General features: G+C 35.7%; 1 protein-coding gene and 2 long non-coding RNA genes across 8 annotated transcripts; 2 read left to right on the forward strand and 1 right to left on the reverse strand.

Moving 5' to 3' along the window:
• Nucleotides 1-2,082: 2,082 nt before the first annotated feature.
• On the reverse strand, nucleotides 2,083-42,412 carry LOC116263251 (uncharacterized). 2 transcript variants are annotated; one of them, XR_004174619.1, is made up of 6 exons: nucleotides 41,836-42,412; nucleotides 8,413-8,505; nucleotides 8,180-8,281; nucleotides 6,119-6,334; nucleotides 5,426-5,537; nucleotides 2,083-2,463 (listed from the first exon to the last, which is right to left on the reverse strand). It is a non-coding gene; the product is annotated as an uncharacterized LOC116263251 (long non-coding RNA). The 2 variants fall into 2 exon arrangements; XR_004174618.1 differs by lacking the exon at nucleotides 8,413-8,505.
• Nucleotides 42,413-43,070: 658 nt separating this feature from the next.
• LOC116262357 (uncharacterized) lies at nucleotides 43,071-54,315 on the forward strand. Of its 3 annotated transcripts, XR_004174450.2 has the most exons (4): nucleotides 43,071-43,288; nucleotides 44,935-45,311; nucleotides 53,682-53,742; nucleotides 53,841-54,315. It is a non-coding gene; the product is annotated as an uncharacterized LOC116262357 (long non-coding RNA). The 3 variants fall into 3 exon arrangements; XR_007574468.1 differs by having other exon boundaries at nucleotides 43,073-43,288; nucleotides 53,682-54,315; XR_004174451.2 differs by lacking the exon at nucleotides 53,682-53,742 and having other exon boundaries at nucleotides 43,073-43,288.
• A 5,086-nt stretch (nucleotides 54,316-59,401) lies between these two features.
• On the forward strand, nucleotides 59,402-64,853 carry LOC116262857 (protein LNK1-like). Of its 3 annotated transcripts, none has more exons than XM_031642381.2 (6): nucleotides 59,402-59,706; nucleotides 61,309-61,814; nucleotides 62,047-62,359; nucleotides 62,452-62,622; nucleotides 62,739-62,860; nucleotides 64,276-64,853. In XM_031642381.2, the coding sequence occupies exons 2-6, from the start codon at nucleotides 61,318-61,320 to the stop codon at nucleotides 64,496-64,498; spliced, it is 1,326 nt and encodes a 441-aa protein (XP_031498241.1). In that variant the 5' UTR covers nucleotides 59,402-59,706; nucleotides 61,309-61,317; the 3' UTR covers nucleotides 64,499-64,853. The 3 variants fall into 3 exon arrangements, with proteins under 3 accessions (XP_031498241.1, XP_031498242.1, XP_031498243.1); XM_031642382.2 differs by having other exon boundaries at nucleotides 62,494-62,622; XM_031642383.2 differs by lacking the exon at nucleotides 59,402-59,706 and having other exon boundaries at nucleotides 61,401-61,569.
• Nucleotides 64,854-72,089: the final 7,236 nt, after the last annotated feature.

The following is a 72,089-nucleotide window of genomic DNA, read 5'->3' on the forward strand; positions in this document are numbered from 1 at the left end:
CCAGCTTTTCAATTTCATAATCTGGTTTTTGTCATAAAAGAAAAAAACAAGTTCAGTTGAATACTAAATACAGTTATGTTATATATATATATATATATATATATATATATATATAATTATATATATATATATATAATATATATATATATATATATATTATTCAAATAAAAGGAAAAGAACATTCTAAGATATAAATTTCAGTGCCTACAATCTTAACAAATTGGGCACCCTTACACTGTGTCATGCTAAAAGTTATACACAGTTCCTAATGAGTTAGTGTGTTATGTGTGCCTATTAGTTAAACAGTGTTAGAAACCTCAGGTGGATAAAGAAAAAGCAATCCTATTTTAGTAGTTAATTGAATAACTGATCATCTCAGCCCATCTTAATCAACATTACTAAATTATACCACCAAAGAGTATTTATCATATCACAATAATCACCAACTAGAAATGTAACATTCATGCAGATACTTAATATCCTTTAGGCTGGTGTTCCCACAAGATATGAACCAGATTCCAATAATTCCCTGCATGCAGATAAAAAGCAACCATCAAACCTCAAACAAACCTTAATTTTTGTTGTTCACCTTGTTCAGCAACTGTCAACTTTGCCTTAAAATATACACATGCATTAATCTCTTTCTTGCTCTTAAAATTATCATCACTAGTACCACATACTCAGTTTTGGATGAAAAAACCTGGGCAGTCCTGGTTTTCCATCGCCATGTCAAAACAGCATTTCTGAAAACAGGGTTTGCAAGAAACCTTTATTATGTCATCCAAACACCCACAAAACTAGGTTTTGGGGTATCATACAAACAGGCCCTAAGTCTTTTTAACAAAAATATGGACATGTGATGTCATTAGTCAAAGGGATTCACTAGAATAATGCCAGTACATTTTTATATGCAGTTTTGAAGCAATAGTTCCTCAAAATTTTGTATGTTTATGGTTATAAATCTAGGACACTCTGGATTAAGGTCCACATGGGTGTAGTAATAAATCCACATTCTTTACAAACATAATATACTCCCCATGAAAAACGTGTTAAGTTGAAAACGTCAAAGCTAGATAAGCCACTTGCATTTGAATTAAACAATTCTTTGGTCCAAAATTACATGAGAATTCCAACTAATTTTGCTTAACTCTCTATAAAAATGCTTTCAGCTTTGGTGTTGCCAGTATACATCGGCTCTTGTACTATCTTAGTGTCACCATGAGCACCAGATATTTAACCACCACTGCTTTTTTCTATGCAGCATAGTTCTTGTGCTAAAAATAGTGCCAGAAAAAAAAGTTATATGCATCCCCTAAAGTGCTAGTATTTAGAGCAACAAGTCAATAGCATTTCTGGTATAGCACTTGTAACCATGGTAAGACTTTACATTCTTTCTACAAATAATGTTGCGAACCTCCATTTTCCACAGATTGTAAAACTTTACAACCCTCCTTAAACTGTAAACATTAAATGATACAAGATTTTTAATGCAATGCTACTAGATGCCATGGTTTGAGCCTAAAATACAAAGTGGTGGTGTCAGCTGATAAGCTGTTAATTCTGTAGAAGCTGCAAGTCATGGAGGTCATAATGGCTTCAAAAGAAGACACCTACTGGAGATGCCACTGAGCCATAAAACTGCCACCATCCACACATCGGCTTCCTTGTCCTTCTCACAAATTATGTGAATGGTAAAAATTAGGACAACTACTTTGTGTATGATGCTCACTATCAAAGAGTTAGTAAAAATGGAAACATGTACAAATGTTCACCCATTGCATCAGCAGCAATAAGTAGTTACGAGCAACAACACTTAACCGTGAAGCTTCCTGCCTCGCCATAGCGCAACTTGTCATACAATGGACATGTTTGAAACTAAAGGTAAATCAGGGCTGCAGAAAAGCAATTACCCTCTTAGCAATCTTACATACAAGAGTACTGATGAAGCTTCTCATTTATCACTTGGATTAAATTAAACTATATAAATGCAATTAAGTGTTAAGCATATATTAGTAGCTTCGTACTTTGTGGTGTTATATTTTTTATAGACCCACATGATATTTTTCAAGATAATTTGTCCTCATGCAGCAGGTTTCAAACCCTTTTCCCTTTCTTCTAAAAAGTCTTGATGCAGTCTGAGTAGCTAAATCCTACATTATATTTGTAACTATAGTGGCTGTAAAAGTGGAGAATTGATATCAAAACAGCCATAGTGTAACAAACCTTTTTAGCTAATAACTATGGCATAAGTGATATGAAGATGTCTTGCCTTGAGGTGGGTTCTTGAAGATGGACAATGGTTATCTACACATTCCACCAGAGGTTGAAGCTATTGAGGAAAGAAGGGTAAGAGACCTTTGGTTGGCTTTTCTTCCCTTGTATGAGTATTGTCCCATAACTGACCTCGTAAGACCTCGCGAGATGGGAGAGGCTTCCCTTGGAAATTAGTTATTTCCCTGCTAGCTATTATCAGATAATAATAGAGAAAATCAACCAATATGATTCTGAAGAGTGGATTCATATATATGTCATGCATTTAAGTAAGAAAAACATTGAAATGTGTCTAGAAATGTCACCTTTGCTCACTTGTTTAATGAACATCCTTCATAACTTTTTCTTTATATATATGTCATGCATTTAAGTAAGAAATCATGAATTTTCATTGGACAAAAGAAGTCAGAGAGTCTCCACACATTTTTTTTTATTTCATTCAACACCATTTGAATCAACATCCTATTATTATGTTTACACAAATCTCATTCTACAACAACAAAGAGGGAGTGACCACCCTCCTTATATAACACATATGCTTCCAACTTCCTCCTGAAATTGTGCACATAGCGGATATCTAGGCCTTTGCTAGATTGTGTCATTTTTTCACAAACATCATAATGTTTTGAAATGTATATTTTTCTTTATACTCCAATTAGTAAGAGGAACGTACACACTTCACAACTCTTCATTCTCAAACATCTAAAGCCCAACCACAATTTCATGCATTTATAAAATTATCTATACCTATTTTCAAAACATTACCATGACTAAAGTAGTTGCAAGCATAATCACCAACTAACCAACTAAGGTCCCTTGCTTCCATCACTACTACAACTGCCTTCTACTGCCAATAGAATTCCTTGCAAAAAGATCAGGTAATCTCCTTTTCCTAGATAATCAACCAAGTGAGAACTTTCTTTAAAACCAAAATTCAGCAGGCTAGAGTATAGGCCAGCTGTCCTAGAATCATTTATTGCATTTGAAATTTCAAATACCACAAAGGGAAAGCAATTTTACAAAAATTTTATCATTTCAACATTAGGAAGTAATAAATCCTTAGTTGTGGCAACTGTGGATGGCACTAATTTAAGCTAGATGATCAATGCTAAAATTCACAAACCAGAAGTAAGAAAATGCTCCAAAATCTTGGATGAAAGTGAGAGCAGAGGGAAAAGAAAAAACATGTTATTGAACAAAAGGAAAAAATGGGAATCTTTGTTTGAGTAAACCATTTGCTCAGCACTCAAGCATTACAAACGTAGAGCAGATGACATGAATGTGGATAAACACACAAAAGAAAACACAAAGTATGGCATGAAAACATAAGATTTAAACAAAAGGCACTTTTATACACAATGTAGTTTGGATTTCAGAATAATAAATGTTTTGGAATGTGGTCAGCATGATAAAAAACCTACAAATTGGTTGTCTTTACATCTTCTCAAAAAAAAAAAAAGAGCCTACAAAATGTGAAGCTTTTACTATAACAACCCGACTCACTCCTGGTTCGGTGAATCCCAACCTGCCTCCTAGCAGTTTCGGTTCCAACCCTAAAAAGGTTAGGAACCAAAACAATCATCTCATTAATGACCTCCATTTATAAGGCCTTAAAGATCCCTCACTATCTTCAATACAGGACTAAATTTCTGGGGTGTTACAATCCACCCCCCTTAAGGCACATGCGTCCGTGCATGTGGGACCCTAGGTTCGAGTGTTGAAACTGCTCTGATACCACTGTGACACCCCAACCCACTACTGGGCTCGGGCCCTGGTTCGGCGGATCCCAACCCGCCCCCTAGCAGTTTCAGTTCCAACCCAAAAAAGGCTAGAAACTAGGACAATCATCTCATTAATGACCTCCATTATAAGCCCTTAAAAATCCCTTACAATCTTCAGTATGTGACTAAATTTCTGGGGTGTTACATTTACAACAGACAACATTTTTGGTCCCCAAAAGATCCTATTATACACTAACTATTGAAATATAAAAAGCCAAGGTGAATAAATGTTGTCATATCATCACCGTATTAGTAGAGAATAAAAGAATAGAAAACAAAAAGGGAAGAAATTCTTCTTGTTACTTTGGATCAACAATGAACGAATCAATGCATTCTATGTGTTGGGGTATGCTAACCCTAATTCTTTATCTCTTTCCCCATCAACTGAGAACTTGCATTGACAAATTTGTATGCTCTCCCATTAAATAAATAACTCCCAAGCAGAAAAACATGATCATCCAAAATAAACTAGCTAGAATGAGTTATACAAACACCCAACTTCCAAAATACACACGAAATCCAAATTAAATGGCATACATAAAAGATCCCGAACCAAAAACAATAAGAAAAATAGGAGAGAGTGAAAGAGAAAATGACCAATGGGGTCAGGTCATTAGAGAGACCAGAGGGTTGAGGGCCAAGACATTGAAAGGATTAGGCTTCACTAGGCAGACATGAGAGCTTCAGGGTCACGTGAAATGGCTTTCACTTGGTTTTGCACAGAAAAATTTCATTGTTCTCTGACACTCAACAATGGAGCACCAAAGCTCTTGGCATTGGCACTACACAACCTTAACAATTGTTGTAGAGGCTTGAGGTGCTAGGCCATTAAACACTAGAGATGTTACACTGGACCAAACGATCAAAAAGCACCAATCCGCTCAAGCTATGGTGCTTTTGAAGGCTATGGCAAAGGGCTAATAGGCACCCCTCACCTGTAGGACTAGGCACTCCCACAACAACCTTGTTGAATTGGTGCATACTAGAGCTGACCATATCTTAATGCCAAAGCTATGCTATTTTGTTGTAGTGACTTCTTGAACCCTAAAACTAAGATGAAAGCATAAATTGCCTCACAAGGCACTTAAAAGGTTAAATCGAAACCTCAGAAGCATGAAAATTTGTAGAAGCAAGGTAACACAAAAAAATGTGGATGAACAAAAAATGATACCCTAGTATAAAGAAACCAAGAAATGAATATGTGATAGGATCGGGGAAAATAGAGATAGAAAGGTGTTGAGCAGTCACTGACACTGCCAAGACAGTAGCTTGAAAGATAACTTCTGCAGCTCTTTGAAGCAGATGTTGTAGAGGATAATGAAAGACAAACCAATGAAAGTGATGTTGGAATTTTGTTATAATTCAACACTTACTGCCAAGACGAATTTGAGGCAACTGAGGACATTTTAGGTAAGATCAAATTCGCCCACAAGTTCACTATCTTCAAAAATAATTGCTGCCCATTTCATAAAGCCGATTTCATACCTGAACAAGAAGAAACCACAATGACTAAAGCTTGTGCATGACATGTAATCCAAATTTTAAGTAGCAATTGGTTTGTATGACTACCATGTAAACAATTCAATGGCAGCAAAGAAAGATGACATCGATGATGTGGCTTTCTGAACATAGAATTTTGAACAAAAACAAGATCTACATAGTGAAGAGATTCAATGGATTCCAACAACACTTTTTTATTCTCTTCATCTTCAAAACTGGGACACCAAATTGTAGTAACTGCTTCTTTCAGTCCAGACTGATTCCACTTTGAGGAACATTCCTTCAGAAGGGTGATCATGTCTCCAGAGATTCCCTTGTTCAGTAGAAGCCATGGTTTGTATAGTTCACATGTTACCTTCAGCACCTCTAAGATTCTACAAACTTTCTCCAAGGGAGAGAAAATATCTCATGGCTATGCCAATGACAAAATTTATCAATAACAATATCGGCTAACAGATGCAATTAAAACATTGTAAGGACCAACTCCTTGGGACGTTCAAAGCCATTTATCTAAGTTTAAAATAAATCAGAGCTTTCCATTCTCAAGCTCAACAGACTTGACTTACCTTGGGTATCACGAGGATTGCTTTATCCACCTCATTCTCCTGAGCTCTCCTCCAAATGAAAGCTCCATGATGTAGTTCTTTGCTACATGTGAAAATGATCTTAGACCAGACACTTACATAAGCAAACTGCTTGTGGACAGTTGCCAAGGTCATGATACATAGCATTGAGTTGGTATGCTTAAATAGTGCCAATGCCGAACTCAAAGTATATTTTGCCTGATATAACCATCAAGAATAGAAATTCATTCAGCAACTTTAAGGTATTCAATAATCTTGGTTTGGCATCACAATAATTGCAAGAATACTTACAATACTGAAATCTGCTGCAATTTTTCTTTTGGAAAAATGTAAATTATTAGTAACAGAAATACATTCAGCATTAAGTTTCTTTAGATCAACATCATGTCTAGATAAATTCATCTACATAAAAATATGTGCTCCATCTACATATTGTTTGCAGATCTGGCTATGCAGGTAAATGCATATTCTTACCTGGCCTCCATCAGCATAATGTATGCAAAACCCTAGCTATACCAGGATCCACATAGCACCTAACTTCAATTCTGATTCTTCTTCTACTTCCCACTTCCAGTTCTAGGTACAGCAACTAGAATGGCAAGTTTAAAAATAAAAAATTTTAGGGCATAATCTGTAGGGGTCTGCATAACCCAAAAAACAAAGATAAGTCAAATCTGTAGGGGTCTGCATAACCCAAAAAATCTAGGGCATAATCTAAGAATGTGTTTCAAGACATGATGTTAGCGGAATTCATTCTTCCAATTCTCGTCTAGAGCCAGACCAATAAATTTTCCATGTTAATCAACACAAATACCAACAAGCTTAAACCAAAACAGATTATTCTGAAAAGCAGCAATGAACTCCTTGTGTACGTTGATCTTAGATTGTATAGTTTAACTCAGTACCTAGTGCAAAACAGACACCACTTTTTTGGTTCACCAAAGAAGTCTGCTCTTACCTTTGATGTTCTGGCAATAAGCATACACAACGAAAATATTGAACTATAAACCATTTCAACTGAAGGTTGGAAGAAGATTTAACTTTACCAAATGTGTAGAGGTAGCAATATGGTACTGTCACTAAAAAAAAGAGAGTAGAAATTGAAACACAAATTCTTAAAAATCATCAAATACCTCTAGCATAAGGGACACTTGCTTCATGTGCATGTGGTCATAGCCAAAGTGAAGAGAGCATTTAAGGTTTTGAAGTTCTTTTAGTTATAACAACAGATTCACAAACAACACAAACTACTATCCATTCAGTCATAAGTGCTTCAAGAGTTCGCATGAGTTCAAAAGAATATGAGTTAAACTATTTCTGTACATGTTCATCCAAAGAAACAAAAGTATTAATATGAAAGATTAATGAAAACTGCTATGAAAGTTTATCATTCATCTATTTATACTTGTGTATCAAAAAAATTTCCTTCATGATTTGCAACATATGAAAAAAAAATGAAACTTGATGCACCATGTATCTTGGTGCTTCAAAGCCCATTGTGTTGATGATGCAACTGCCAGGACAAAAAAGATAAATAATTTAATTAATATTAAAAGAACATTAGAAAACATGACATATGTAAATTACAAAACATAAATACCACGTTACATGTCACCACCAAAGGAGGTTGCTGGACATGTCTATCCATGAAATAAACCGAGCATGCAACTCATTCATTCTTCCAACTTGACCAGCCAAATTATTCATTTTATCGAGTTGAGAGTCTATTGATGTCAACGTTTGCTTTAATGCATTTACTTCTGCAGTTAACATTGCATTTTTTTTTAACTAGTTCAGATCATGTTGGAGCTGGACCAAACAAAATCTGATGAATGAATCCCTTAAGTCATCTATTTGTACATGACCATCATTTTCATTTCTCAAACTTTTTGATAAGAGTATTATCTTGAGAGGCATCATCCCTGAACCCATTGGAAATGCTGAAATTTTTTCCACAATCCTACCCTATAAAAATGGTGTTTGCATGTGTATGCATTAGTTTGGAATTAACAAACAACACAAACAACAATTTCAAGAACTTACAAGTATTTTACTCGTTTCTGCATTATGATAATCTTGTTTCTTGCTTGTATGAGTCATCACAAAAATGTCAGCCTATGACGGTTCACTCTCACCCTCTTTCACCTGTACAACAAAAACGTAACACTAATTCATTTACTACGATAAATGACTAAATGCAAGAAGATTTTTTATTAAACTAGATGATAATAAATTTAAAAAACTTTAGAAAGATAACTTCATTGTCCATTACTCACTTTTCCAACACAAAAACAAGCAAAACTCATTGTCCCCATTGTATGAGGGAACTTTTGCTTTGAACGACTGATAGTAATTATCACACTCCGTGCCTGCAATGACAATCACTAGATTTACAACATATACACAATTATTTTTTAAAAAATTCAATATAGCATGTGCCAACCTTTGAACTATGAGGATCAAAATGGCACATTAAGGTCGCCCATTGATTTGCAGGAATGTCACTTGGACAATGGCTTAAATGTTCTATCAATGTTTTTGTAATTTTTATATATTTTTCATATCTTAGATATCCCATTTCTCTACATTTTTAAGTAAGTCTTTATCACCCAAGGTTTTAGCAATTGATCGATCATGTACTACGTACTTTCAGTGTCATACTTGTCTACATCCAACAAATGATCTGTACAATAGTGCTATGTTAGTAACATCTAAAATTTGAGTACATTTTCAAATAATTGAACTCTTATTTTACCTTAACATGCTGCCAAACATTGTCTTAGTAAGAATCTGGCAATATTTTCCAACCAAAATAGTGTAGTTGTGTCATCTCTGGATCTCATGCCGTCATCCCCATAAATGAACTCAAGTAATGTGCTTTGGTACCAATGGGCTGCCATTTGTTCAATTCTAAATAAAACTTTTCACTGGCCTACAAATGAAGAGTAACCAATGCATAACTATTATCACCCCCAAATTTTTCCAGATGACTGTATTTCATTTTACTCAAACAAGATTCTCAATTATTTCAACCATTTTTACAATGATTAGGATCTAATTTTGAACTCCAACCCCAAGCTGAACTCAAAACAGACTTCTGTATCTATATCAAAATCCAATTCATGACCAGTTGATCCAAAACGGATCCCTAGGCCTATATCTAAGTCCAAATGCAAAATTTAAATCCAAAAATCCAACTTTAGACCAAGATTTGGATCTAAATCCAAGTCCTAGATCTAAAATACATAGCCAAGGCCCGTGACTTAACCCCACGAGCGAAGGTAAGCCCAAACTAGGAAATAGGACCCATAAAGTTGCTATCGGATTCAAATTATATTCAAAACCAAAGTTTGGATCCAAATCAAGAATTTCAACTCAAAATCCAAAGTCGATGCAAAAATAACAAATTTGGATACCATCGAGTGCCATGCGCTCATGGACAGACCTTCCCTTTGTTTTGCATCTCAATTTTGCGCCATAAATTTGCTTGGCGCCTAAACTACCCATCCAATCCTTGATCTGAGCGTTAAACCTCAAAGAATGCATTGGCACCCAAACAAACCCAATCCCAATCTAAAATGGGCCCCAAATCACTCAAAATGACTCTAATTATAACAAAAGACTATTTTTCCCTTTAAAATATGGATTTTAAAAAAATAATGTTTATGTTTTGCCTATGTGTGTGGACCCCTTTGAGGCCAGGGAGGTGACAGCCATCTCTTATTGGTCCAAAATAAACCACTAATGGCGGCATTTCACCCTCACACGTGTGCCCAGCACGCTGCTTGGTGCTTGGCCAAGCAACACACAACCATGCTAGATGTGTTAGCACCAGGCACCAGCGCACCAGGCGCTATCACCTGGCAGTGCAAACACACCCAGCGTGCACCGGGGGAGGGCGTGCGCACTGCGTAGGCCCCTTTTGAGTAAAAAACCACCTCCCTTGGGGGCGGTTTTGGTCAGATGGGTGGGCATTAGCCCTGTCCACACCCCAAAAGGGGTGTTTACAGGATTAAGGGCCAATTCCACTTGGTGAAAACCTATTTTAAAAAAATAAAATGATTCAAAAATGTTTAAAATTTGCATGAAAATGTATTTAAGTTCAAAAAAATTTAAATTTTGAGTTTTGACTCTAAAACTCTTTATAAATACCCTCACAATCTTCTCTATTGGGCAAGAGCTAACCCTTGGGGAATCTCTAGTGTTTTCTCATTTGAAGACCTAGAGTTTTTCCCCTAGTTCTCTCTTCATTTTTCTCTTCTTCTCTTCTTCTCTTCTTCCTCTTCTCCAACCTTGGGAGCAATTCTCCAACTTCCACTTTCCTAGGAAGCATGAGGAGGCTTCTCGGAGTGACATCTTTATCACCTTGGAGCCCCATTCGAGGAAGCTTTAGGATCATCCGAAGTAGGAGATTTATTTTCTAAAATCATTCTTATTAGAGATATGTAATCAATATTCCAATCCAATCTTTTTCTTTCTTTCTCCCTTCTTCATCTCCCCATGGTCATACAAGATAACATTCAAATATCTTCTTCATATCCAAGAGCTATTCTTGAGTGCATCGAAAGCATAAGAATGTGCAATAAGGTTTCATTCTAGGATTGAAACATATTTCTCTCTTCTCTTGAATGTTGCTTTGTTTTGAGAAGTTCATGCATAGTTGATTGATTTTTTTTTATATATGAATGAAGGGGGAGAATGAGTACTTGGATCGGGATTTCTTTATTATTATGTTGATTTTTGAGGTTGGGATTTTTTCAACCTAGAAAAACCTTTTACGAATGTGTACATGTTAAAATGCATTTTCATGATATTCTTACAACTAACTTTTCTCTTAATTACCCTATTAGGGATCCCAATGAGAGATTTCTTACGTTGTTCTCCATTTCAACTACTTGGTTTTCTTTTATACCCAATGGTAGGAGGAATAGATTTTCTTATAATAGATGAAATGATTATTGTTTTATGCTCACATATAAAAATAATTTGGAATCATGATTTCAAAGGAATTTTGAAAATAAGAGCTCTCTTCAATGAGGCCTTGAAGACTTATCTTAGGTTCTTGCATGAGTCCAAGTTTCTCTCTGGCCTACAAGAAAAATTGAAATTAGACATGCTTTAATTACCTTTAGATTTTAATTTTCATAAAATGCGTATGCGTATATACATGTTATATACGTATATATGCATATGAATCTCTCACTTTATCCTCATCTCTCTATGATTCAATGTCTTCCTTTATAAATTTTTATATACATATATATATATATGAGCAAATATGTGCATTGCACTATTCTCTCTTTATAATCTTTTATCTCTCTCTTCAAATCAATATCTTCTTTTGCGAACTTTCGAATACATATATATATATATATATATATATATATATATATATATATATATATATATATAAGTATGTATATGTATATATATTTCTCTATTTCTCTCTATATTGCAATATTTCTCTCCCTATAATCTTCATCTTCTTCTCTCTTTCTTTAAAATCTTCTTTTCTCTCTCCCTATTCCTCTTGGATTAAAATCTTTTCATTTCTTTTTTCATTCTTTCGAATATTCCTTTCCCAAGATCTAAGATTTTAAATTTTCATTTATGGACTTTACCTAGTCCAAAACTCAAGTAATGACCCAATGTTGCAATCATATTTGATGGTCTACAACCCCATTTCACTTTCAACTTTTTTTTCCTCTTCATGAGAATATCTAGGATGAGTGTGCAAATAAATCTAAATGTGTATGATACCCTTAGATGAATGATATGGTAAGAATAAATAATTTGCTTTCAATCATATAGAGTCAATGCATTCATATATTCTAATTCAATTGTGGAATTTACAAATGATCATAAGCACCTCTCTAAAAGAACTTAAGCACGATGAGGTGGAGTTCTAGCTAGATAGTAACCAAATTAGAGCAAAATCTAACCTACTTAAGTTCTTACTAGTACACTAAATCGACTTCAAAAAGTGATCTTCAAAATACTCACATTATCTTCTAAAGGTTTCTGAATGATATTTGTAAAGATTTCCCAACTGAAAATCTCCCAAATCAAAAATGGTTTATACTCTCAAACGATTTTTCAAAACTTTCTCAAAAATTTGAAACATCAAATCTTTCAACATTTTCTCCAAACACCACACTACATTTAGAATGAAAAAATGTTTAAGCAAAAACAAAATGCATCAAGAATAAGCATAGCCCTTGGATTAGTTACCTCAGGTAAAGGCGCTCAAAATTATCAATCCTCATATTGATGGGTGAATCCCTTTTTTCGACCCTCTGCTTCGAGATGGAGGGTTTCAGAAACCAAAGATAACCCTCTACCTTGAGGCAGAGAGTTTACTCTGAAACGCTCTCAGGCGGATGGTTTCACAGTTTAGAGAAAATCCTCTACCTCAAGGCAAAAGGTTTCCTCTAACATGTGCCTCAAGGCAAAGGGTTGAAAGAGTTTATTTGAAACTTTCTCTTCGAGGTGGAGGATTTTTCAGAAAAAACCCTCTGCCTTGAGGCAGAGAGTTTTTGTGTTAAGGTAGCTCACCTTGAGAAAATGTATGTATGTGTGTGTATATATATAAGTTCAAGTCCGACTAATGAGTGAGTTTTCTCAAAATTGGTGATTTTCAATATTTTGTAACTCACTTTCCAGTAACATTTCTCAATTTTTTTGTTTCCATCAAAATTTTGATTTTAGAAAGTTTTAATTCATGCACAGAGGTAATCTCTTGAGCAGTATACCAATTTATGATCGAGAGCTTTTCTTTTGTTAGGAACCTCTAAGAATTTCTACTTTGGCTTCATCACTGTGCCATGTCTACATCAAGATATATCTTTATTTACCTGAAAGGAATTTTGAAACCTTCAATATGAGCAATGAGGAAAAGCTCAATGAAGTTGAGAAAGGATATTACATTGACTTTGACAATCAGGCATATGAAAGGGTTCAACAATGGAATAATATGAGAAGAAACCCTCATATTCTATAAGATTCTGAGAGGATATCAAAAAAATAAAAGCACCTAGAAAGGGAGGGACTAGCGGTTTTCTCTACTGTCATTGAGCTGAAGATGATAGAATGAGGTTCCTTTAGACCTACCTCAAAAGTGCTAAAAAGAAAAAGAAAAAAGGGAAGGGAGCACCCAGTGGGAGGGGGGGATTTCTGTACTATCACTGATCTCAAGGTGATGGAATGGGTTTCCACATGGGTGAATTTCTCTACTGTTACTAAGCTGAAGGTGATAGAATGAGTTTCCTCTACGCAAACCTCAAAGTGCTTACTAAAAAAAAAAAACATATGGGGGCACCAAGAGGGAGGATTTCTATACTATCCTTGAGCTGAAGGAGATGGAATGAGCTTCCTCTTTGGGGAATTTCTCTATTGTCACTAATCTGAAGGTGATGGAATGAGCTTTCTCCAAGCAAACCTCAAAAGTGCTAAAAAAAAATGCATCAAGAGGGGGGGAATTTCTCTACTGTCACTAAGCTGAAGGTGATCGAATGGTCTTTCCTTCAAGCAAACCTCATAAGTGCAAAAAGAAGAAGGAAAAAAAGGATACTTGTCAAGAATTATAAAGTTATGGAGGCCAAAATCTCAAGTATCAATTGCAAAAATCTTTTACACATGCGAGATTCCAAGTCAATGTTTACTCTTTTTTTGTGCTTTTCTATGAGGCTGAGAATTACTCCTCTATGTTCATGTCCTATAGATGTAAAGATGTCCCTTCAAGAAGCTTGATATCATTGCCTTGAGGTAGATCTTAACACTCATGAATATTTTGGGTAAAAGAGAATATATCTCCTACACACAAACATGTGCACTCACAAAGCTCAAGTTGAAATTCTTAGAGATTCTGGTAAATAAAGTTGTGATCAAATTGACATATTGCTTAGCTTTTGCTCTTGAAAAAGTGTAAGCAAAGTTCTCAAACAAAATTCATCCCCCTAGTGTTATTGTTGCATCGAACTATTTTCTCCACAATTAGTCCTTGCTGTCTCACCAAAGTAGGATCTTCTTATTAGAGTATTAAATTATAACATTCATTTAAATCAATGACAACACCTGATGCTTGAAGGGATCCTTGGTGAGAAGCAACCATGTGTTTTCTACTTCAAGCAAAAATGCTTTCTTTGGAGGTTTGAGGGGAATGGAAGAGAGATGGCCAATTAGTTTGGTAGGACATCTTCTCAGTTTAGGAGGTGCAGGAAAGAAATCTTTTTTTTTTTTACTTCCCTTCCTTTTCTTAACTTCTCTTATGGCAGATTGAAATTAGTGGAGTTTGGTTTAGTTTGGAATTAAATTTAGGCGATCGGGTTTGTTGGGAAAGGGAACATTTTCTTGGGTGATTTCTCCATTTTTTGTTTGTGAAGAGTCTACATGGTTTAAGTAGAGGGTTAACTGCCAAAAAACTTCTCAAGTTTAGGCCTCCCTCTCTTTCTCTCCCTTTCTCACTCTCTCTTTTTCTCCATGGTAGTGATTTCCCTCTTCAGGTAAGTATTGTTCTCTTGTCATATTCAATTATTTTTTTTTTGTAGGAAAGTTTTATCATCTTAATTATTTTTTTGATGTGCATTTATGCTTCTTCACATTACTTGCCATGTTCATCTCTCTTTCTCTCCTTCCAACCAGAAAATCTCTTCTTTTCAGCATATGGGTGCTGGTCTTTAAGGTGGTGAGTATTCTTTGTTATCATGTCCACATATTGTTCAGCTAGTTTGTGTTTCCACTTGTTTAATATTGAGGCAACATTAATTGCTAGGCACTTATTGGTTTCCCTCGAGTGACAATGAAAAAGTAAATATTACAACATGGGATCTAGGTAAATCTAGAATTTATAAACATTTCAAGAAAACCCTAAAAATGGTTTTACACCTCTTAAAAGGTCCAACCATGGGTGGAAACCTAGTCTTCTTTTCAATACTGTTTTTGGATCATCATAAATTTCATTTTGTTCTGTTCTTCTCGGTGGACAAGATTTGTGTGTTTCACAATTCACATACACACATAAAAGATCACGTAATAGTGTTCTAGTGGGCAAAATGCTTTATATGCTCCCTGCTGCCAAGGTGTATGCCTAGCTCTGTCTTCAAACACTGTTTTATGGTGCTCAGGTGAGACCTTCAAGGTACATGCATGCACCATCACAATCATCTCTTTTTTCTGTTTTCACTGTTCATGCTTATCTTACCTTGCTGCCAAGGTTTATGCCTAGCTCTATCCTCAAACACTTGAAGACACTAGTTGTATGCTAAAGTGTATGCCTATATAGGGCCTAGATGAGGTCTTCAAGATAGCAGCACGATCACAATTATCTTTCTTTTGTTTTCTCTGTTCAAACTTATCTTTTCTTTTTTAATTCTAGCGGTGGGGCCTATCAATGTATGCCTTGTGCAATAAAATTAAATTTGGGTTTGATTCTTGGTTTTGTTGTGTGAAAATTAGGCCACAACATTTATTGATTTTTTGAACTTTCAGTTATTTTTGATAGATTTTTAAGCTATTCCATGTTTTTGTTTCTCTCGAACCAAAATTCTGAAAACCAAGCTCAATTCTCTTTTTTTTAATTCAATCTATTACTGAGATTTTTCAATTCTACTTTTCTGAGTGTTTTGTCAAATTTTATAGTTTATATTCTTTTTATACTGAGGAAAATTTCTAGCTAGTGAAGCTCAACCAAACATGAAAAGTTGTGAAGAAAGAGATTAGGAGCATTTTATCATTTCTTTCTATAATTCAATATACGAGTGCATGAAAAAGGACATTTTTAAGTTGAAGACTCATCTAGAAGCCAACATGAGCCATTAATCATGTATCCTGTTTGACATATGGATATATCCGACATTTTGTATGCATTGTATTTTCATACTGAGGAAAATTGCCAGCCAATGAAAACCAAGAGGTTGTGAAGAAAGGATTAGGAGCATTTTATCATTTTTTCCTGTGTATTATTCCTATTGCAGTTGCTTTGCAGGAGGTACTATTGAAATTTCCTGGGAAATGGAAGGAATCTGAATATTTAGGTGGTTATTTATTCCTGTTGGTGGTATTTCTTACTACTTACAGCACCATCGAGGTGATTATTTTGCTTATTCATTTCCTTGCATTTAAATGATGTATCTTGGTGTTGTTTTACCTATGGTTTTTCAAGCAATTTTTTTTTGTCCTCTTCATATTACATAATTTGTCTACAAATCTAATGACCTGAAGATGCATTGCAACCTGACACATATGGCAGCCAATCCATTTCTTTATTTTTTTTATGCTCTTAGCATGTGCACTGTTCTCAAAGACTTGGATTAGAAGTATCTAGCTCCTCTGCTAGGGATGTTGGCAAGCAGTTGATGGTAAATTTTTTTTCTTTCATATTTCTCATTCATGCCAGCTTTTATTATATTCTCCAATGACCTTTTCTTTTGTTTGTTTGTTTGCTTTTCTTCTTGCTTTGTGTGTTTTCTTTCTTGAGATACACACTGGGGTTAGGTACATACAAACTAGCATTTGTTAGCTGAGGTCTTCCTCTATTGAAATGACACTCTCATATTTCCCCTAGGCCAGTGTTCTTTTGTTGTGATCACCTTAAGACTTTCGTCTAGTAAGATTTGTTTTGAGCTTGATAAAGGTGGACCATAAACTACAAAGATACTGAAGAGATGATATTCCTCAAGAATATAGAAGTCAGGTCATGGAGCATTCACTTGAGCAGGTCACATGGGAAATCCATGAATCAGGCCAGATTTCAAAAGTTTGGCCATCAATTGGTTACAAGTGTTTGGTCGTTATGGAGTCCTAACCTTCTGATTTAAAGTTCTTGGTTCAAAGTTTTTCGTGGCTACAGAGAAACATGAAATGAAAATATCTCAGGACATATGATTTGTGAACAATGTTTTATGCATGGAAGTGCCTTACAGAGGCTGAGTGATTTGCTTAGCATCCTATAGGATTTGGCAACCCTGGTCTAAAGGTAAGCTAAGGCAATCTTTGCTGATGAGTGACATTAAGGCTGTATTTGATTGCCTGGAAATAGTTGGCTCAGTTCTTATTTTGGTTATTGCCTGACTGAAAGGGCCCATCTTACTATGGAGGTCATTAGTGACTTGGGCTGGTTCGACATGAATTAATGGTGGTTTCTATAAAGTAGTTCAAGATCAGGTTATGGCCTCACTTTGCCCTTGGTTGAAGTGACAAATATTTATCTGTCACTTAATTGTTGAATTCCCTGTCCATTCACTGATTTGTCCTGAAATTAAGGAGACCATCCTTGAAGTTTGTCCCTTTTCAAATTAAAGATTCCATGTGCCAAACCTTGGGAAGATTGAAGGAGGCCTTTTCAAGCTAGTAATAACTGGGTCTATGTTTATTAATATCCATATTCATCCCCACCAAGTTTGGAGCTACAATGTTTGAAGTTGGGGCATTGATGTTCTATTTCCTAAAAAAAAGATGTAGGGAGAAGAAGACATGAGAAAAAATCCAAATCCTAACAAGCGAACCCTCTACAGGCTCTTTCCATATTTCAATGTTGTTTTATCAGTCTTCATATAATGTTTGAACCTAAAGAGGCCCCCTCCAGCTCCAAGATCCAACATGGTAGTGACATGGTGGTACTGGATATGGATGTTGATGAACATGATCATTTAGGAAACAGACTTTAACTACTCACTACCTCCAAACATGGTGAAAACACCTATTTTTCTAAATGCTACCATACTAGTACACACACACACATTTGTTTAATGAGCTTGATGTTGGCCTTTTTATGTCTTTCTGTCAAATTCGGTTCAAAAAATATAGGCATCTATCTTTTTGAATGTGGGAAGAGCAATGGAGTATTCTTTTGTTAGGATTTAAAGTTGGGTTCTCTCTCATATCTTCTTCTTTTGCACTTTGTTTTAGGGGGGAACAACGAAATCACTAACCACCGAGATAACCTGGTTAGGGTATCTGTTCAACAACTAGACTGTTTGCTCTCATGAATTATAAAGGAATGTTCAGATGCTTTCCTCCAGTCTGCTAAGGCAGTTTCTTCCAGATTCATGCTACAAATCAGACCCTCCTTTGTGAAACTTCAACAGTTTTTCTATTTTTCTCGGATTATAGTCTTGTCATCTTCCTGTGTTCTACCATCGAGAAATGATTTTAATACTTTTATCAGTTTCATGCAGCTTAACTTTGCCCCAACTGGACTGTGGAACAAGTCATGCTTACACTTCGCAATATCCCTTCCACACCCAAATCCAGAGGCATAAACTTCCTTTTGTTGGTTCACCTAATGAGGGAGAAGGGAAGAAGACAGTCAAAGGAAAAAGTGGGATTGGCCGCATGGTGGCTGCTAGTTTGGTTGTGTTTTCCTTCATATGTTGTTAAGAATGCCTTCGAATCTATTGATGCTCTCTCATGTTTTCAGACATTACACCTAGGGTTTGTGCATTTGTAGTAACTCCTGAAAATGGAAAAGAGAACATGCACGACAAGGTCATTTTTTCAAATAATCTCCCAAGAGAGTGAAGAGCACTAGAGGGCAGAACATTTTCAGAATATCTATTGGCTTGTTTGAATCAAGTTGAGTAGCCAGTAATTGGTTTGGAATCAATTGATTCACGTCAATTTCGCAAACTGAAAGGATATTGTTGGGGGAACTGCATCAATGTCTAGGTTTACAAAGCCTTCTATAACCCAATTGTTTCTGAATATTTGTTCTACTATATGGGTCAGTCGCCAATTAAACCTTAGCATATGTGTCTGCTCTAATGCAATTACAATAATCCTTTTTACAAATCCTTGTTCTACCAGGTTTTGCAAGGAAATCTACATGTCAAATACTTCCATATTTGTCAATTTTTTGAGGTCGGTGCTCGCCAAGATGATCCCAAATCCTTTATGGCATTCAGAAAAAGAATTTTCTATATGTCTTTTTTGCTGAATTGGACTAGGCAGAATTTTATTCCTTTGCCATTCCTCTACAAGCTAATTTACCTCTAAACGAGGTTTCGGAAGCACCTCCAGATGATTAGTATGACAAGATCACAAGATGGATAGAATTCAAGATGTTACAAGAATTAAAAAGGTGGCATCACCTATTTAACCTTATTTTAGAAGATAGGAACACCAGAATATACACATTCGATTCAAAACATATATCTATGGTTATACCCTTCTCAAACCATATGTGTACTAAGTCAGGGTTGCATTTGAAGTTTCACTTGGTGTTTAATCTATAAGTCGAATGGGAAAGTCTCTTCTCTAGAAGCATGTATTTTTGCATACACCTGCATAATCTATTATTATGAATTTGTGCCTTGTATTGAATGTTTTGGCCCTAGCCAAGATCTATGCATAGGACTGCAGGATAAAAGGAGATGAGTACCTAGTAGGCTAAAGAAACTTTTGATCTTCGAAATTGTGTTGCTTTAGGAGCATATTTATTGGGTTTCTTTTTTAACATTGCTTCCCATCCATTAATACATCTATCAGTTTCAATTATCAAGAAATATGAATGTAGGGGGAGATACATTTTTGGTAACTATTTTATAGCTTCTTTAACTCTTTTTATTTGTCTTACATCTTCCGAATTAAAATTTTTAACAACATTTTGACTAAGTTTGCTATATAAAGGGCCAACCATTTTTCTTAAGTCTTTTATAAATGGTCTAGCATAATTGACTAATCCTAAAAACTGTTGAAGACTTTTGTTTGTTATTATGTACTTTAAATTCTAACACCTTTGTGGTTATATGTGGTTCTAACTTAATTTTTCCCTCACCAATTTCTACACATAAATATTCTATATGTTTTTGAAAGAATTGTGCCTTTTTAATACTAATTATAATTCCATTTCTTAAAAACTTCCTAGTACTATTTTTAAGTGGCCTACATGTTGAGGTTGAGTCTTACTATGAACAAGGATATCATCTATATAAATACAAATAAATTCTCTATACTGGCAAAATATCTATGTCTCAATAATTAAATAGTACAATTGACCTACATATTAGCTTAGCATAAAACCTAGAATCTTACAATATGAAAAATCAGGCCTTTTGGCAACTCATACTTGACACATTAAGCAATAATACCCTTAAAAAAATATTAGAAAATCAAATATATTTTAAAAGACTAATTGGCTACTATCCTAAGTAAACTAGCGAACTTGCAAGAATATAAAGATAATATTGATGTCTCCCTTCTTTTTCCTAGTTTCCTTATTTCTTCCTCAGCGTATTTTCTTAGGATTCTATTTTCTAATTTTAGAGTTTCTATTTTTTTGTTCACCTCTTCCTTTTCTTTCTTTCTCCAAGTTATTTATGCAGGTGCTACCTTTAAACATATTTCTAGGGCAAGATAAGCATCTAGGCTCTGAGGTTGGAGGGGTATATGTTCCATGGTGATTTCTAGCAGAGTTTTTCATTGCAGTTGTCTATTTTTCTGGTTTAAGTGGATTGCTAATAAGAAAATGATTTTTGGGTACATAGGATTCTATTTATGGTTAATCTTTACACTAGGGAGATTTGTTGTAGCTAGTGTTCTTTCACCATTTTCTAGAATTATGCCTTTACCATTTCACAATTCATTGGGTCAAGTCTTGCTACATTCTTTTCTAAAGATTTCATTCTTACTTCTACTGCAACTATTGTGTTTTCTATGTTATCCATCCTATTTTCTGCTACAAGGATTTGTCTTTATATAGTGTCATCTTTTTGTCCTATCTTATTTTCCAAAGTAAACTGATATTGTTTTTGTTCCAAAAAAAAATTACAGGCTTCAGTCGTACAAATCTTGCATTGGAATGTAAATTCTATACTTGGATAACCATTACAAAATAAGCAGGGGTGATTACTACTCCCTGATCTGTGTTTCCACTCATGTTCATGTTTGTGTTCTAATTTAGCTAAAGTTCTTGAGATGTAATCCATTCCTATCATAAAATTATTCAGTGTCCAAATCTTTGATATTTTCAATTGCAGCATTTATCTTTTTGTTGGAAATAGTAAAACCTAGATCTTTAATTTGTAATATGCATTCTATTTTATTATGATCCCAATGTTTCGTAGGTATTTTCCCTATAATTTCGTAGGTATTTACAGTTGTTAATTTCTTCTGGTTTCAAAATCGTGTTTGTCATATAGTAGACAGTTAAAGCACTTTCTCTAGAGTTTTAACTACACTAGTTAGAAATATTAAGGTTTACTATACTAATTAGAAACATCAATTGCTTTCCAATATACCATCATATAAATAGACTAAAATATTTGAATTTAGAATTATACCAAAAATCTAAGAAACTAAAAACGAGTAAACTTTACGAGACAATTTAATACTCTCTTGACTTACGATGCCTATATTTTGGTGTTCAGTGGTTACTCAGACTTCTTCCTCTCGAATTATTCTGACAAATTGGGGGTTTATAGTCCAAGTTCTATATAAAGCTCTAGGAATTAGTAGAGTTAATTGATAATTATTATATTATTATAGATTTCTAAATCCTTGTTTACATCAATTAGCTCTTCCAGCATTCTAGAACCAGGACCTTGGCTTCAAATCATTCTAGTCAATAGATTTTTATTTTGCCAAAGATTATCTAGCAAAATATGATTTTTTGCTCAAGAGTCATGCTAGGTAGGGTTTGATAAGAAAGACCAGGAGGGAATACGGGCAGACCTAAATCTGGGTCTATTTGGACTAGTTTAGTTTGGCTAGTAGAGGCCATATTCCTTGCAATGTGAATGTTATGTCAGATAAAACAATGCATTCTATGTTGTCTACCATGACTAATGTCTACTTACTGAAAATCTTAAATCTATGTTATGTAATACTTTTTTCAGAAAAATATTACCAGAGTTGGTTTTTCTAGTTATTATCCATATTGTCCAGCATGCACTGTAGGTTGGTTAGTGTAGACATTTTCTCTTGGAACTCTTCACCATATTTTTTATTTAACTCAAATATGTTATGACTGATGTGGCTATCAGTATAACGTTCATCATCAGAAGAATTCTGATAAGAAAATGGCTCATCTATAGAGACAATACTATAAATGCTTTCAGTATCACTATTATATTCATCTAAAGCTAATACGTCCTCATTTACACAATCAACTAAAATTGAGGCTTTATTGCATAAATTTTTTCGTTTTGACAATCCTTGGCTAAATGTTAAGGGCTACCACAAGTGAAGCATGTTAACGTGTTTTTATAATCTATTTGTGGATTATATTCTCTAACATGTTTATGTTTGTCAAGGTACGGTTTTTTGGCATTAGATTTTCAAATGTAGTATTTCCATCTTTTGTCATTTGTCTTATATGTTTTCGTATGTCTAGGTTCTTTATCATACCTTTGTGGCATGTATATTTGTCTACAATTGTGCATTATTGCACTTTTGACTTTTTGGACATGTTCCCACCTCATCTAGTACACGACAGCTATCCTCTTTCAAGTTCCTTCGCATGTAACTGTTTTTATTTGTTAATGCTTTGCTTGTTTGGGAAGGAATCGAATTCCTTTTCCAAGTTGTAATTTCTTTTAAAGTCCTATACCTATATAAGCATCCCCTTGGGTCTCTTCTCCGGAATCATGTATTTCAGCATACACCTGCATCCTAGTACTATTTTTAAGTGGCCTACATGTTCGGCTTGAGTCTTACTATGAACAAGGATATCATCTATATAAATACAAACAATTACCTATACTGGATAAATATCATGTCCATCTTTCATTGGAATATAGTAGGAGCATTTTTTAAGCTAAAGGCATGACCAACCATTCAAAGCTTCCTAAAGGACAAGTGAATGTAGTCCATTGGACACTATCTTTATGCATTTTTGTTTGCCAAAATCCAGATTTGCAATCAAACTTACTAAATATTTTACTATGTTGTATACTATTGATTATTTCAGTTTTGTCAGGTATATCGTAAGAGTAGATTCTATAGTATTACCATTAAGTCGTCTATAGTCTATGACCATTCTGGACTTGTTCGCGATGTTTATTAACAATAAAAGTTAGGCTTTTATGGAGACCTATACTTCATCTTATGACCCCTAGTTTTGAGAAGTCACTTATATGTGTCTCAACATCTTTGATATTTTCATTTGTAGCATTTATCTTTTTGTTGGAAATAATAAATCCTGGATCTTTAGTTTGTAATATGCATGTTATTTTATTACGATCCCAATGTTCATTAGGTATTTCTCCTATAATTTCTTCTTTTCTGATATTTTAATGAAATCATCTATTTCTGTACAACTTGTTTCTAGCTTATTATAGTTTTTTTGTGTATCTATAGGGCTATATTCAGGATTTATTTCTAAATCTTCTAGGTTATCTTCCTCTTCTTCTTCTAAGTGTGCTAATTCCATTTTTTCTTTACAGGCTCCTAGAATTTTACATTTAGAGTAGTTATTTTCTTGTGGTTTCCATTACCCAGGGAATTTGATATTAAGAAAAGAAAGGTTTGTCCTAGTAATTACATATCCAACCATATTTTCTAATATAAAATTTAGTCCTATGCATTTCGTACTATTGTGTAGTTGTATATGTCTGATAAATGTCTTAGGTCCTGGTTGGTAAATCTTGATCAAGATTTCTTGCCTTCCTTCACGAGGGTACTCGTAGGAAGGAGGGATAGATTCAATATCTCCTTTAAATGTTCCTCTTACCATATATGCTAGTCGCCAATTGAAATCAAGATGTTTAACTTGCCCTTCTTTAGTGATCATAAGCTATCTTAGAAACCCTTGGTCCAGAAGGGTTTTGGGGGAGAGTTTTATTCCTTGGATTTCTTGGTCTTGCCACTTCTTAAGGTTAAGTGTGGCTTGTATAATTGAGAATCCTTGCTCACAATCACAAAAAGAATTATCACCATGGTATTCATGTTTGTATTTGATCAAAGTGAATGCTAAACCAGGCATTCTTTTACTAGAACTTTGTACCATTGTTCTTAGTAGATTCCACATTCCACATATCGACCTGCTATTTCCTTTTTGCTTTCAGTACCAGTTGATAGATCTGCTCTTTCACTAATGGGATATTTGGAGGAATTGTCTCCCTTTTTTCTTCTAGTTTTCTTGTTTCTTCCTCAAGTGTATTACTTCATAATGAAGATAATAGTCCTATGTCTCAACAATTAAATAGTATAACCGACCTACATATTACCTTAGCATAAAACGTGGAATCTTACAATATAAAAAATCAGGCCTTTTGGTGAACCATATTTGATACATTAAGAAATAATACCCTTATGAAAATATTAGAAAATCAAAGATAGTTAAAAGACCAATTGGCTACTATCCTAAGTAAACTAGCGAACTTGCAAGAATATAAAGATAATATTGAAGTTTTGCTAAAAATAAAATATATAACCTAGATTGCGATGCAAGATTTGTACAATTGAAGCCTATAGATTTTGTTTGAAAGAAAAACAATATCAATTTACTTTGGAAAATAAGATAGGACGAAAAGATGGCACTATAGAAAGACGAATCCTTGTAGTAAAAAATAGGATGGATAATGTAGAAAAGGTAATAATTGCAGTAAAAGTAAGAATGGAATTTTTATAAAAGAAGGTATATCCATAGGGGTTTACCCATCCTCTTTTAAACATTCCTCTTACCGCATATGCTAGTCGCCAATTGAAATCAAGATGTTTAACTTGCTCTTCTTTAGTAATCATAAGTTGTCTTAGAAACCCTTGGTCGAGAAGGGTTTTGGGGGAGAGTTTTATTCCCTGGATTTCTTGGTCTTGTCACTTCTTAATGTTAAGTGTGGCTTGTATAATTGAGAATCCTTGCTCACATTCACAAAAAAGAATTGTCGCCATGGTGGTCATGTTTGTATTTGATCAAAGTGAATGCTAAACCAGGCTTTCTTTTACTATAACTTCGTAGCATTGTTCTTAGTAGATTCTGCATATTGACCAGCTCTTTCCTTTTCGCTTTCAGTACCTGGTCATAGATCTGCTCTTTTAATAATGTTATATTTGGAAGAATTGTCTCCTATTTTTCTCCTAGTTTCTTTATTTATTCCTCAGCGTATTCTCATATGATTCTATTTTTTTATTTCAAAATTTGTATTTTTTCATTTAGCTCTTCTTTTTCTTTCTTTCTCCAACTTATTTCCACCTATGTTGCCATTAAATTTCTTTCTAGGGCAAGATAAGCAACTAGGCTCTGAGGTCGGAGGGGTATATGTTCCATAGAGATTTCTATCAAGGTATTTAATTGGAGATGTCTATTTTTCAGATTTAAGTGGCTTATGAATAAGGAAAGGATTTTTGGGTACGTAGGATTCTATTTATTTTGCCATAGATTGTCTAGTAGAATGTGATCTTTTAAATCTAGAATAAGACTTGGAGAAGTTTGAATGACTAGGTTTGAGTGAGGAGGGAAGATTGGTAACCCTAGGTCTGGGTCAAGAGGCATCTGGCTTGTAGAGGCCATAAATCTTGCAATATGAAAAGGATATTAGGTAAAACAATGCATTCTATATTGTCTACCATGGATAATGTTTACATACAAATAAATTTAAATCTATCTTATATGATGTTTTCTTCAGAGAGTATCAGATTATTATTATTTTCACTACCTAGAATTGATATAAGAATATGATGAAGATACTCGAACTCTTACTTGTTTCATGGCGGCAACCAGTTGCTACAAGCTTAAAAAAATATCTAATAAATTATCTGTGGCTTTTCTTATTTCAATGGATATAGAGGGATCAATATCATGTAGTCTTTCTCTAGAATGTTCTAGATATAATATAATTTTATTAAGCCTTCTTATTTTGGATTCATAAACATCAAAATCCCTATTCATCTTTTAAGATTCCACTCGACATGTCAGCTAGGCGGTTATCTTCAACATTTATGTGTTCAAATATCGCCCTGTAACTTTGTTTTATGAGGATATCTTTAAAGGATATCCATCTTCTTTGGCTTATTCTTGTTGAGTTCTTGTTTGCATAAAATTTTACAATAGCATCACAATTTGTTCTAACTACTATTTTCTTTTTGTTAAGCAAAAACAATCTAAAACTATTTAATCCATATACTATGGCAAGGATTTCTTGATCTATGTTACTTCCTTTTTCTCTATATTGACCACTACCATATCTGCAAATGACTTTTGTTGCTTTAGGACCATATTTATTGGATTTTCTTTTTAACATTGCTCCCTATCCATTGATACATCCATCAGTTTCAATTATCAAGAAATCTGAATCTTGGGGGAGCTACATTTCTGGTAACTGTTTTATCGCTTCGTTAACTCTTTCTATTTGTCTCATATCTTGCGTATTAAGAATTTAACACCATTTTGACCAAGTTTGCTATATAAAGGGCCAACCATTTTTCCTAAGTCTTTTATAAATGGTCTTGCATAAGTGACTAATCGTAAAAATTATTGAAGACTTTTGATATCATGTACTTCAAATTCTAACATCTTTATGACTATATGTGGTTGTAACTTAATTTTTCCCTCACCAATTTCTAGACATAAATATTCTATATGTTTTCAAAAAAATTGTGTTTTTTTACTACTGATTATAATTCTATTTTTTAAAAACTCCCTTAGTACTATTTTTAAGAGGCCTACGTGTTCGGGTTGAGTCTTACTATGAACAAGGATATCATCTATATGAATACAAACAAATTCTCTTATATTGACTAAATATCATGTCCATCTTTTGTTGGAATATAGCAAGAGCATTTTTTAAGCCAAAGGGCATGAGTAACCAAACAAAGCTTCCTAAAAGACAAATGAATGTGGTCCATTGGATACTATCTTTATACATTTTTATTTGCCGAAATCCAGACTTGCAATGAAACTTACTAAATATTTTACTATATTGTATACTATTGATTAGTTCAGTTTTGTCGTATATCATAAGAGTCATCTATAGTATTATCATTAAGTCGTCTAGTCTATGACCATTCTAGATTTGTTTGTTATGTTTATTAACAATAAAAGTTGGGATTCTATGGGGACTTATACTTCGTCTTATGACCCCTAGTTTAATCAAGTCATTTATATGTGTCTCAAAATCTTTGATATTTTCATTTGTAACATTTATCTTTTTGTTGGAAATCGTAAATCCTGGATCTTTAAGATTGATGTTTAAGAATCCGAAATCAGAATGCTTAACAAAATTATAGGATGTCTCAACAATATAGAGAAAGACTACATGATATTGATCCCTCTATATCCATTAAAATAAGAAAAGCAAGTGACAATTTATTTTATATTGTTTTAAGCATGCAGCAACTGGTCGCCGCCATGAAAAAAGTAAGAATCTGAGCATCTTCATCTAATTCTTATATCAAGTCTATGTAGTGAAAATAGTAATAATCTTATACTTTCTGAAGAAAACATCATATGGGATATATTTTAAATTTATTTGTAAATAAACATTAGTTGCGGTAGACAGTATAGAATGCATTGTTTTACCTAATATCTTTTTTATATTACAGAATACATGGCTTCTACAAGCCAGATGCCTCTTGACCCAAACCTAGGGTAACCAATCTTCGCTCCCCACTTAAACCTAGTCTTTCGAGCTTCGCGAGGTCTTATTCTAGATCTAAAAGATTATATCCTACTAGACAATCTATGGCTAAATAAATGGAATCCTACATACCCAAAAATCCTTTCCTTATTAACAAGCATCTTAAACCTAAAAAATAGACAACTCCAATCAAAAATCTTTTCAGAAATCTCCATGGAACATATACCACTTTGACCTCAGAGACCAGTCGCTTATCTTGCCCTAGAAAGAAGTTTAAAGGCAGCACAGGCATAAATAAGTTGGAGAAAGAAAGAAAAAAAAGAGCTAAACAAAAAAATAGAAACTCTGAAATCAGAAAATAGAATTCTAAGAGAATACGCTAAGGAAGAAATAAGGAAACTAGGAGAAAAAATGGAGACAATTGCTCCAAATATCCCATTAGTAAAAGAGTAGATCTATCGCATGGTACTGAAAGCAAAAAAGAAGGAGTAGGTTGATATGCAGAATCTACTAAGAACAATAGTATGAAGTTCTAGTAAAAGAAAGCCTAGTTTAGGACTCGAATGAGGACAGCTGTTGCATGCTAGATGAGGTGGCAGTCGAACGTATCCAAAATGTCAAAAGTGCTATAGTACACAATAGTGTCCGCCATAGTGCTACAGTGACAACTAAAGTAACCGCTTTCAACTTTTCTGAAAGAGAAATCACGTGTCATGTTACTTTCATTTCTTTGACTTGTATGAGATTCTTTTCACCCTTATTTACTTTAACTTCACGCAACTACGACAGTCATCTAGAGGCTTCTCGTGATGATTTGCCTTAGGAGGTGACCCAGATTCATAAATACAAATAAATTCTCTATACTTGCTAAATATCATGTCTATCTTTCGTTGGAATATAGCAGGATCATTTTTTAAGCCGAAGGGCATGGTCAATCATTTAAAGCTTCCTAAAGGACAAGTGAATGCAGTCCATTGGATACTATCTTTATGCATTTTTATTTGCCAAAATCCATATTTTCAATTAAACTTACTAAATATTTTATTATGTTGTATACTATTGATTAATTCAGTTTTGTCGGGTATATATCATAAGAGTCATCTATAGTATTATCATTAAGTCATCTATAGTCTACGACCATTTTAGGCTTCCCTCGAACTTGTTCACTATCTTTATTAACAATAAAAGCTAGGCTTCTATGGGGGCTTATACTTTGTCTTATGACCCCTAGTTTTAACAAGTCATTTATATGTGTCTCAAAATCTTTGATATTTTCAGTTATAGCATTTATCTTTTTGTTGGAAATAGTAAACCCTGGATCTTTAATTTGTAATATGCATTATATTTTATTACGATCTCAATGTTTGGTAGGTATTTCTCCTATAATCTCTTCTTTTTCTAATATTCTAATCAAATCATCTATTTTTATACAGCATGTTTCTAGCTTATTATAGATTTTTTGCATATCTATAGGGCAATATTCAGGATTTATTTCTAAATCTTTTAGGTCATCTTCTTCTTCTTCTAAGTGTGCTAATTCCACTTTTTCTCTATAGGCTCCGAGAGTTTTATGTTTATAGTTGTTATTTCCTTCTAGTTTCCATTCCAGAATCTCAAGGAATTTGATTATTAAGAAAACAAAGGCCTATCGTAGTAATGACACATCCAGACATATTTTTTAATATAAAGTTTAGTCCTATAATGCATTTTGTACTATCGTGTAGTTGCATAGGTCAGATAAATGTCTTAGGTCCTGGTTGGTATGTTCTTCTTTTGAGATCCTAAAGGCTATTTTATATTTACATATCTCTTCATCATATCTATGTAATGATCCATCCATTTGTTCTGCCCAAAGTTGGTAGGCAGGTTCTAAATTTTGTGATATTCAGATCGTCTAACACCAAAAAACTACATCCAGTGTCTACTAGGGCATCTATTTCTAATTTCCATTTCTCTATTTTAAATATACAAGGAATTTTCATAGAAATTTTTCTTGTACTATGTTCTTTATGGTCAGTATTTACACTAGGGAGATTTATAGTAGTTAGTGTTTTCTCACCTTTTTTTAGAATTATGTCTTTACCTCTATTGTTGGTATTTAGCATTTCATAGTTCATTGGGTCAAGTCTTGCTACCTTATTTTCTAAAGATTCCATTCTTACTTCTACTACAACTACTGCTTTTTCTACGTTATCCATAATATTTTCTTCTACAAGGATTCGTCTTTCTAGAGTGTTATCTTTTTGTTTTATCTTATTTTCCAAAGCAAACTGATACTTTTCTTCCTAACAAAATTTAAGGCTTCAATCGTACAAATCTTACATTGGAATCTAAGTTCTATACTTGGATAACCATTACAAAATAAGCATGGGAGATCACTACTCCTGATTTGTGTTTCCACTTGTGTTCATGTTTGTGTTCTAATTTAACTAAAGTTCTTGAGATGTAATCCATTCCTATCGCAAAATTATTTGTTTAATTTTGTTTATTGTTTTAATTACCTCAACATAGTTTCAATTTGAATTTTGTAAGTATTTTAATTTTTCTATATTTTCGTTTTGCATAACTTCAATATTATTGTTTCTATAATTGCTAGTTTACTTAGGATAGCAGCCAATTGGTTACTTAAATATCTTTGATTTTCTACTATTTCCTTAAGGAGATTTATTGCAATTACTGTTCTTTCCCTTTTTCTAGAATTATGCTACCTTTGTTGTTGGTATTCAGCATTTCACAGTTGATTCGGTCAAGTCCTGCTACCTTCTTTTTCAAAGATTATATTCTTACTTCTACTACAACTATTGTCTTTTCTACGTTATCCATCCTATTTTCTACTACAAGGATTTGTCTTTCTATAGTGTCATCTTTTCGTCCTTTCTTATTTTCCAAAGTAAACTAATACTATTTTTCTTCCAAACAAAATTTACATGCTTAAATCGTACAAATCTTGTATTGAAATCTAAGTTCTATACTTGGATAACCATTACAAAATAAGCATGGGAGATCACTACTCCTGATTTGTGTTTCCACTTGTGTTCATGTTTGTGTTCTAATTTAACTAAAGTTCTTGAGATGTAATCCATTCCTATCGCAAAATTATTTGTTTAATTTTGTTTATTGTTTTAATTACCTCAACATAGTTTCAATTTGAATTTTGTAAGTATTTTAATTTTTCTATATTTTCGTTTTGCATAACTTCAATATTATTGTTTCTATAATTGCTAGTTTACTTAGGATAGCAGCCAATTGGTTATTTAAATATCTTTGATTTTCTACTATTTCCTTAAGGAGATTTATTGCAATTACTGTTCTTTCCCTTTTTCTATAATTATGCTACCTTTGTTGTTGGTATTCAGCATTTCACAGTTGATTGGGTCAAGTCCTGCTACCTTCTTTTTCAAAGATTATATTCTTACTTCTACTACAACTATTGTCTTTTCTATGTTATCCATCCTATTTTCTACTACAAGGATTTGTCTTTCTATAGTGTCATCTTTTCATCCTTTCTTATTTTCCAAAGTAAACTAATACTATTTTTCTTCCAAACAAAATTTACATGCTTAAATCGTACAAATCTTGTATTGAAATCTAGGTTCTATACTTGGATAACCATTACAAAATAAGCATGGGTGATCACTACTCCCTGATTTGTGTTTCCACTTATGTTCATGTCTATATTCCTGAAGATACTATTAAAACTACTTTTACTGAAGAAGATGTATATATCCAACTCAAGAGATGGAAGGCCTATACAATTGGCCATAGACCAAAATACCCATTGGAATAGATCCAACTGGATGGTGGCTGAAGATAGGAATACATGTATCTTTTTAGCAGATAACAGGCTTACTGCAAAATTTAGCATCCCTTACCAAAGTATCTTATGCATAAATCCTGGCCTATATAAACACTTTTTTCAAATGCAAGACAATAGCAAAGCAGAATGGGCATGTGACAATTAGAATATCAAAGCAGTCCTCCATAGAGACAAAGACGAAGACGAGTGGAATGATAGAGGAGACTAGGATGATAATGAACAGTATGAAGAAGAGACCATAGATGGGATGGAAAATAAATATTAATAAAGTAAGAATAGGGATGAAGCTGTTGAGTCCTAAACCCTACAGCCTAACTTTCATCAGGGTCGGTAAAACTTGACCCTTGCAAGTTATGGTTAAACTTCCTATGGGTACAGTGCTTTCCACGTAAAATTAAAGCATCATCCATTTGAGAAGGTACGTGATAAACTTCTCCTTGGAAAAATCCCCCAAATTGAAAAATATAATTTGTGTTGTAGATTATTGCTTCAAAATCTACCTTGAAAAAACACTCTAGGATATGTATGGGTTTTAAGTTTGTATTTTTTATTGGCATAAAAATTTACCCTGTGACGTACCCCACAGGATAAGTATTGGGTAAAACAATGCATTCTATATTGTCTACCATTGCAAATGTTTACCTACAAATAAATTTAAATCTATCCTATATGATCTTTTCTTCGAAAAGTATCAGATTATTATTGTTTTCACTACCTAGAATTGATGTAAGAATTAAATGAAGATGTGCTGATTCTTACTTGTTTAATGGCGGTGACCAGTTGCTGCATGCTTAAAACAATATCTAATAAATTATTACTGGCTTTTCTTATTTCAATGGATATAGAGAGATCAATATCATGTAGTCTTTCTCTAGATTGTTGGAGATATCTTATAATTTTTTTAAGCCTTTTGATTTTGGATTTATAAACATCAGTATCCCTATTCATCTTTTAAGTTTCTACTCAACATGACAGCTAGGCGGTTGACTTCTCCCTTTATGTGTTCAAATGTCACTTTATATTTTTGGTTTATGAGGGTATCTTTAAAGGATATCCATCTTCTTTGGCTTATTCTTTTTGAGTTCATGTTTTCATAAGATTTACGATAGCATCACAATATGTTCTAACTATTATTTCCTTTTTGTTAAGCAACAACAATCTAAAACTACTTAATTCATATACTATGCCAAGGATTTCTTGATATATGCTACCAGAACTATACCTGCAAATGACTTATGTTGCTTTAGGATCATATTTATTGGGTTTTCTTTTTAACACTGCTCCCCATCCATTAATACACTTGTCAATTCCAATTATCAAGAAATCTGAATCTAGGGGGAGATACATTTCTGGTAACTATTTTATAGCTTCTTTAACTCTTTTTGTTTGCCTCATATCTTTTGTATTAAAATTTTAACACCAGTTTTGACCAAGTTTGCTATATAAAGAGCCAACCATTTTTCCTAAGTCTTTTATAAATGGTCTAGCATAATTGTCTAATCCTAAAAACTACTTAAGGATTTTGATAACATGTACTTCAAATTCTATTGCCTTTGTGGCTATATGTAGTTGTAACTTAACTTTTCCCTCACTAATTTATATACCTAAATATTCTATATTTTTTTGGAAGAATTGTGCCTTTTTACTGCTGATTATAATTTCATTTCTTAAAACTCCCCTAGTACTATTTTTAAGTGGCTAACATGTTTGGGTTGAGACTTACTATGAATACATGATTCTTGACCAAAAAGATCATATTTTTGCTGAATAATCTTTTGCACAATAGAAAAAACCTAACATTTTCCAAAATCCTAAGCACCATGGCAACCTATCTCAGTATAAAAAAATACACAAATCAGACTCTTTACTGATCCTACCCAAACCCCTGTTTTTCTGGAATTAAACTAGAACCTAAAAGATACCCGCAAAGAGCTAGATCTATGTAAAGAGAAGTTAGAAGATATGACTGAAACAATCAGTAGTAGAAAGAAAACTTCTAAAAGAACAGGGGGAAAAAGAAATAAAGAGACAGTGAGAAGAAAAGCGAGAAAGTTTTCTAAAATCGACGTAGCAAAGGAACATGTCCATAAAATAGTACTTCAAAAGAAAAAGTTAGAGAAAGGGCAGATATAAGAAATATTAAGATTCCTTTCTAGAAACCCTAGATTGCAAAAGAAGGGATTAAAAAGGAGGGAATATAAGCAGACCTAAACCTGGGTTTATTTGAACTAGTTGGGTTTGGATAGTAAAGGCCATGGAAAAACTCTTAGGAGAAATTGCTAGAGCTTCTTAGGAAGCATACAAAAGCGAACACCCCCAAGACCTACAAAAAGAACTTTTATTAGGAAAAATTATCTATAACTTTACAAATAAAATATAGTTACTTCTATTAAGATATTAACCAAGTATAGGGTTTGATAAATAACAGCAAGACTCTATTAGAAAATTAGAACAACTACAAATTAAAGATTGGTGATATATAAAACCATTCTTACAAGATTTCTTTTATTATAGTTTCTTGGTGGGATGTTTTTATAATAAATAAATAGGAGAAAACTTACTTCTTAAATTACCAGATCCATTAGGATCTAAAATTCATAAGAAATATAACATCCATCTGCTTCTGGCATCCACATCCATCCCTCTCTTCAAGTACTTGGTTTTCACTCCAAGTTCCTCTTCTTTTCCTTCTTTCTTCTCCTCTACCTCCAATGTTGTAAAAGTGAACCAGCGGTTCATTGGACGAGCCACTTTGTAAATCCTTAAGGACCAATAGGCTATTGTGGAAAAGAAGTACCACTGAGGCAGGGGACGTTTAGGAAAAAAAAAGTACACGTGAGGTCTGAATGTGATGACATATGATGTTGCGCATGGTGTTTTATGAAAGGGGAATCTAAAAAGCTTTCAAAACCAGGGGAACCATACCATAAGCTTACCATGTTTTAGTTTGTTCTTTTTTATAGTAGATGTGTTATCTGTTCGTAGAACCCTGTTCTTGTGAAAGGAAATCTTCCATTTAATTAGTATAGTAAACCTTAATATTTATAGCTAGTGTAGTTAAAACTTTAGAAAAAGTGCATTAACTATCTATTATATGACAAACACGATTTAGAATATCAAAAGTTTCTTTAGCCTACTAGGTACTCATCTCCTTATATCTTGTAGTCCTATATATCATCCATACAACTCCACACTCTATTTATGAGTTTGTTTTAAAGTAGAAGCCTTTCGTTTTAGAGGAACAGGGTTATACGAATAGATAACACATCTATTATAAAAATGAACAAGCTAAAACACAGTAAGCTTATGGTATGGTTCCCCTTTCATAGAACACCATGTGCAACATCATATGTCATCCCATTCAGACCTTACTGTTCGTGTACTTTTTTCCCTCAAATGGCCTCCTGCCTCGGCATGTACATCTTTTTCACAATAGCCTATTAGTCATTAAGGATTTACATAGTCACTCGTCCAAGGAATCAAAAACTCAAAAACACGAGAATAATATCATAAACAGATTATGTTATAACTGGTTCCCTTTCATAACGCATAGATCTTGGGTAGGCCAGAACTTCCAGTATAAAGCACAGATTTATAATAACAGATGATACTAGTGTATGCACAAATACATGCTTCCAGGGAAGAGACTTTCCCACTCGGCTTATAAGTTAAGCACCAAGTAAAACTTCAAACACACAAAAAAACTTTCATCAATAACAATACATACTTACAACACCAAGAGCATACTAGGCTTTGATACCAAAAAGAAAGAGGGGGCCAGATTTGCACACTAAAAGCACTGAGTCGCTTTTATAACATTGGAGGCAAAGCAGAAGAGGGAAGGAAAAGAAGAGGAGCTTGGAGTGAAACTAAGTACTTGAAGTGAGGGATGGATGTGGATACAGAAGCGAATGGTTGTTACAGACTCCGGGGTGCTGCTTATATAGGCATCGAACTTCAAAACAAATTACAACTTGGAAAAGGAATTGGATTCCTTTCCGAACAAGCAAAGCATTAACAAATAAAAACAATCACAGGTGAAGGAACTCGAAGGTGGACAGCTGTTGTGTGGTAGATGAAGTGGCAGTCAAATGTGTCCAAAAAGTCAAAAGTGTTATAGTGCATAATAGTGTTCGCTGCAGTGCTACAGTGACTGCTACAGTAACCGCTTTCGCCTTTTCTCAAAGAGAAGCCACGTGTCTTGTTACTTTCACTTTTTTGACGCATATGAGATTCCTTTTTGCCCTTATTTACCTTATCTTCATGCAACGTTGCTTTATTTCACATAAAGATCATCGACAACTATGACATTCTTATAGAGGCTCCTTGTGATGATTTGCTTTAGGAGGTGACACAATGTTTATCCTATGGGATACGTCATATGACAAATTTTTATGTCAAAAATTTACAAATGTAAAACCCATACTTATCCTGCTGGTTTTTTCAAGGTAGATTTTAAAGCGATAATCTACAACACAAATCCTATTTTTCAACTTGGGGGATTTTCTCAAAGAGAAGTTTATCACATACCTTCTCAAATGGATGATGCTCTAATTTTACGTGGGAAGCATTGTACCCATAGGAAGTTTAATCATAACTTGCAAGGGTCAAGTTTTACCAATCTGAACGAACATTAAGCTATAGGGTTAAGGACTCAACAGCTTCATCTCTACTGTGTTTTAAATAATGGTTACTGCCATGCTGGGTCAGTTTCTTATTTGGTATGTGAATGATAGTCAAAATAGGGAACTACTAGATTCTTTAACCTACCATCCTGAATTGTTTTGGGCAAAATGTTCACACAAGCCTGGCTCAATATGAATATGGTTTGAGAAGGGTATAACCATAAATATATGTTTTGAGTCGAATGTGTGGATTCTAGTGTTCCTATCTTCTAAAATAAGGTTAAATAGGAGATGCCATTTTTTAATTCTTGTGACATCTTGAATTCTCTCCATCTTGTGATCATGTCATACCAATTGTCTGGAGGTGCTTCTGGAACCTCTGTTGGAGGTAAATTAGCCTATAATGGAACGACAAAGGAATATGTTCTAATAGCAATATCTTGCGTTGCATCATAAGGATAATCATATGTCGGGGGAACTCCATCAGTGTCTAGGTTTACAAAGCCTTTTGTAACCCAATTGTTTATAAATATTTGTTCTACTATATGGGTCAGTCGCCAGTTAAACCTTAGCATATGTGTCTGCTCTAATGCGGTTACAATAATTCTTTTTACAAATTATTGTTCTACCAGGTTTTACAAGGAAATCTGCATATTAAATACTTCCATATCTGTCCATTTTTCGAGGTTGATGCTTGAAAAGTTGATCCCAAATCCTTTATGGCATTCACAAAAAGAATTTTCTATGTCTTTTCTGTTGAAATTGGACTAGGCAGAATTTCAATCTCTTCTTTCGTTATCCAGGGTTTTTGGCAAGGAATCTTAATATTTCTTGGATTCGTCCTTGTTTCAACTTTTTCTTTTGAAGTACTATGTTATAGACCCGTTCCTTTGCTATGTCGATTTCAGGGAGAAAACTTTCCCACTTTTCTTCCCACTGTCTCCTTATTCATCTTTCCCATTGTTCTTTTAGAGTTCTGGTTCTGCTACTGACCGTTTCAGTCTTTCAGTCATATCTTCTAACTTCTCTTTACATAGATATAGCTCCTTGTAGGTATCTTTCAGATTCTGGTTTAATTCCAAAAAAACAAGAATTTGGGTAGGATCGGTAAAGAATCTGATTTATGTATTTTTTATGCTGAGATAGGTTGTCGTGGTGCTTAGGATTTTGGAAAATGTTGGGTTTTTTTCTATTATGCCAAAGAATATCTAGCAAAATATGATCTTTTTGCTCAGGAGTCATGCCCGATAGGGTTTGAAAAGAAAGACCAGGAGGGAATACGTGCAGACCTAAATCTGGGTCTATTTGGACCAGTTGAGTTTGGCTAGTAGAGGCCATGTTCCCTACATTGTAAATGTTATATCAGATAAAACAATGCATTCTATGTTGTCTACCATGATTAATGTCTACTTACTGAAAATCTTAAATCTATCTTACATGATGCTTTTTTTAGAAAAATATTAATATAACAAGTTTTTCTACTTATTAGCATGCATTGTAGGTTGGTTAGTGTAAACATTTTTTCTTGGAACTCTTTGCCATATTAGCATGCATTGTTTTTATAATCCCTTTAGTATTGTATTTTCGAACATGTCTATGTTTGTCAAGGTATGGTTTTCTGGCATTAGATTTTCAAAGGTAGTATTTCCTTCTCTTGTCTTTTTTCATACATGTTTTTGTATGTCTAAGTTCTTTATGATACCTTTGTGATATGTATATTTGTCTAAAAAAACTATATTCTCCTTTTAATTGTTTGGAGATGGTAATTTTCATACACTTCTTTACCAATTCTTCTATAATGAATTGGATCTTTATGCTGATATTATCTAATTGGGGTATTATTTCTTTTTCTTTATATCTCTTATGAATTTAAGATCCGAAGGATCTGGTAATTTAAATAATTAAATTTTCATCAATTTTTTATTATAAAAACAACCCTTCAAGGAACTATAACAAAAGAAATCTTGTAAGAATGGTTTTATATATCACCAATCTTTAATTTGGAGTTGTTCTAATTGTCTAATAGAGTCTTGCTATTGTTTTTCAGAACCTATATTTGGTTGATATCCTAACAGAAGTAACTGTATTTTATTTGTACATTTATAAATATTTTTTCCTAATAAAAGTTCTTTTTGTTGGTCTTGGGAGTGTTCTTTTTTGTATGCTTCCCAAGAAGCTTTGGCAGTTTTCTCCTAAGAATTTTTCTGCCCAAGTATACATTTCTTTTATTATCTACGTAGCTTGATCCAACTTATCCCATTTTTTGGCCACTCATTGGTACCACATTTCTATAACTGAGGGTAACAATTGAGGGTCATGAGCACTGATATTCAATATTCTACCTTCATCTAATAAAGTTTTTCTATTTAAAGTTTCTACAGGCATACATTTACCTTTAGGTTTATAAGTATCTCTTTCATTATATTCTACATATGGTCTTCTAGGAGGTTGTCTAGATGCATAAAATAATATTGGATTTGGCACCTATTGGTTGATCTTGTAGTGTTCTTCTAGTAATAGTCATGGAAGATTCTAGAGCTTCCACTTCCATAAGGTTTCTAGAAATATTTACAGGCTTCTCTATGCAATTATTTTATAGTTTATTTACCTAATATTTTCCATTGGGTCTATACATAAATTATCTTCTTCTTGAATTTTTCTTTCTTTTAATAATTTTATTTCTAGCCTAAGGATATCGTCTTTTGTTAGATTAAATTCCTTAGGGAGTAGGATACAATTGTGTTATAAGTCTTCCATTAGTTCTTAATTTGACTTCAAAATTCTTCTGATTCATTTTCTTCATTTGGTTGTTTTTCTTTATAGTCGAGAAATCTTATAGTGTAACTACCATCAGGATTTTTAAACACTAGGCTTTGGCTTTCCTCTGGAAATTTAATATTAGTATTTATTTCTAAGTTTTTACTAATATTTCAATCTAATCCTTCTAATTCTTCGGGATCAATAGCCATAGGCTTAATCATTCTTATATCTTTACTTGTCATGGATTTTATGATTGCTTTTATATTGATTTTGTATTTTGTAGTACTACTATTTGTTACTTTGCCTAAAAAAGCTAAATTTATAAGTGGGTTTGATTTTCATGTAAATATATCATGTAGTTTGAATTCCTATAATTATATATTCAAGATCTCTTATACTAAGCAAGAAATCAAGTGCACAATAGAATCTTTGTCTAATAATTATAGGAATTAAGGGATTGGCTAGGAGAAATTTAGGTACAAAAGTTCTAATCACTTTAGTAGACAAAGGATGAGCAAATGATGCCAGAAAAGCCTTTATACCAAGTATGGAAATTGACATGTCACATAACAAGGGGATATTCTACTATGCACCTTATTTCTTGCTTAGTGTAAGAGATCTTGAACATATACTTATAGGAATCCAAACTAAATGGTACCAAACATTTATAGGAAAAGCAAACTACTTATAAATGTAGGATTTTTAGGCAAAGTGGCAAATAGTAGTACAACAACATATGTGAATGGGAATGCATTCCTTGATGGCAGACGAGAGCAATCTGTTAGTGAGATAGTGTGTTGTAAAAATAGCATCACCCCAAAAGTAGGTGAATATATGAGAATGCAGCATGAGTGTGTGGGACACATTTAAGAGTTGCCGATGTTTGCATTCGGCGACACCGTTTTGTTGGGATGTGTTGGGACATGTATATTGTGGTCGAATTTCGTGATTGACATAAAATTGAAGTAGAACAGAAGATTTGAATTCCAGAGCATTATCAATGTAAATACTTTTGACAATGAAACCAAACTGAGTTTTTATTTCCTTGACAAATTTTTGAAGAATACAAATAAGTTCAGATCTCTCTCAATAACAAAAATACCCAACTGACTCTAGTAAAATCATCAACCAAACTAAGATAATACAAAAAATGCAAATGAAAAGAAACCGAAATAGGACCCCAAACATCCACATGAAGAAGATCAAAAGGACTGTGACTAGATGGACTCTGACTCGAGAGGAAACTGCTTGCCTATCTGGCACACATCAGATAGAAAGACTCTGATGCAAAAATATCTAGAAACATGTGATGAAGTTTGGACATAGATAGATGACCCAGTTTGAGATGCCACTAGAAAGGATCCTTGATGTGAATGAAGATGCAGCAACATCTACTGTGATAGAATGGAACTAGAGTCTCTCACATTCACAGCCGCTGCCAATCATCTTTCTAATTTGTAAGTTCTGAAAAGAACATGAACCAGGATAAAAAAAATGACTCTATACTCTAAGTCATTAACCAGTTACTTAACAATAACAGATTAACAGGAAACTGAGGAGCATATAGCACATGTGTAATGGTGTCCAAGGGTGGGAGATAGATATCATGCCCAAAATGGGGGACAGCTTGCCATCATCCAGTCTGACGTGTTGTGGTGTAACGAACCTGGTTAATGATAAAAACATTTGTGGCTAGTTACAATAATGCCTGGACGCTCTTGAATCAATCATTCATATCATACCTGGGTCATTGGTAGGAGCACCAACAGAGAAGGTTGAATCCATTACCGTAGTGCTTGTAGATGTAGATGAGGATCTCTGAGCAAAAACATGATCATATTCATCCTTACTTAAGTTAAGGGAATATGATGTAGGAGACTCAACCATATATGTTGTAGCCTATGAGGTAGTTGCATGAGATGAAGAAGACCCTTTTCTTACAGTAGTTCTCTCTCCACCACACCCTGGTGGACCAGTAGAAAGGAGATGAGGATGTTTGTCCCAACATCGGTCCTCTAAATGACCTAATTTACCTTAATAGATGCATTGAAATCTGCTACGACCTGCACCATGGCCTGTACCACATCCCCTAGCACCAACATAAGAACTATGGCCTTGCCCTCCTGATATCACAAGTGTAGAGATCGGTGTGTCATGTGTAGGCTGATAGAAAGTGACTGCAAGACAACTCAACCTATTATATGTATCTGCTAAGTCCAGGTGTGCATTGCTTGTAAGAATTTGTGCTTTTGCCACAAAGTATTCTGAAGATAACCCAGAGAGAAATTTAGCTGCCATAGCAGACTCAAAGTGTGAGGCATAGCAATACTGGCAAGGTGGGCGAAGGGCTTTTAACCACTCATATGTAGTAGTCAATGTGGCAAAATACTGGACAAGTCTTAATCACCTTGTTGTATATTGTATAATTCATCTTCCACTTATAATATCTTGATAACATTGGTATATGAGAATATGTCATCATCATGGAAGACCACATATCTTTGGCCTCGGTATAGTATGCAATTGTTGGAGCTATACGAGACTCTACGTTGCTCATAATCCACAATATCACAATGTTATTGTCTTCATCCCACACAGCATATTTTCCTCTTTTCTCGATAGGTTCATTCTCTTCAAGGATATATTTCTTCCTATGACCAACCACATACATCATGAATACCCTAGACCAGATTTCATAATTTGAACCATTAAGATTGATCGTGGTTTCATAAGAGCAAGAATTCCAACCATTTTGTATTCATCAGAACCTTTGGACTTATTACAATCAGCCATAGAAAAATCCCCAAAAAAAAATTGATGCACAATATATTTGTGTATAACAGGCAGCAGTCAACTACAACCGAGAAAAGTATCTCTACGGACCACAAAAATCATAAGAATATCACAAACTAGGCAACAAAGAAGAATCTGTAATCACGAACCCTGAATCAATTCTTAACAATAGAACAAGAGAAGATAACAGATTACTATAGTTTCAGCCGATGATTGCTGCATCTCCAATCTTAGTTGGCCCACATACGACTGCACATGCGACTAGCAGTCCATGATTCTGCTCCACACGAACAGCCAAGACTGCTACAGCTCCAAACATAGTAGGCCCACATACAACTGCACATATGACTAGCAGTTCGTCATTCTGCTCCACACGAACCACACGAGAATCTGATCACGCCTTAAACAACATCACGAATTGCAGATAAACTATGCTGCAATACTCTAAACAGCATCCACATACAGCAGAATCAGATCACGCCTTAAACAGCTTCCATGAACTTCAATATGCTAAACAAGATCCATGAACAGCAAAGAAATTCTGCTCCACATGATCCACCTGAGGATCTGATCAAACATTCCACATAGGCGTGATTAGGTCCTCCTCCATGCAGCATGACCAAACCCTATCCTCTTACCGCCTCTCTGCTGGTGGATAAAGAGGAGAGAAGGGAAGGAATGAGAGGGAAGAAGATGCTGGAGCAAAGAGTTGCCAGAAAACCTACTTGGTTGCCAATGTTAGGTCGCCCTTAGCTTTGATACCATGTTAGAACCAGAGAGAGAACAATCAAGATTATTCATTAACGTATCCCTAATCTTAGAGATAAAAGTGATTAGGGCTGGCGGTAACCAAATTACAATTTTTTGTCCAACTAAAATAAGATAATAATAAAAGACACACATTTCAACTTCCTAATATTGCAAAATAATTCAAACCGACAGTCAATATATTTAACACCATTGAGCCAGGTTGGCAGCCCTATTTAATCCCAAAGCCAGACCATGACATCCGAATTTGATTTTGTGTGAAACTGAACTTTGACATCCACACTCGATTTTGCGGATGTTTGATTGAGACACTTAAATGCATATGTACATACATACTTACATATACACACATAAATGTGTATTGGAGGCTGCAAAAAAAAATTAAAAAGAAAGGATTCATCTCCCCTATGCTTCTTTTCTCTTTCTCCTTTAATTAAAAGATTTTCATTTCTTTTTTTGCAATCATTTTTTTCTTTGTCTCATCTATGCAAATTATAAACAAAACAATTATAATTATTTTTGTGCCCATATTTTGTATAAGGTGCTTATTAGGAAAATTCAAAAAGTCAGGCAGTAGCTTTTTAGAAAAAAAAATTGTTAGACATATGGGTCAATTTTATAAAACTTGAGGGGAAAAGGGGCTTTTCGTGCCCTGTTATCCTTCTCATCCTTCATTTCGGAGGGACCAAGAGAGAGATAGAGAGAGCGAAAGAGAAAGAAGGGAAATAGGAAGGAAAGAGCGAGGAACAGGGAGTGAGGGAGGGAGCAAGAGAGTGATAGAGGGAGCACGAGAAAGGAGGAAGTGGAAAACGCAAGATGAGAAGAGAGAGAGAGAGCGGTGACGATGTCTACAGCTGAAGTAGTGAAGGAAATAAAACTAGTGAGTTCCAGCTTCTAATCTTGATATGTAATACAGCAAGATAGTGACCTTTCCATGCCTTTATCCCCTAATTCCTGCTGCTGGACCTGCCCCTTTTAAGACTGCAGCAAAAAGGCAACAAAACTACTGCAGTAGATGTTTAAATAGGTTCTCTCAACTACACTCAGATTCTCGTCCGAATTTACTGCTACTCTCCCATAAAGGAGAGTGACCCTTCAGTTTCGTCCACTCTCATTTAATGTCTGATTTAAATTTTTCTAGTAGTCCTAACTTTCTGATCTCCTTTTTCCATAACTACCTCACTCATTATTTGGTGTACAGATTTAACTACATGCATTTATTTAGGTCCACCATCGACCACACACACACACACATACACACACACCTGTTTAGTTATCTTGCCCCATAATTTTGGTTTTTGCTTACACCCACATTTATTTAACTATATCCGAAAGTCTGCATCTTGCTATTTATTCAGCTAGCATATGAACGAGGACTTTCAGGATTTCTTATTGTTGTTGAAGTTCAAAAGTGTGATTTATAATGTTTAAGAAATGAAGAATTGTTGTCATTATATTTGACTCCTATGATCTTCAACCGAAAGGGATATAGTCAAAACACGGTAGGTCCTTATATAACAGCATTTAGCAAAAAAAATATGTTCATTATAGAATTTCAACGTGTGAGGCTCAACTTCGAAATTAAGGCGAAGAGATTGGCCTAATGGCCTTACATGAGAAACTTTCCTGTCTTATGATTTAGAACATATTCCAAAGGAAGTATTGTCTTCAAAAATTGAGTATATTCTTGCAAACTTTTTTTAGATAAACAAGGTCTAACCGCAACTTACAGGTTCTTTGATTAGGAAAGAGTGAAAAAAAAAGACGATTGCTCTCCAAATACTAACTCTATTTAATAAAATTTAGATTCTTTCAGAGGGGCAACCCAAGAGAGCATGAGGAGACATGTGTGTTCCAGCAAAATAATGCAAACATTGGAATCCTGTTGAACAGACATTCCAAATTATTGTGGAGAGCTTGTTTTGTTCGATGGAGTGCAGCTACTTGCAGGACTGCATTCTGTTTTATGCAATGCCAACAAGCCATTCTATTCCCTCAAAAAAAATAAACAAATTCATCCATTGCCAACTTAAATGTCAACTCATGGATGCCATGTCCAAGATATTTACGTCTTAGGTGTAAAGCCAAGCAAACAAACACATCCTTAGAATGACTTCAAGATCCTATAACTACACTAGGGAAGCAATATTTCTGCTTGTACTGATTTAAATTTCATCTTAAAAAGCTATGTATTTTTTGCACTTTTGATGCTAACACCTGCTTATCCGATATATGTTAGATGTAGATGAAGACAGTTGTTAAGTGGTCCTAGTTTTATGCATTATGAGCAAACTTGTGCATAGGCTATTGTTTTCCCTTCTGCTGCAATATTACTCCTTAGCCGTATTATGGCTTCAATAGAATGTGTATTCTTATTTTTTCTTTACTTTGTTGTCACTTTCCATATGTACTTTGGCTCATCAATGTCCCTTTTTTGGTTCATCAGATGTGCACTAACTAATTTGAGATTAAATATGCTATGTGATTTGACATGCTAACTTGTGTAAGCATCTTGTCGTTGTGCAGTCTTCGGGATATAGGGGGATGCATATTACTAGAGGACGCCTTACATCTCTGACGAAGAAACTAATGATAGCCAAACGGGGTTGATCATTGTGAACATCCATTTCGATCTGGTGTGTTGCATATAAAGGGTGGGGGGGGAGAGAGAGAGAGATGTTCTCCTTTTGGTGCCTCCAATCTCATGCTAATGTGTGCAAAGGTGCCTTCTTTCCCAGTCGTTTTTTATACTGCCTACCTCTTCTTGACCTCCTGCTCTTCCTGCCTCTTCCTCGACGCAAATGTTCCTAATATGGTGATGATGACTCCAATGGTCATGATGGCAAGATGGAAAAACTTGATGCCTCATTCACAACTAGCAACCTTGCTCGACTACTGTAAAGGTAGCTTTTGCCAATCATTTCTCTTCATATTGACAAAAAAGCTATTTATCTTGTGACTTTAGCATGCACTTTAAGAGGCACTAACCCAGATTCTTAGTTGAAAATGTGCCCAAATATTTTTCTCTGTATTTTGAAATATATGCCACAAGGAAAGGCAATAACGTGTGTTTGGCCACACATAATGGTGTTGTCTCTCCATGCCTTGTTCAATAGCATCCAATCAAGTCTACAAAGCACTTTACCCTCTTCAATTTTCCTATTGCACCAATTGTATCTATGTTTCTCATCATGAACTTGCTAAAGATTACACTTGATGATGAATCTGCAATAGCTCCTACGTGATGTTGGGTTAGGGGACCACCTAGTCTTGTCTAGAGGAAGATAAGAAGGAAATATATGAACGCAGCAGAAAAACTCACCCTGGAATTTTTAACCATGCATTGGATAATGATTCAATGATGTTTCGTCTTAACAACATTGATCGTAAGCTTTTCAGGATCCCATTGGCATGTCGTGCAACAATGCTTTCAGTATGGGCATAATTGGTGGTACATGCTATCTCCTAGAGATGGCCTCCAATCTTTGGAAACTTGTCATTTTGGATCTGACAGTCAAATAAGAAGGTGCAACATGGGTTCCTGTCTTGAAGGATGTGCTAGAATTCTTGGCTGGTAGATTTCCTAGCAAGCCCCTGGACATTACACAATATGAAATTCATCCTTCCACCACCTCCATCGTGCCTTCCCCTTTTGATGGTGCAGATGAAGTGTTCTATGTTCGTGTATATGGTTCAAGCTCCAAGTCCTCTTGGCCGTCAGTCATACGGTTGGTGTGCTTTCTTTTAAGTGAGGATCATCACATCTTCATCAGGGAGAATCAGAGAACTAGTATTAACATCCTTTAGTACATGCCCAGACCTGGAACTGCAACTCCTTGCCTCTGCTTACCAAAAGTTGGTTCCGTGGAACCTATCTTTCCTAATCTTTGCCAAGGCATGCACAAGCTACTGCTGGATCTCATAGTAAGGCCATGGCTAGGTTCTGTCTGTGGGCACTCTAGGTCCACTTAAAAGCAAAACCCGAGAAGGAATTGTCAAATAGATGCACACCTTCTACTCCAATTTTCATGAATGGGTTTGCCATGCTGTTCGTCACCTCATCTTGGCCAGTGTTCACCTACAAGCTAGGCTAAGACAGAGATTTTATGGAAGCTTTATCCTTCAACCTATGGGATTTCTAACACTTGCCTCTACTAGGATCAAGGACGTTTCCCTTATGACTCCCTCACCTAGGCATCGGCTTTTGCCTCATTCTCTCCTGGTTCTATGTTTCTGGTCTCCTCCTGTAGCAACTGGAAAAGATTGCCATTTAAGGGGCCCTACATTATCTCCTTCCTTAGCTCTTAATCCTGCTTTGACGGGTCCCTTCTTGTTGGGTATCTTTGAAGGGTTGTTGAATGGGGTTTTGGGTTGGGGTCTCTCAATCTCTCTCTTAGACACTGATAAGGTGGTTTAGCGCTAAACCTATAGCATCTGCAGAACCACAAGCACCTTTCATACATTATGGAGAGCACCTTGACAATAGAAGTGTTAGGAATAAAACACAATAAACTCTCCTCTCGCACTCTCAAGAGGGGGTTAGAAGCAACAAGGAAGAAGACAACGATTTACGTGGTTCGGAGCAATAATCTCCTACGTCCACGGTCGCATAGATCTCTTGTATTCTCTCTCTCAAATGAACACACAGAACAGACACTCACAAGCGGCGGCCATCCTCAAAACATAAAGATTAGGGCAAACCCGCATTTGTAGAAAATGACATATATGCCCTTACATATGAAAAAATCCTTGGACAATTTGAAATTACTAGCAAGAGGCGACATTGCGTAACAATATGCCCTTACAGTTGGATCTACGGTATTGCAAATGAGTGTTTAGTATGGATCAAGTTCCATACACCAACAATCTCCCACTTGGAATTTGATCCATCCAAGTGCTTGTACATCACATACTCAACCTGTGCGACGTCTCCTCATCAATCAACCATGGAGAACAACTGAGGTTAAACATAACCTCAACTTCTCAGCAGTCACTGGCTTTGTCAACATTTCTGCTGGAATCTCTGTTCCATGAATCTTTTCATTTCAAGAGATAGTATCTTCTCTTCCAACAAATCTTTAATGAAATGATACTTCAATTCAATATGCTTTGTTCTAGCATGGAACACTGGATTCTTAGCTAAATGAATTGCACTTTGACTATCACAAGAGAGAACACTCTTATCTTCCTTTACATGTAATTCTTTTAGAATAGTCTTTAGCCAAATCATCTCTTTGCTGGCTTCTATAACTGCAATATATTCAGCTTCTGTAGTAGACAGCGCAACAACTTTTTGAAGCTGTGAAACCCAACTGACACAAGTTCCTCCTAGGGTGTAAATGTACTCGGTAGTACTTCTCCTACTGTCAATATCACCACCCAAATCTGCATCCACAAAGCCATGCAAAAGTAATTTATTTTTCTTAAAACGAAGACTCATACCTGAAGTTCCTTTCAAATATCGTAATATCCACTTCACAGCCTCCCAATGTTTCTTTCCAAGCTCAGCCATGTATCTGCTCACTGCTCCCACTGCTTGTGCTATGTCTGGTCTAGTGCATACCATAGCATACATCAAGCTACCCACTGCTGAAGCATATGGAATCTTTGACATTTCTTCTTGTTCTTCATCTGTCTTGGGTGACAAATCCTTGGACAATTTGAAATGACTAGCAAGAGGTGAACTAACAGGTTTAGCATCTTGCATCTTAAACCTGCACAAGATCTTCTCAATATAATTTTGTTGAGACAAATTTAAGGTACCTGTCTTACTGTCCCTACTAATTCTCATCCCAAGGATTTGTTTCGCAGCGCCAGAGAATTAATCTCTTGCAAATTTTAGGCTGCAATAAGCATATCATCCACATATAATAGTAAAATGATATAACAACTATCAAGGTTCTTAAAATAGCAACAGTGATCCATATCACACTTCTTAAAAGCATTTCTCCCCATGAAGTTATCAAACTTTTTGTACCACTGTTTCGGTGTCTGCTTTAAACCATAGAGACTCTTCTCTAACTTGCATACAAGACTTTCTTTTCCTAATACTTGAAAACCTTCAGGTTGCACCATATAAATATCTTCCTCTAAATCCCCATGAAGGAATGCAGTCTTTACATCTACTTGCTCTAAATATAAATTTTCAGCTACAACTAAACTCAATACCAATCTTATAGTAGTTAATTTTACAACAGGAGATAAAAATTTTGTATAATCTATACCTTCTTTCTGTTGAAAACCTTTCACTACTAACCTTGCTTTGTACATTTTTCTTCCATCTGCTTCTTCTTTAATTTTGTAAACCCATTTATTTTGCAATGCTTTTCTTTCCACAAGGAAGCTCAGTTAATTTCCATGTTCTATTGGCATGTAGAGAGTACATCTCTTCTTTCATAGCTAACTCCTACTTAACAGAATTTGTAACCTGCATTGCTTCATCAAAACACTCGGGTTCTCTAGCATCAGTTAATAACAGGTAATGTAAGTAAGGAGAATACCTTCGATTTGGTTTTGGCCTTCTACTTGATCTCATCAATGGAGGTTGGGATGTGCTTGGCTCTTGTTCCATCTGACTGTTTCCAACTTGCGTCTTAACTGCAACATCATCTTCAGAGACATCTTGAAGTTCTACAATATCGTCACTTGTGTCATGATATTCATTCTTCCCAGACATAAGACTATCTATGTCTTTGTACAGAGCCATTTCATTGAACACTACATCATTATGTCTAATAATTTTCTTCGTTTTATCATCCCAAAAACGATACCCAAACTCATTATTTCCATAACCAATGAAATAACATTTCCTGGACTTATGATCTAATTTATCCCTTTTATCCGAGTCTATATGTATGTAAGAGACACAACCAAAGACTCTTAAGTTTGCAAGATTTACCTCCTTACCCATCCAGGCTTCTTCAAGTATCCCATAGTCCAAAGAAACAGAAGGCCCATGATTTAACAAGTATGCAGCTGTACTGATTGCATCCGCCCAAAACATCTTTGGCAAGCCTGAATGCAATCTCATGCTCCTTGCTCTTTCACAAAGGGTTCTATTCATTCTTTCAGCAACCCCATTTTGTTGTGGCTTTTTAGGGATCGTCCTTTGTGTTCGAATCCCATGATCTGCGTAAAAATCTTTAAACTCTTTGCTGTCATACTCACCTCCATTATCTGACCGCAGACATTTAATCTTCTTTCTGGTCTGATTTTCTACTTCTGTTTTCCACCTTTTGAAAATAGTAAACACGTCAGATTTATGTTTGAGAAAGTAGACTCATACCTTTCTTGTACAATCATCAATGAATGTGACATAGTATAGGGATCCTCCAAGAGAACGAACTGGAGCTGGTCCCCAAACATCAGTATGCACCAACTCTAGCTTTTTCTTCTTTGGAGGCCCTCCAACTTTGGAGAAAGTGACCATTTTCTGTTTCCCGAAAACACAGTCTTCACATAGCCCAATGTCTACAAATTTCAAGTCATGCAACTTGTTATTTGTTGTCATGATCATCATTCACTTCTCACTCATATGCCCAAGCCTGCAATGCCACAACAATGATTTATTCTCACATTTCGCCACAGCCACTTTGTCTTTTACATCTGCAGTCATGTACAAAGTGCCAAGTTTGTGACCTCGTGCTATAACCATAGCACTTTTGGTTATCTTCCAAGATCCGCCAACAATGATAGTAACATAGCCTTCGTCATCTAACTGTCCGACCGAAATGAGATTCCTCTTCAACCCTGGGACATATCTGACATCTTTTAACTTCCATACATGTCCATTTTGCATTTTTATGTGAACCTCACCTTTTCCTACAATATCCAGAGGTTCATCATCTGCAAGGTATACTCTGCCGAATTTTCCTGCAATATAGTTGTGCATACTTTCATTAGAATACGTTGAATGAAAAGATGCACCAGAGTCTAAAATCCAAGACTTTATAGAGCTGTGTACACTCAAGGCAAGTGCATCAGCTATATCTTCTGTTGCTGCATTTGCTGAATCATCTTCACGATTTGGGTTCTTCTTCTTCAACAACCTGCAATATCTTTTTCGGTGTCTTGGCTTACCACAGTTCCAACAGCCATCACTTCGAAGTTTGGATTGACTCCTTCCCTTAGATTTGGACCTTCCACGCTCTTGGTAGCATTGATTAGTTATGCCCCTATTTTGAACATTTAGGGCAGAACCGAGAGGTTCTCCTGCCTCTCTTCTACAAATGTCCTCACTAAGTATTAAATCTCGAACACCACTGAACTTCAATTTGCTTGACCCTGATGAACTACTCACGGTGGTCACAGTGGCACTCCAACTCTCTGGTAGAGATGACAATAAAATTAAGGCTTGAACCTCATCATCAAACTTAATATCAACAAAACATAATTGAGAACTAATAACATTGAACTCATTTATGTGATCCGTAAAAGAGGCACCTTCAGCCATTTTCAAATTAAATAATCGACGCATCAGATATACCTTATTCGAAGCAGAGGGTTTTTCGTACATATCTGTTAGCATCTTCATCAGACTTGTTGTCGTCTTCTCGTTAACAATGTTGAAGGCGATGTTTCTGGCCAGCGTCAATCGGATGACTCCAAGGGCTTGTCTATCCAGCAACTGCCAATCTGCATCGGCCATTGTTGCGGGTTTCGCATGAGTGGTTCATGTAGTTTCTTCTGATACAAGTAGTCCTCGATCTGCATCTTCCAGAATCCGAAGTCTTTACCGTCGAACTTTTCGATTCTGACCTTTCCTTCTTCCAGCGCCATTGTTCCTACCGCGAACGAACCTGGCTCTGATACCAGTTGTTGGGAACAAAACACAATAAACTCTCCTCTCGTACTCTCAAGAGGGGGTTAGAAGCAACAAGGAAGAAGACAACGATTTACGTGGTTCGGAGCAATAATCTTCTACGTTCACGGTCGCACAGATCTCTTGTATTCTCTCTCTCAAATGAACACACAGAACAGACACTCACAAGCGGCGGCCATCCTCAAAACATAAGGATTAGGGCAAACCCGTATTTGTACAAAATGACATATATGCCCTTACATAGAAAAATCCTTGGACAATTTGAAATGACTAGCAAAAGGCGACATTGTGTAACAATATGCTCTTATAGTTGGATCCGCGGTATTGCAAATGAGTGTCCAGTATGGATCAAGTTCCATACACCAACAAGAAGTTCCATCCTAGAACTCGACCGCTTTGGGTAGGCTGCCATTGAGGGGGAGGTTCATACAGACCATTGTGAATCCCATGTATTCATTGTTGGTGGTGGTATTGTCTTCTTCTAAATATTCTCCCCAAGGGCTCCAATGATATTTCAGAATACGTTCATATTCCTCCCGATTCGCTGTTGTTCCTTAAGATCAAAGAGGTACAGAGGCGATCGTTGTAGCTTTCAGAGGCATTGTTCGCCACTTGGAAGCCGTAAGGGTTATCCTAAATATGTCCCATGCCTTCTTGTGAAGCACACCTTTCGAAGTTGCTCCTCAGATCTGACGCTAATGAGGAAGTACCCTCACCTGATGATAGGAGACCACCTAGTCCTATCTAGGGACCTGGTGACACAAATTAAAATCCTCATCATGACCATAGTGCCATGGATGGGAAGACTAGTGGCTTGGAGAGAGTCCGAAGCCTGAATATAAGAGACAAGGTATACATTTGCTGCAGAGAAACTCACCCTAAAACTTTAAACCATGCAGTGGATGACCTAAAGATGCTTCACAACAACAGTATTGTTTGTAAGCCAGCTCGGGCCCTATTGGCATGCTATGCAAGCAATGACTTCAGCATTGGCAGAATTGGAGATAGATGCTATCTCTTAAGAGGCTTTTGATTTGCAGGAATTATTGGAATTTTAGAATCAAAATCTTCATCTGTGAAAAAATTGGAATCCCCTAATCAAACACAACATTTCTATTCCAAAATTATGAATGAATTAAAATTTTCGAATCAAAATCTGACTCAAGTTCTATTTTAATTCTGGAATAAAAAATTCTGATCGACTGTGGGCCATGAAGCCTTTTCTCCCTCACAATTGACCCTTTCCTATCCCTCACCCATGAGATGGTATCTTTCCCACCCTTTCTCTACTATCCTACCCACCCTCGTGCATCATCCATGGCCGACACACATAGGGGCTACTCTGGCAGTCCCTTTTATTCTTCTCCATTCTAATCAATGGCTTTTTACTATAATGTTCGTTTAGGATGTCTTTCTAGTGTTTTGGTTGGTCTCTTTTTACTGTTTTGATTACTATTTTCCACTCAGTTGAACATGAACTTTAGCACCTTTCATGTCTCTTTTCACAGTTGCTCTCCCCTTCACTGAAAATTGTGACCAGTTTCTGAAGGATTTAGATGTTGAGCTAATCTCTCAAAAAGATGATGTTTCGTCAGGTTTTCTGATCCTGATTTAATGGCATCATGTTTACATATTTATGCACTTGACTACTGGGAAGAGTAGTACTGAAGCATTTAATGTGTTTGGAATTTTATTGGACAATGTTTTATCAAACTTCATATTGTGATGTTCTTTCAATATGTTCAGTCTCATCAGATGAACAGATTACAGAATCTGTGTGTTCAATTGTTTGTTGTTGAAAAACAAGATGTCTTTTTCTTCTATTCTGCATTTCTTGAACTTCATGACGCTAGTTTGTTGCTGAAAAGACTATCTTTGTTGTTGAAAAACAAGATGTCTTTTTCTTCTATTCTGCATTTCTTGAACTTCATGACGCTAGTTTGTTGCTGAAAAGACTATCTTTTGTGCAGAATATTAGTTATAAGACTCAATTTTTGCCTAATATGAGGTGAAGGTTAGGCATACGACAAGCCATTGCTTGTCATTTTGTCATTCATTTTAGGAACTAGAACTTCTTTCTCTTACTCGCTTCAGGCATGGGCATTTTTAATTCAAGGTGGTTGATGCTTAGGTCCGATGTGCTGCTGGAAATGTAGGTGGATAAAATTTTCAACTTCCTTTATTTTTATACTTCAGTCCTAGTTGTTCACAGGGTTGTTGCTCTTGACGTCTATGTCCTCTCTCTTAAGCAAGTTACCTGAACTGCAAGAGCTGTTTATCAGAACAGATTCAAATGTTTTGCTACTGATTGTACCTGAGGAGAAGGCCTGTCTATTCGCTGTTGATCTATTGCATATTTTTGCATTTCCACTATTTAGTGCTTTTAAATGATTATGTTGCTTTTTATTTCTTGTTGCCTTGTTTAGCTCTGTCTAACTCATTTGTGCTATAGATTATGCTAGGATATGAAGAACATAATATATAGTTCTACTTGGGGGAGAAAGAATCATGAGGTGATTTCTCTCTGGTTGATGCTAGGGATAAGGCCAGATTTGTAGTCTTCTTTGGACAATTATGTGTTTTAGCATCACCTCTGTAAATGTGATTGCAGGAGCAACTCAGAGATTATCAATGGTGATTCGGAATGCTGATGCTATTTGTATGTAAGTGGGTGCTAATTGGTTTGATGCAAGCAATAGGATAGATGCTTTTGATTTTATTGCTTGGCTCAGTGGCTGTTTTAGCAGTTCTACGGAGAAAATTGGCATTATCGCAGGTCCCTCTAGTTGGAGAGAAAGTTATAGAAGATAATCAGACGTGGTTTGGGATCTGATGCAACTTCACATTTTTCCCTTCAGCTTTCATGGCATTTTTATAGTTTGGGAAGCAATCCTGATGTAGATGCAATTAAAATTTTACAATCACTTGTTCCTTATATGGTGAGAGTGAGAGAGGTTTCATGCTTTATTGGCACAACCCTTTCAAAACACAAGCAAAAAGAAAAGTGTTGAGCAGTACATGCGTATGTTTAGAGAAACTACAGATGATAGTGTCTTGAAAAATTTAATCATACTCTTTCAATTGTATAGTCGTTTACTGCAAGCATATTATCTCATGTGCTGGCTATAATTCTCTTATCATATGTATACTGGATGCCGTTGCTGTAGGTCCTCTGTGTTGTAAAGAGCATCCATGGCCTCTAATTTTGCGTATTAATTCATTCCACATGTTTTTTTTTTATTGATTTTGTAGCCCTGAACTGTATGTAAGCATCGAGTACTTTTGGAAACCCAATATGAATTAATTCAATTTCAATCAAACAAGGAATTTTCAATTCTAGAATGAAGATTCTAAATTATCAAAGACATGTACAAATTAAAATTGGATAGAATTGGAATGAAAATTCCAATTCCATTTTCAAGTGGAATTTTGATTCCAAAATCAAAATTCCAGACCAATCGAATGCCCCCTTAGAGATGGCTTCCAATCTTGGGAAGCTTGTCGTCTGGAATCTGATAGTCAAAGAGGAAAAGCGTCACATCCAAAATTAATTCTTAGTTAATTGGTCCTTTTGGGACTCAATTCAACAAAAATTAATACATTGGAATCTCATTATGAATCTGAAATAAATTCCAGGCTATGTTTGGGCATAGGTAGATTGAGGGTCGAGGGTTGGGGACACTTTTTTATTTTTACTGGATTAAGGAATTGGTCGTTTGGAGAAAAATGGGTTTCCTTTCTTGTTTGAAAGCATTTACAAGTGTTTCCCATCTTTTAACCGAGTACTAACTAGAAAGTTATGCGATCCTCCCCTTGCATGATTTCTGATCACTTGAATGATCTTTGAAGGCGATGTATTTCTACGGAAGGCCGGTATTTTGCACTTGCAATTTTGCATGCACATCCTCGTGTTAATTATTGTAGCGACCTTTAGAGGCATGTTTTACACGCCTATAAAAAAATTGCCACATAATTACGTTTTGGCATGTATTTGTCAATATAAATCTCCATTGATTTTCATAATTTTCTTTTACAGTGGTGGAAGTTTTTTTCTTTTTTTTAAACACAAATGTTGCAACATTTTGGCATTGATGACCTTTGAGATTGCAATATTGTACTGCACATCACCCGTGATGCAGTGTGAGAGAGGATTTCTCCTCTTGTCCCACAATAACTGATTGAATTGGAAATAACGTGAAAGATTGATTCTGAATCCCAAAAGGAAAAAGGAAAAAAAAAACACCAAGAGAGTCACGTTTTGCTTTCTTCCTTCAACTAAAGAAAGAGAGTAGCCACCCCTTATTATAGCATCTCTAGTGCAAAAAAGACGATCAAAGGTCAAATGAACAGGTTGTAGGACAATCCGTATATCCGACTCACTCTGTCACGGTTGCCCTTTAGTCACACGAATGGACCTTCGCATCTGTTTCTTATCCTGTCCTAAGTCCCGATACATGGGAGTAGGAACGTTCAACAAGTCGAGCTAATTCGGGCTCGACTTGAACTTGTTCAGTTAAGCTCGACTCGAGTTCAACTTGTAAGTTATATGACTTGAGTTCGAGTTTAACTGATAACTCAAGTTTGTAAACGAGTCGAGTTCGAGTTGGATGAATTCAACTCGATTAAACTCGTTTAACACAAATACTTATTTTTGTAATTTCAAAAACTTAAAATGGCTTAAATAAAAACATGAAAATTTTAAGCAAAAAAATATATATTAAGGGACACGAGCTTAAATGAGTCGAGCTCGAGCTCCCTAGGTTAAACGAGTCGAGCTTGAGCTCACTAATAAGCTCGAGTCAAGCTGAAGCCGAGCTATGTAAGTTGAGGCGAGTTCGAGCTGGTCAAGTTCAAGCTCGGCTCGCTTAAGCTGGGCTCTGTTGTTGTACGTCCCTACATGGGAGGGTCATGTTCATAGTCTGAATTGGCACTTCCTTTGGAAATTGGTCCCTGGGCATGCCTGGCAAGTCAAATCTATCGGCCTCTTCCATATCCACTCTATATCCGTCCCTCCCTCTGCCAAGCAGAAAGAAACAAGTTCTTTTTTTGCTTTTCTTTTATTTTCTCTTAATTAGAGAAGGCAGAAAAGAACAAGACGCTTCACATAGAATTTAAGTTCAGCCTTTACCCAATTTTATTTAATTGGCCGATTTCATGCAATCACATTCGAATTCAAAGTCAGATTTTAATCATATATCTTTTAAAGACAATTTTGAATTCAACTAGCGTATGATCTTACTAATCAAGTTACCTAGATATTCATCAAATTGAGGTAAATTCAGTTATGAAACTACAGTTTGAAGCACAACCAGAATAGGGTGGGTTGAAATTTGGCGAAGTTTATTCGATTGGATTTCATGTAATCAAATTGAAATTCGAAGTCAGATTTTAATCATACATATTTTCTATGACGAAATCTGAATGCAACTAGCATGTGATCATACTACTCAAGTTAACTAGATATTAATCAAACTAATGTAAATCCAGTTATGAAACTGCATTTTGAAGCACAACCAGAGTATGCCGGGTTGAAATTAGAGCATGAGAAATATTTAATTTTTCACCATTACCAAATCTGACCCATCATAAGTTTTGCGATTGGAAAGCTTACCGACATCATTTGTGAGCATGTAAAATAAAAAATGAGTCACCTTCTGAGAATCGGGCATGGAAAGAGGCAGCCAACCGACCTTTCTAGAAGCCTGTTCGATTTCTTCCAAGATGCATAAGTGGGATTGGGAACCTATGGCTTAATATAAGTCTCTCTGACTGACCGGATCATCAATCATCACTGGAGGCAGTGACAGAGCCATGCTGTGGCTCGTGTGGGCAATTGCCCACACCAGCCGATAGAATTTGCTTTATTTATACGTAGATACTTCATGATTTTTTTTTTTTTTACATATGAGTGCTCTTTAAAGTTTGAAATTCAAAGTAACATTACTCCTTAGCCAGTAGTTTCTGGCCCCGCCACTAACTAAAGGCATTGTCGTTTCACCTGTGAGGAAGCCCTTCGTATCTTCACTTTCCACCGGGTCCAGGATTTGTGTCCTCCAAAGAAGAAAATGGTCATGATCGAGCTTTAGAAAGACAAGGTTATAAATGTTAATAATGGCAAGCTAGGGGTAAGAAGTGTGGATGTCAACATGTCCTATATGGATTCGATATCGTTATACCCAACTGTTCCAAAAAAAAACAAGGATATGAAAAAAAAATAGTATCCAATTGAGAAATCTGATCGAATTGTGATTTGCAAAATGACATCAGGTCGGATTTAGAATTGGATACATATAAAAATATGAGTAAATTTGGATAAATTTTAGTTGTAAATAAATATCCTATATCCAAAGCTCTTGCATTGTGAAAAGGTTCAAAATTGGGATTTGGATATGAATGTAAAAATTGGACTTGGATCGGATTTGAATTGTGAAATCATATTTCGAGTTGGATTCAGATAAGACTTTTCTTTGTAAATTAGAATATGAACATATGAATATGTTTCCTATATCCCATTCAAATCTGATCTATTGACAGCTACCAGAACACATGCATGGAGGAGAACTAAATAAAGAGTAGGCCTTCAAGCAGATGCCATCTGCGTTCAAGCAATTGTCATCTGTACTAGCCGTTGCCTTCATTTTCTCCTCTTGTAAGGGCTATGAGCCCCCTAAAAAAAAAATAAAAAAAATTTACTTGTTTTATATAAAAATTTTAAAAATTACCTGCCAAAATTCTGAAACTATAATTTGGGCCCCTCATACTTGGTAATGGCCACTGGGTAGCCATATTATTCGAGTAATTTTTCTCAATAACATACAGTCATAAAAGAATGGCCACACATTCAAGTTTTCCCGTGTATTGGTCAATCATAAAGCTCCATCGATTATGGCCACACATTCAAGTTTTCCCGTGTATTGGTCAATCATAAAAGCTCCATCGATTTTGATGCTTCTTTTGGGATGCTCGAGCTAGGCTCGTTTAACACTATAAACTACCATCTAACACTAATGGAGCCGAGTTGAGTTTAAACTTTAAACGAATCAAATTATTACAATTTGAACTCAACTCGTTTAATATTTTGAACATAAATTATTTAAACTTAAGCTTGACTCGTTTATAAGTTTTTACAAACAAGTCTAAGTCAAGCGTGAGTGGTAGACGATCCAAAAAAATCTGACGGAGGGACTCCGCTACGCATGGGAATGATTAAATGTGTGCCACACTTGTCCTTCAGTCACACGAATGGACCTTCTCATTTGTTTCTCGGCCTGCACTAAGCTCCAAGTTGGTATTCTGAATTTTCATTCCCTTAGAAACAAAAAGTCCTGGCAACTCTAAATCTATCTGGCTCTTCCATATCCACTCTACGTCAGTCCCTGCCTCGGCCAAGCTCCAATAAACAAGTTTTTTTTTCTCTTCTTTTTATTTTCTTTTCAAGAATACAAGGTAGAGAAAAGCAAAATGTTTCATATTCAAGTGGAAAGGTTCAGCTTTTACCCAATTTTATTTAATTGGATTTTAGGCAATCACTTTCAATTCAAAGTCAGATTTTAATCATACATAATTTTAAAGACCAAATTTGAATTCAACAAGCATATCCTACATTTATATGCAATCAAGTTAACTTGATATTAATTAAATTCAGTTAAAAAAATGCATAGTAAATCGCAAAAAAAAATCAGATTATATTAAAAATATATAAAAAAAGGGAAAGAAGTGAAATCAATCTAATCTTTTGGTCTTGTCAGGTTGGCCAACCTTAGCAGCCTTTCAGATTTTTTAAATTTAAAAGTTTAAATTTTCAAAAAATCTATTTCAGCCTCTATAAAAAAAATCAAAAATATATTAACCATCTGAACATTGGGTCCCCTAGAACAAAAAATTTTTGATCCGCCCCTCAATCTTGTGCGAGGAAAGAAAAAGCGAGAGACCGGAAGAAGGGGAAAAAAAAAAAAACGAAGTGATAAGTTTCAGCTGCTTACGGCTCTTTCGGCTAAAATAAATAAATAAACAAATAAAAGGACGTGGCATGCACGTAGGGCCAACCGTTGCAGAAGGTTCAGGAACCACAAGTTTAGGCCGTCGGTCGGGGAAACGTACGGATTTCCACGTGGACCAATAGGAAGAAGGATACAGATAGGTGGATCTGACACGATTTCTGCCCGCGGCCACAAACGAGTCTATCGTGGAAGTAGTCGGCCCCTCGATCACGCCTCCAACTCATCGAGGTGCAGAGAAGGAACCACTGCAAGTTGTTGCTCATCGTTGTGGCCGCCGTTCCAGCCTTGCCGCTCTGAAGTTGTTTGCTTTTGGGGTTTCGAGTTTCCAAGGAGGGAGGCATCCTTTTTGGTTCTTGATTGGGGAGTCGGAGCGGATGTCGCAGAAGCTGCCGGAAGGAATTTTCCGGGCCAGTTGAAATCTTTCTTGTCCTTTTTTCTACCGTTCACCGTTCGCTAAAACTGGAAAGATATCCTGAAGTAAATCTCTCGCTCTCTCTCTCTCTCTCTCTCTCTCTCTCTCTCTCATATTATTTGGATTAGGGTTTTGTGGCTTCATTTTTTTTTCCAGATTAGGGGATTTTCTTTACTTTAATTCTTCTTCTTCCATTTCGTCCGAAAATTCTTGTCTTCTGCCTGTCTTGGTTACATCTTCTACCGTATAAGATCTGCAAAAGAGAGAGTACTGTTAGTTTCTTTTTTTGTTCCGGAGCATGTTGATTTCTGCTTCATTCTTTTTACGCGATGTTACTTGATGAATTTTGGTGCTTGATGAGAATGATTAGATATGACCTCACTTGGCGCAGGAGGAGAAGGTCTGTTTCTTACATACTTTGAGAGCTTGAGCTTGAGGACCATGTCGTTATTAGAGTGAAAACCCCGTGAGGAATCAATTAATTTATCACGCCTCCTTTTTGGGTCATGGTCCAATCCAAGGAGTACTCTTGAAATGTTATGTGTTCGTTTAGTATTCCAGTAATAACACGACTTCCCCAGGGTCCTCTTTTGGCTTCTTGTGAAACTTTTTTAGTTTTAAGAAGTCAGGTGATTCTCACATTTTAGATCCAAGATTTAACTTGATATCAATGAAACTGGGTGGCTACTTTTTCTACATAAACTGGCATCCAAATTTTGCGAGGATGAGTGATGAGCTTGACTTCTTGTGAAATGTGTTTCTCCTGCACTGCATGTTTGCTAAAATGAGTATACCCTTAAGGTGATTTGATCATCTTCAGTGCTGGATGGAATCCAATTCACAAGTGGATGATTTTTTACCTGAAAAATGTGAAAGAAGGGAAGGAAAAGAAGGGACATCATTTTGAGGTGAAATTGAGAACAAAGAGAGAAATGATTTATAAAATACATCACTTTTGCTAGCTTTCCGAGCAATTGATTTGAGGTATACGACTTTTATTCGGAGGATCTTTGCAACAGGTATAGATCTTGAGATTGAGAATTGGAAGATTGGACCACATGGTTTGACTTCAAAAACAAGTTCAACAGGAAGTAACTCCATAAGTTGGTCTGTTGGCCGAGCTATCGCTTTGGGTATTAACCATCGAAGATCAGCTGGCCTTTATTCGAACCTAAATTTTACTTTGAATTGGTTTTACCATCACCATCATTGTGACTGTTTGGTGTCTCTTCTTCTTCTTTACTTTTTGATCTTTGAGATGAGAGCTTTAGTTAGGTATATGTGCAACATTGAGAAACAATTCCACTGATAATATCAAATGATGTAAGTCCTCCAAGCCCTTTGTTTCTTTTTCTAATTTGAAGATGTTCGACATATTGAGTCATGAACACGAGTCACAGTTTTAGCATTTGAGGCCCAGGCTGTGTGCATTTGCTCAAAACAAGCTACTGGATTAATGGCAATTCTTCTATTTCATATCATTAACCTGGTGTTTATCAAAAGAAGGGACCAGAATAATCGCAACGTCCAGTCCTTATTCCTTTTCAGTTGACGTCATATTAACTAAACAATTCTGCTGGATGATTTGATCGTGCAATGCTGCTCTTATGTGGCTGCTTGGTCTATGCTTTGCGGAAAATTTAAATGCGATATTTGAAACTTTGCAGGTTATTAGAATGGACTGGTTCTTTATCCAAGAGAATGATGATGAGGCTGTTCCAGGGACTAGAGGAGCCCAGAATGAAGCAAATGGAAATTATAACTCATCACCAGAATGTTGGTCTCAATGGATTTCTGATGAAGGTTCACCAAACAGGGTTAGTTTTGCACCCACAGAAAAGCTAACTGAAGAATTGGTTGGTGGGCAATGTGAAGGGTCGTTATCTTCTGTATACACATGCAATGGCAGGAAACAGTTTAGTGATGAGGTATTGCAGACATCATATGCAAATAATGAAGATTTAACTGCTGGTGCCCATTTTGAACAGCAAGCATCCGAAATGGTTTCTTATCACCAAATGATTAATCTGGATCTTCTGAGTCCCTCATCATCAGAGCTCTTAGTCATGAACTGTGATGAGAAAAAGTCAAGTGCTTTACATGAGCATGGACTTTTGGGTGATAAGAAAGATTACCAATTTCAGTACCTGTATCAGACTGATGACATCTTCCAGTACGATTGAAATTCTTTGGCACTTAAAGTTCTTTAATTTACGGGGTAGGGTTCATGTGGTTCTTGGAATTTTTCAGCAACCCTACCTTAACAATATTTTGATGTGTGCCTTGCTTTAGTTCATTTTCTCTCTGTTTTCCAATCAATTTCTTAACAAATGGTTCAATCCATTTATTCAATATTGTGCTTCTATTTATATGTGCTTCTTTTCTTTATATTCTGGAATGTACAGGCATCTGGTGTCTGGAGGAGATATCCACGAGGATAAGAATCATGTGTCGTTTCCAAACATGTCTCCAATTGTGGAGTCTAGCTCAACGCAGTCTGAAAATTTTCTCAGTGACATGCTTGTTGATTCTTTAAGCCTCATGAATGACTCGTCCAATATTACAGATGTTTTAAACTATTGGAAGTCAAGCACCACCTCTTTAGAAACAGCAAATTCACCAGACATTTGGGAAGAATTCAACATGGAGTTTAGCGACCATCCATCCTGTTCAACACTGGATCTCTCAGACAGTACAGAAAATGCCCCCACCAAAACGGTGAACCTTTTCTTTCCTCTAATTGGACACAATATTTTTTTTTGTAGTTGGTCCACAGTATGGTTAGATATCTAACATGTTTTTGCACATAGACTTTTATGAGAAACAGTCATGGTAATGCAAGTTCCTTTCAGAGGTGCATAACTAGGGCATCAATGCCCACCGATCTGCAGCGATTTGGTGATAATGAAGACACAAAGGCAGACGACGAAGGATCGCTGGAAGCAACTGTGTTGTATGAACTTGAGACCTCGATGGCTCAGGTAAGTGCAATTTAATGTGATTAAGCAGTTTGTTTTATAGCATGTAGAATCACATATTTCTCTTTCATTTTTATTTAAAATAATGTGAAATAATTGCCTTTCTGGTTTGTTATCAGCTGAATGCCAAGACCAGAATCTGCTTTAGAGATGCCCTGTACCGCCTGGCTAGAAATTCATGGCCACAAACTGCAGCCAAAGTTGCTGTCGACGATATATGTATCAACAGTAATGGAGAAAGGTAGATGAAGTAGACATGTTAATATTCGTCAATTGTGTCCTCTCTTTGTACTTCAAAGATGGTGGGAATAGATGCTATCGGAGACTCCCAGTCTGAATCGATTCAGGTTCTAGAGCAACCAAACCAGGAGTTTAATTGACACGCAAAGTCGTCAATTTATTCATCTTTTCTAGTAGCTTTTTACCACTACTGCATTTTAAAAGTTCCTTTGAATAGGCTAGGATAAACTTTTTCATATTGTAAGTATTTTCAGCCTTTTATTTTTCTGAACCATTATTAGCTTAAGTTATAACTGATATATATATATATATATATATATATATATATATATATATATATAGAAATTGCTAGGAGAAACAATCACATCCCTTGAACTTTTCTAGATTGGCAGTTGAAAAAAAAAAAACAAGGAAAAAAATGTGATGAACCATTTTCATCATCTAGTATTAGTTCACGCCTATGTCACACGGATACGGGTACAGGTATCCTATGGGTACGGGTATACGGATACGGCAATTTTCAAAATTTTAGGATACGCGGATACGGTGAATTTTATATTCTAAAAAAATAAAAAGGATAATAAAATTTAAAAAAAAAAACATTAAATTAAATGCTTCACTCTTGCAATCTCATAAGTCATAAGAAAGAAAGTCTCAGATTCTCAAACAAAACATTGTTCATGACCAATCTTATAAGTCATAAGAAAGAAAGTCTCAAACAAAACAAAGAATGTCGGGTTAGTAAAGTGGTTTGGATCGGGTCTGACCCAAACCCGATCCAAAACGTATCCTGCTGTGTCCAAGTGTCGATATCCAGGTGTCGGAGTGTCGACACCGGTACGTGGCCCATTTTGCCGTGTCCGTGTGACATAGGTTCACGCCTTTTTCTCTTTGTTTTTCTCTCAACTATCAATCTGAAAAACATCAAGGCCTGATATTATTCCTTAATATTTTTATTTTTTATGTTTCAACTTTTTAACAACTAAATTTTTACCAACATTTTTGAGCAAATTAGTAGAAAACTCATAATTTCATCTTTTTTCTATTATGTTTTGTATGTTTTAATTTTTTTTGGGTTCTAAGATTTTTCCTTAGAAAAAAAATTTCTGGGTGATACCCAAGAAAAACCTCACTGTTGGACACCTGAGGACTATGTTTATCACTTGCTATTTCTTCATTTTTCCTTTATGCTCCTTTGTTCACCAATGAATTCTTCTTCTGGGTTCATTTTTGTCCCCAGCCTGAAAATTATGCTTTGTAACTCACACTCGTTGGCCATATGAGACCATGGTTATATTTTAGTTATTGACTTAAAGCAGATGTTTTGAGAGAACGTGAGTTTATCCAAGCACCTGTCGTGGTTTTGCATTGTTTCATTGTTTTATTTTTCATTTATATTCCTGCTGCCTCATCCAGAGAATTGGAGACGAATGTCATAGACAGAGCCATTGCAAAGCTGTTGTTCAACAATGTGGGTCATGATACTGCTCAGTTTTCATTTCCATCAAGTCATGGCAAGAAAAGTGTCCCCAAAACTGCGAGGTTCCATCAGAAGAGGAGACTTGCTACCCATCCATCAGTGGCAGAGCATGAAGATTCACAGGAGGAATTGTCCGTGACCACTATCAATAGTTTTTGAAGTTAACATCCACAGGTTTGAGGAAAAATAAAAGCAGTGACCAGGTTTTGTAGTAATCAGGTTTTACAGCCAGGGTGAAGAAGATAGGTTCCAGATTCTTGAAGCTGGTCTTAGTCATGCTTCATGATCTGTCTTGTACTGTATAATGTAGGTCAAATAATGCTAAATGACCAGGTGTTGATTCAAGGGTTGACACATTAGTCTAGATCTTTATGCATATGTATTTTGTCATTAAACCACAGTTTTGCTCATTTTGTTCACAGGACATAAAATAAGTACCATGTAAATACGAACCCCTCTTAAGAATTCTTGCAGTGGGTATGATAATATAGTGTTGAGATTTTGACTTTCCTTTATAACGGTTTCTCTTTCTCTCTCTCTCTCTCTCTCTCTCTCTCTTTGTGTGTGCATGTGTGTGCGCGCACACACGTGTGATGTGTATCATGACATTTGCACAGAGTCCTCTTTCTCATTTCTAACTAAAATAATGTCGGATTATGGAGAAGCAGGACATGCATTGGTAGGTTTTATTTTGAATTGGTTCACTCTTACTCATATGATATAGAGGAAAACAAGACAGAAGCTCTGCAGCACTAATTAGTGCAGTTCCAGTCAAAATCTTCATTCTTCTTTGAAGTACCCAGATACATCGCTAGAAAAGCAAATGAATTTGCTACTGGAAAGTAAGCACTTACAATTGTCAAATTGCCACTAAACAGGACAGATTTACAACTTCACAAAGGTTCCCTGCATACCTGATGGTTTATCGAGCTCATCCGCACCTGGTTCCCTAATTTTCTCGTCAGGAACTTTACAGACAAGGATCTGCCAACGCTTGGTGTCCTTTGGTTCACCAGTTAAGCAAATGTCATGCTCATCTTCCTTGAAATATTCTCAATAGGCTGCTTAGGAATAGGCAAAGTTGATCAAAGATGTTTCCCACTACGCTGGAAGCTCTTTGCAGAAAAGGAACTGCCAGAATAACAAAATTGAGTCTACTACGAACATCGGCAGCTTTTTCAAAGCAGAGAAATTAGAAAGGGGACAAGTAGGCGTTGGAGCAGCCGTGGCATTTTTCTTACTTTCTCATCAAGTGAAAACTTAAATCATACGTGGAACTAATACCAGGTAGGAAGATCCACTAATAAGAGTTTTTCTTAGTTCTATTCTGACTGAACTCTCTGTGCCTAAACCCATATACACCATCTAGCCCATCCCCCAGCTTGACCACTGAGAAATTATTAAGGCGAGGTAGCATATGGTAAGTGTGCAAACTAGTAGAAGTGACTAACAATAGGTAATGAGAACTGAAAACCACATTTTTCCACAATCTCATGTTCTGGGGTAAAAAATTGTAACAGGTAAGAGCTAGCCTGACCTAGTAGACAGTGGTAAGAAGATCCTGAGGTTCCTTTTATGCGAAGCAATAGAAGTTACCTGTTGAAGAGAGATCCATTTGTTAATTATTGTGGGAATGGCTAGGGATGTCAATAAGTCCATTAGATTTGATATCCAACCAATTAACCATTTGAAAAAAATCAAATATGAAAAAAAAATTCCAATTAAGAAATCGGATCTAATTTAGATTTAAGACATAACATCGGGTACAGACTTTAATTTGGATTCAAATAAATATGTAATTGGATTCAGATTCAGATCAGACAATTTTAGATATCCTATATCCCATGTCCCCACAATTTGAAAATTGTGTCTTGACATATTGTAGTGCAGTTTGGATTCAGGTTAAAAATCGGATTTGAATTTGGATGTAAATCTAAAAATTGGACTATGATGGGATTCGGACTGTGAATTCAGATTCAAATTCAAATATATTGTACATTTTACTTCATTTGTGCTCAAATCAGATGTGAATCTAGATATATGAACATCCAAAAAGGAGATATAAAAAATAGTACGTCTGTTTCCAACAATATAGTTGGACATTGTCAAGTTTGGAAGGAAAGACAAAATATCAATTATAATTCTCGTTTGAAATTATAAATAATAAATATAAGACATGTACTTCTTCACAAACATATAGTACAATTAGTGCTAAATTATTTATAGTAGCATGTTTCACCATGAAATGAAAGAGAAAAAACATATTACGCAAAGGCCTGGAGAATTTGAAGGTTCTATATGGTTATACTTCAAGCATTTCTGGATGTGTGCATTTGAAGGCATGCAAAACCTTAGGGTTAAAGAGTCATGATTGTCATATGTTGATTCAACAATTTCTTTTATTAGCCTTATGAAGGTCTTTACGAAAAAAAGTCATAATTATCAAGGTATTTGCTCAAACTCAAACCTTATGTACGTAACAAAAGTCGGCTAGAAAGATCAAATTGCAGAAGAATGTTTGGCCAAAGAAAGTCTAACATTTTGTTCTAGGTATTCATGTGATGTAGAAATGTTCGCACGCCTCCCACAAATGGGGAACTGCATGACGCAGCAACTTGAAATTTTGGTTTTAAAAAATTGCAAAAGAAAGGGATCCATACGTGGATACGAGGTCCGACCGTGGTTGCCTCCTTCAACAAGAGAGTTAGGCCAAGGACTAAGCATTTGTGAAAAGTGTATAAGTCATTCGGTTGATATATCCTATATGCTGGTGCATAAAGGTTTGAAATTTGATTTTGAAGTTCATTTTGAACTTGATTTTGAACAAGAAAACTTTTAAGCTTGTTTTGGGTAAATTGAAATGAATTTTGGGCAAGTTCTTTGGAAATTTAACTTGTTTTGGCAACTTATTTTGAAATTCAATTTATTTTAGAAATTTAGTTGAATTCCAGCAAAATTGAAAATTGAAAATTGGATGTCACTTAAAATTGATTTGAATTAGGACTATTGATTAGAAAATTTGATAAATTTGAGAATTTTGATTGACAAACTGGATTTGACATTTTGATTAGCAATTAATTTGAGCTTTAGTTTATTTCTACTAACTTGAAATCAATTTGTGATCATGGATCAAAATTTTGAACTTGGTAAATTTGAAAATAGCTAGTTTAGCTTGGAAAAATGGATTGATTGATCAAATTTGAAAATCTCTTTTGACAAAATTGATGAATTGGGATCAAAATATAAGAATTTTGGATTGAAATTAAGCCAAGTTCTTCTCTATAGAAGATTATAAAATTTTTCCAAATTAATAAGCTAAACTTATTTTTGGCAAAATAGAAATTCCAAGATTTTGTAAGAAAATTTGTTCCAAATATATTTGTTGGCAAAAAAATTGATATGGTTCTTATCTTTTCTTTTCAAAAATAAGTGAGAATCCAAATTCTTTGTTGCGATATGACTTGATCACATTTTGCAACTTAGAATTGGTTCAATTACTTTTTAAAGATAGTATACTTGTGTTTAATTAGATAAGTGATTGGATACATGAAAGGAGAAAATAAACTACATGTGTGCATACATTCTTCACTCAAGCTTGCCTTCCATGCATCTACATGTGTATTGGTTCTTCATTCCATCGCACATACATTCATGAACTGAGGAACAAATTTTATATGAAATTGGCTATGTAAGACAACTTCAAGGCCACTGCTTGATATTGAATCAAGCATAATCACTAGAGTACAGTCCGTAAGCTTGAGATATTTATTAAAATAGATAAAACTCTTGAAAATGATAGTAAATGTGAAAAGTGCATGAAAATCCCAATTTTAGAGTGAGAAATTATGGAAGTCATTCACTTTGGTATATTTAAATGATTACAAATCAGTTCATGTACTACTTTCTATGGTCACAAATTAAGAAACATCTACTTTGGAGATCTTTCTTCAAAGTAGAATGTAAAAATATTTAAAATTTAACTCAATCTTGATATATTAAGTTTGAAATTGGTGGAGAAAGTATATATATATATATATATTCCATGCTGAAAATATGTATGAAAATTCCAATCAGTTTTTAGAGCAATGTTCACTTCGAAACTGGTTTTAAAATTTTCAAAACTATGCAAACACGCATATGTTTTAAGTAAATTTGACAAGATTGTTCTTGTCAAATTTGGGCATTATAATTACAGCTTTTGGCTGAAATTTGGTGGTGTCTTAAGGTGACAACCAGAGCAATTGCAAATTTAAAAATGTAAAATTACAAGATTATGAAATCAGGGACTACTTGGGTTTTCAGATTACGTTATCACCTCATGCACCCTCCTTTTGGAAGGGAGTGGAGGAGAAACATGTAGATCGCCTTCAGTGTTGGCAGGAAAAGGTGCTTTTTTTTCTAGGTCTTATTACTCTTGCTAAGCATTGTCTTGCGTCTGTCCCCCTCTATGCTCTAGCGGTCTTTTGACCACCTGTGGCTGTTTTGAGTAGGTTTGATAAGATCATTTGTAGGTTTATCTGGGATGGTGATCAACCTTCGGATTGCCTTGCACGTTGGGAAGTGGTTGTCCTTCATCTTCTTCTTGGGGGTGCTGGGGTTACCAACCTTAGTCGAGCATGTGAGTCCTTTCTATGTTCCTAGTGGTGACGTCTGGCAACTGAACATTCTCCCCATTACCCTGTTCATTTCTTCTAAGTTTGACATGTCTTCCCCTAGTCTTTGGAATAATTTCATCTCACACCTCTCCCTCCCACTTTTGGTGCGACTTGCTTTTCTACCCTTCCTCTTTTCCTCCGCTTGTTGACCTCCCATCGTTCGCACCCCCATCTTAGCTTTTTTCATCTTCTCATGGTTTCACTTTTTCTTCTTGCTATCTGGCTTCTTTTGGTTCTTTTGTTGTGTCACTTCCACCCCAGTCCCTTTGGTTTTCTGGTTCTTTTCCTCGTGCCATCGCTTTTGTTTGGCTACTTCTTGTTGGCCTCATCAATACTTTTGACCACTTACAGCGCCTTGATATTATTTTCCAATGCTTCATCTGTCTCACCGCGGCTGAGTCTCAGGTTCACCTTGTTACTTCTTTCCCTTTCTTTTTTAGTATTCTTGTCTCTGCATGGCCTTCCCTTGTTAGCAGCCTTCCAAGCCCACTCTCCATTCGTCTTCTTTTCTTCTTTTGTTCTTCCTCCTACCTGGTTGTTTTTTGGAATCTTGTCTAGAGGTTGTGGCTCATTTCCTCTTGGTGGCGCATTTGAGAGGAGCGCAACAACAGGGTCTTCAGGGTCACTTTCTCATCATCGGATTCTGTGGCTCTTCTCGTGCAGGGGGGCGTCAATTTTGCTATTCGGATACGGCGCCGTCCTCCGTCTATGGCTAGGTGACTATGCCATTTTGTCTATCCACTCTCTTCCCACCCCTCTTATGTTGTTTTACTGTGCAGTTGTCTTGTATATTTGGTCATTTTATTCTGCTTTTGTGGTTTGTTCTTGTAACAAGGGGACTTGTCCTCAAATTTTGTTATGTATTCCCATTTTATTGGCACAGTGCAGTCATTATATATATATATATAGAGAGAGAGATAAAGAGAGAGAAAAAAAATATCTGTCTTTATGCCATCTATTTGGCATAAGGAGTACAACAATAGTGGAACATCCAATCCTTTCGGCCAGACACTCCTAGTTGCTCAAAAGAGGACGCCATGGTGTCCCCCGATTTTCCTGTGGATGGCCTGATGGGGGCGTCAATGGCAGCCAATGAGCCAGTGCCCCAGCGGACCGTCCCAATAGAATCGAGAGAGGCAATGGCCTCCCAAAAAAAAAATTCCCCTTGGGAAAAATTTTTTAGGAGGGAAGGGTGGCCGTCACCATCATTTAGGCACCCTTCAGGTGAGCAAAAGGGGTTGAAAAAAAAACGAGCCTGATCATGCACAGTCAGACACTCCCCCAGTGGTTCACTAGTGGCCACCACACTGCAGCCCTTCAGTGACAGGTAGGGGACAAGGGTTGCTAAAATGGGGAGGTGTCGATGGTGGGATATCGATGGTGGGCCACTACACCACAGCCCTTCCATGAGTGGAAGGGAGCGCTCGTCTCAAACCACCTCCAGAACAACAAAAAAAAAATGGAAAAATGGAAAAAGAAAAAACAAAGTCATCTTGCATGATTGGACGCTGGGAAGTTGTCGTACCCTTACACCAAATGGCTGGTGTAACCGGATATATATATATATATATATATATATATATATATATATATATATATATATATAGAGAGAGAGAGAGAGAGAGAGAGTGTTTATATATATTTATTTATTTCTCTATTCTGTTGTATCATGTGAGTATAGCATATTTTAATTAATTAATTTTGCTGTAATCCTTCATTGCTCTAACTTTAATAGTTTGTTGTGCAATGAAGTGAAAGAAATGAACTAAATCCGGCAATGTACAAGACTTCTCATATTATGGGCATGAACAGTTTTGCCTAACTTTTAGCAAAAATTGTAATCTTATTAATTAAAATGTTCTTATTTATCATTATTGACTTGTTTATTATAAATGTTAAACATTGTCCGTTTTATGCAAGTTAGAGGGGGCAAATTTGAGCCTTCCAATGCTAAGGCTTTTTCTTTGACGTGGAAAAATAGATGAAGACTATCATAACCAAGTAATGAATGAAGCAATTGTGTAAGTCCACATGTTATTAAAACGTTATAAAGATTAGTAGGCTCGTCTCAATAAAGCAATATCCCAACTACCTACAGGATTTGAAATGACCCATCTCGAATGAAATGACCCATCTCGAAGTGATGTTTTGCCATGGGCCATGGGCCGAGAAAAATTTGGATGCGTGCATACTTATGAAATGAAGTAAAACCATCATAATTTTTTTGATGCAGGTTCCAGTTGAAGTGAACTAATGGAAAAAAATGTGACATTGCATGAAGAGTTAGATTATCTATGCAATATGGTGCATGAAGTAGAAAGAAACTGCCTACCTTAGCCTAGTGGTCGAGGCTTGCTGGGAAAGCACTGAAGGAGCACAGCAAGGGCCTTGACCAAGGCAAGGCTGGGCGAAAGCCAGCGGCCGAGCAAGAGGAGCTTAGGCCAAAGAAGCTCGCGGCCATACTAAGAAGGAAAACCCACACCCAGTTGCCAACGCCAAGGGAAGTTTCGCAGAGCAAGGCCGAACTAAGGAGGAAAAGGCTGCCATAGGGAGCGCGGCCAATGAAGGGCGCCAACAAAAGAAGAGACACCAGCCCAACTCAGGAAGAAGAAGATTGTCAGGCCAAGAAAGGCCGATTGGGAGAGGTTAACAACAGACAACACGTCTCTGCTGCTATCTGTGAGATTATGATCATGTCTACAACTTGGGACGGGACCAACTCAAGCAGCTCGGAGAAGCAAGACCAAGGTGACCTCAGCAGTACTGACCAAGCAGAGACGGCCAGAGGCACGACACAAAGCATGGAAGTTAACATCAGTCCAGAATGGTCAGGGCCGACTAAATGCAGCGCCAAAGGTTGGAGCACGAACAGTTTGAAGACCGGACCCGGTTGAGCCAGTGGAACCCAAACCCAGGTCGAGTCCAAACCTAGTCCGTCGTGGTAGTTAGGATCGAGTCTAGATAGGTTAGAATAGGATCTGAGATCTTTGTCATACCGTCTCAGTTTTGCTTTATATTGCGTTAGTGAGTCGAGTCTTAATTCTATCAGCGTCTCGGTTCATTAGTAGAACCGGTTTGTGTTAGTATTTAAATCA

Source organism: Nymphaea colorata, chromosome 10 (assembly GCF_008831285.2).
Source record: "Nymphaea colorata isolate Beijing-Zhang1983 chromosome 10, ASM883128v2, whole genome shotgun sequence".
In the NCBI taxonomy this organism is placed as follows: domain Eukaryota; kingdom Viridiplantae; phylum Streptophyta; class Magnoliopsida; order Nymphaeales; family Nymphaeaceae; genus Nymphaea; species Nymphaea colorata.

Excerpts from the sequence above, each read along its gene's own strand:
- LOC116262857 (XM_031642381.2), top strand. The coding sequence starts at position 61,318 with ATGGACTGGTTCTTTATCCAAGAGAATGATGATGAGGCTGTTCCAGGG. Across the intron at positions 62,360-62,451 it reads AAAATGCCCCCACCAAAACG|ACTTTTATGAGAAACAGTCA; the intron begins GTGAACCTTTTC and ends TTTTGCACATAG. Across the intron at positions 62,623-62,738 it reads TTGAGACCTCGATGGCTCAG|CTGAATGCCAAGACCAGAAT; the intron begins GTAAGTGCAATT and ends GTTTGTTATCAG.